The sequence below is a fragment of the Coregonus clupeaformis genome, chromosome 34 (genome assembly GCF_020615455.1).
Source record: "Coregonus clupeaformis isolate EN_2021a chromosome 34, ASM2061545v1, whole genome shotgun sequence".
NCBI lineage: Eukaryota > Metazoa > Chordata > Actinopteri > Salmoniformes > Salmonidae > Coregonus > Coregonus clupeaformis.
In genome coordinates this window covers 15,128,102-15,200,190 of record NC_059225.1, presented here as the reverse complement: position 1 = coordinate 15,200,190, position 72,089 = coordinate 15,128,102, and the positions used below count along the sequence as shown (strand labels likewise).

General features: G+C 42.3%; 1 protein-coding gene across 3 annotated transcripts; it reads right to left on the bottom strand.

Moving 5' to 3' along the window:
- Positions 1–34,040: 34,040 nt before the first annotated feature.
- LOC121549514 (receptor activity-modifying protein 3) lies at positions 34,041–69,910 on the bottom strand. Of its 3 annotated transcripts, none has more exons than XM_041861307.2 (4): positions 69,603–69,910; positions 46,721–46,750; positions 46,151–46,313; positions 34,041–35,503 (listed from the first exon to the last, which is right to left on the bottom strand). In XM_041861307.2, exons 1-4 carry the CDS (start codon positions 69,652–69,654, stop codon positions 35,248–35,250), a joined length of 501 nt encoding a protein of 166 aa, XP_041717241.1. In that variant the 5' UTR covers positions 69,655–69,910; the 3' UTR covers positions 34,041–35,247. The 3 variants fall into 3 exon arrangements, with proteins under 3 accessions (XP_041717241.1, XP_041717242.1, XP_045066274.1); XM_041861308.2 differs by having other exon boundaries at positions 69,815–69,887; XM_045210339.1 differs by lacking the exon at positions 69,603–69,910 and having other exon boundaries at positions 46,721–46,915.
- Positions 69,911–72,089: the final 2,179 nt, after the last annotated feature.

Here is a 72,089-nt window from a genome sequence, read left to right as displayed (position 1 = left end):
GAAGCCAGTGGAGTGTGCGGAGGAGCGGGGTGACGTGAGAGAACTTGGGAAGGTTGAACACCAGACGGGCTGCGGCGTTCTGGATGAGTTGTAGGGGTTTAATGGCACAGGCAGGGAGCCCAGCCAACGCCGAGTTGCAGTAATCCAGATGGGAGATGACAAGTGCCTGGATTAGGACCTGTGCCGCTTCCTGTGTAAGGCAGGGTCGTGCTCTGCGAATGTTGTAGAGCATGAACCTACAGGATCGGGTCACCGCCTTGATGTTAGCGGAGAACGACAGGGTGTTGTCCAGTGTCACGCCAAGGCTCTTTGCACTCTGGGAGGAGGAAACAACGTAGTTGTCAACCGTGATGGCGAGATCATGGAACGGGCAGTCCTTCCCTGGGAGGAAGAGCAGCTCCGTCTTGCCGAGGTTCAGCTTGAGGAGGTGATCCGTCATCCACACTGATATATCCACCTAGTGTTGACACGGAGCCCCGCCGATCCTACACGACTGGTCTGCCGACGAAATCGTCTGATGTGGTTACGACGTTAACCACGAAGATTCCATCCATCTGCTAGCCCTGGCCCGCTAGCACACGCTAGCCGTGGCCTCTTACTCACTAGTACTTCACCACCGGACCTTATGATAACTCAGCTATACAGCTGATATCTGCTGGACTGTTCCTTTTTACGGTACTACATCCTGTTTATGTTTAGCCTCAGCCCAAACATGGTTAGTTTATTGTTGTTTCGGTTATTTCTAATTGTACTATATCACTGTAGACCCCCCAGCCTAGCTAAACCTGCCTTAGATAGCTCCTTTGCCCCTCCCCCAATACACGCGGAGACCGACTCAATTGATGCCTCCAGCGATGCTATCTCTTTCATTGTTACCCAACGCTTAGGTTTACCTCCACTTTACTCATATCCTTCCATATCCTTGTCTGTACATAATGCCCTGAATCTTTTCTATAACACCCGGAAATCTGCCCCCTTTATTCTATGTACCCAACGCACTAGAAGACCAGTTCTTAAAGATTTTATTCGTATCCTTATTCTAGTCCTCCTCTGTTCCTCTGGTGATGTAGAGGCTAACCCAGGCCCTGCAGCCCTCAGTATCACTCCTACTCCCCAGGCGCTATCATTTGATGACTTCTGTAATCGCAAAAGTCTTGGTTTCTTGCACATAAATATCAGAAGTCTACTTCCTAAGTTTGAGTTATTCACTGCGTTAGCACACTCTGCCAACCCTGATGTTCTAGCAGTGTCTGAATCCTGGCTCAGGAAGGCCACCAAAAATTCTGAAATTTCCATCCCCAACTATAACATTTTCCGTCTAGATAGAACTGCCAAAGGGGGTGGAGTTGCAATCTACTGTAGAGATAGCCTGCAGAGCTCTATCATACTATCCAGGTCTGTGCCCAAACAGTTTGAGCTTCTACTTCTAAAAATCCACCTTTCCAGAAATAAGTCTCTCACTGTTGCCGCTTGCTACAGACCCCCTCAGCCCCCAGCTGTGCCCTGGACACCATATGTGAATTGATTGCCCCCATTTATCCTCAGAGTTTGTACTGCTTGGTGACCTAAATTGGGATATGCTTAATACCCCAGCCATCCTACAATCCAAGCTAGATGCCCTCAACCTCACGCAAATTATCAACGAACCTACCAGGTACAACCCTAAATCCGTAAACATGGGTACCCTCATAGATATCATCCTGACTAACATACCCTCTAAATACACCTCAGCTGTCTTCAACCAGGATCTCAGCGATCACTGCCTTATTGCCTGCGTCCGTAACGGGTCCGCGGTCAAACGACCACCCCTCATCACTGTCAAACGCTCCCTAAAACACTTTAGCGAGGAGGCCTTCCTAATTGACCTGGCCCAGGTATCCTGGATGGATATAGATCTCATTCCGTCAGTAGAGGATGCCTGGTTGTTCCTTAAAAGTAATTTCCTCTCAATCTTAAATAAACATGCCCCATTCAAAAATACAGAACTAAGAACCGATATAGCCCCTGGTTCTCCTCAGACTTGACTGCCCTTGACCAGCACAAAAACATCCTGTGGCGTACAGCATTAGCATCAAATAGCCCCCGCGATATGCAACTTTTCAGGGAAGTTAGGAACCAATATACACAAGCAGTCAGGAAAGCAAAGGCTAACTTTTTCAAACAGAAATTTGCATCCTGTAGCACTAACTCCAAAAAGTTTTGGGACACTGTAAAGTCCATGGAGAATAAGAGCACTTCCTCCCAGCTGCCCACTGCACTGAGGCTAGGAAACACTATCACCACCGATAAATCTACAATAATCGAGAATTTCAACAAGCATTTTGCTACAGCTGGCCATGCTTTCCATCTGGCTACCACTAACCCGGCCACCAACTCTGCACCCTCTGCTGCAACTTGCCCATGCCCCCCCCGCTTCTCCTTCACACAAATTCAGACAGCTGATGTTTTGAAAGCGCTGCAAAATCTGGACCCCTACAAATCAGCTGGGCTAGACAATCTGGACCCTTTCTTTCTAAAACTAGCCGCCGAAATTGTCGCTACCCCTATTACTAGTCTGTTCAACCTCTCTTTCATAACGTCTGAGATCCCCAGAGATTGGAAAGCTGCCGCGGTCATCCCCCTCTTCAAATGGGGTGACACTCTAGATCCAAACTGCTACAGACCTATATCCATCCTGCCCTGCCTTTCGAAAGTATTCGAAAGCCAAGTTAACAAACAGATCATCGACCATTTCGAATACCACCGTACCTTCTCCGCTATGCAATCCGGTTTCCGAGCTGGTCACGGGTGCACTTCAGCCACGCTCAAGGTCCTAAACGATATTATAACCGCGATTGATAATAGACAGTACTGTGCAGCCGTCTTCATCGACCTGGCCAAGGCTTTCGACTCTGTCAACCACCGCATTCTTATTGGCAGACTAAATAGCCTTGGTTTCTCAAATGACTGCCTCGCCTGGTTCACCAACTACTTCTCAGATAGAGTTCAGTGTGTCAAATCGGAGGGCCTGTTGTCTGGACCTATGGCAGTCTCTATGGGGGTGCCACAGGGTTCAATTCTTGGGCCGACACTTTTCTCCGTGTATATCAATGATGTCGCTCTTGCTGCTGGTGACTCTCAGATCCACCTCTACGCAGACGACACCATTTTGTATACATCTGGCCCTTCATTGGACACTGTGTTAACAAACCTCCAAACGAGCTTCAATGCCATACAACAATCCTTCAGTAGCCTCCAACTGCTCTTAAACACTAGTAAAACTAAATGCATGCTTTTCAATCGAACGCTGCTGGCACCCGCCCACCCGACTAGAATCACCACTCTCGACGGGTCTGACCTAGAGTATGTGGACAACTACAAATACCTAGGTGTCTGGTTAGACTGTAAACTCAACTTCCAGACTCACATAAAGAATCTCCAATCCAAAGTTAAATCTAGAATCGGCTTCCTATTTCGCAATAAAGCCTCCTTCACTCATGCTGCCAAACATGCCCTCGTAAAACTGACTATCCTACCGATCCTTGACTTTGGCGATGTAATTTACAAAATAGCCTCCAACACTCTACTCAGCAAATTGGATGTAGTCTATCACAGTGTCATCCGTTTTGTCTCCAAAGCCCCATACACTACCCACCACTGTGACCTGTACGCTCTTGTTGGCTGGTCCTCACTACATGTTCGTCGTCAAACCCACTGGCTCCAGGCCATCTATAAATCACTGCTAGGCAAATCCCCGCCTTATCTTAGCTCATTGGTCACCATAGCAGCACCCACCCGTAGTCTGCGCTCCAGCAGGTATATCTCACTGGTCATTCCCAAAGCCAACACCTCCTTTGGCCGCCATTCCTTCCAGTTCTCTGCTGCCAATGACTGGAACGAATTGCAAAAATCTCTGAAGCTGGAGACTCTTATCTCCCTCAATAACTTTAAGCATCAGTTGTCAGAGCACCTTACCGATCACTGCACCTGTACACAGCCCATCTGAAATTAGCCCACCCAACTACCTCATCCCTATATTGTTATTTATTTTGCTCTTTTGCACCCCAGTATCTCTATTTGCACATAATCTCTTGCACATCTAGCATTCCAGTGTTAATACTATTGTAATTATTCTGCACTATAGCCTATTTATTGCCTTACCTCCATAACTTGCTACATTTGCACACACTGTATATATATTTTCTGTTGTATTTCTGACTTTATGTTTTTTACCCCATATGTAACTCTGTGTTGTTTTTATTGCACTACTTTGCTTTATCTTGGCCAGGTCGCAGTTGTAAATGAGAACCTGTTCTCAACTGGCTTACCTGGTTAAATAAAGGTGAAATAAAAAAATAAAAAAATGTCTGCCAGACATGCAGAGATGCGATTTGCCACCTGGTTATCAGAAGGGGGAAAGGAGAAGATTAATTGTGTGTTGTCTGCGTAGCAATGATAGGAGAGGCCATGTGAGGATATGACAGAGCCAAGTGACTTGGTGTATATCGAGAATAGGAGAGGGCCTAGAACTGAGCCCTGGGGGACACCAGTGGTGAGAGCACGTGGTGCGGAGACAGATTCTCGCCACGCCACCTGGTAGGAGCGACCTGTCAGGTAGGACGCAATCCAAGAGTGAGCCGCGCCGGAGATGCCCAACTCAGAGAGGGTGGAGAGGGGGATCTGATGGTTCACAGTATCAAAGGCAGCAGATAGGTCTAGAAGGACGAGAGCAGAGGAGAGAGAGTTAGCTTTAGCAATGCGAAGAGCCTCCGTGACACAGAGAAGAGCAGTCTCAGTTGAATGACCAGTCTTGAAACCTGACTGGTTTGGATCAAGAAGGTCATTCTGAGAGAGATAGCAAGAGAGTTGGCTGAAGACGGCACGCTCAAGAGTTTTGGAGAGAAAAGAAAGAAGGGATACTGGTCTGTAGTTGTTGCATCGGAGGGATCGAGTGTAGGTTTTTTGAGAAGGGGTGCAACTCTCGCTCTCTTGAAGACGGAAGGGACATAGCCAGCGGTCAAGGATGAGTTGATGAGCAAGGTGAGGTAAGGGAGAAGGTCTCCGGAAATGGTCTGGAGAAGAGAGGAGAGGATATAAGGTGAATGCACCAATTTGTAAGTCGCTCTGGATAAGAGCGTCTGCTAAATGACGTAAATGTAATGTAAATGTAATAGGGTCAAGCGGGCAGGTTGTTGGGCGGCCGGCCGTCACAAGTCGCAAGATTTCATCTAGAGAGAGAGGGGAGAAATAAGTAAAAGCATAGGGTAGGGCAGTGTGAGCAGGACCAGCGGTGTCATTTGACTTAACAAATGAGGATCGGATGTCGTCAACCTTCTTTTCAAAATGGTTGACAAAGTCATCCACAGAGAGGGAGGAGGGGGGGAGGAGGGGGGGGCAGAAACAGAGGAAGAAAATGTAGAGAGGAGGGAGTGAAAAGATGCCAGGTCCGCAGGGAGTCTAGTTTTCCTCCATTTCCGCTCGGCTGCCCGGAGCCCTGTTCTGTGAGCTCGCAATGAGTCATCAAGCAACAGAGCAGAAGGGGAGGACCGAGCCGGCCGGGAGGATAGGGGACATAGAGAGTCAAAGGATGCAGAAAGGGAGGAGAGGAGGATTGAGGAGGCAGAATCAGGAGATTGGAGGGAGAAGGATTGAGCAGAGGGAAGAGATGATAGGATGGAAGAGGAGAGAGTAGCGGGAGAGAGAGAGCGAAGGTTGCGATGGCGCATTACCATCTGAGTAGGGGCAGAGTGAGTAGTGTTGGAGGAGAGCGAGAGAGAAAAGGATACAAAGTAGTGGTCGGAGACTTGGAGGGGAGTTGCAGTGAGATTAGTAGAAGAACAGCATCTAGTAAAGATGAGGTCAAGCGTATTGCCTGCCTTGTGAGTAGGGGGAGACGGTGAGAGGGTGAGGTCAAAAGAGGAGAGGAGTGGAAAGAAGGAGGCAGAGAGAAATGAGTCAAATGTAGACGTAGGGAGGTTAAAGTCACCCAGAACTGTGAGGGGTGAGCCATCCTCAGGAAAGGAACTTATCAAGGCATCAAGCTCATTGATGAACTCTCCAAGGGAACCTGGAGGGCGATAAATGATAAGGATGTTAAGCTTGAATGGGCTAGTGACTGTGACAGCATGGAATTCAAATGAGGAGATAGACAGATGGGTCAGGGGAGAAAGAGAGAATGTCCACTTGGGAGAGATGAGGATTCCTGTGCCACCACCCCGCTGACCAGATGCTCTCGGGGTATGCGAGAACACATGGTCAGACGAGGAGAGAGCAGTAGGAGTAGCAGTGTTTTCTGTGGTAATCCATGTTTCCGTCAGCACCAAGAAGTCGAGGGACTGGAGGGTAGCATAGGCTGAGATGAACTCTGCCTTGTTGGCCGCAGAACGGCAGTTCCAGAGGCTGCCGGAGACCTGGAACTCCACGTGGGTCGTGCGTGCAGGGACCATCAGGTTAGATTGGTTCAACAACTGGTTTAAACTGAGTGGAAAACATGGTTGTTGTGGATCTTGTTTCAAAGCCAAACACAACGAAATGAACAGAACTTTCTAAGGTGATGATTCATTCAAATTATTTAAGACGTTGCATGTAGAACAACCATACGCCTATTTGAGCTTATGCATATGCATAGGCCTATATATTATATGAGCCCAAGCCCCCCCTAGTTTTATGATTAATAGGCTGACATTACCTTTAGCTACAGAATATGATGGTTGCCACTAAAAAGAGGATGATTCCAGCTTTCTACTGCTAATATATTTATTTCTCAGCTGATTATATTGAGCACATTGCTCCGCTGTAAAACCGGAGTAGCCTACCCCGCATGATTGAAAAGGGAACCACTATTCTGTTCTTCTGAAATACATTTTCTTCATATCATAATGTTTCTTTAGACCTGCCTAAAATAAATAATGGATTTATTGTGATGGTGTACAGTATATTAAATGGCTTTTGACTGTTTTTTATAAGTAGATGTTCCAAAGGTGCGAATCAGAAGCTTGTATGTGTGGGGGCCTGGAGATGCTAAAAGTTTTTGTTAATTAAAGTGAGACCAGCAGTAATTTGCATGACAGTTACCATCTGACAAAATGTAATGACCGCCACAATCCTAGGAGCGCCCAAATCTAACAGTATGCCGCTCGGTCATGTTGTCAACAAGGCATCATGATGCATCTTTCACATAAAATATATTTTAGAATTCTCAAACTACTGTACATTTTTACATTTTAGCAGACACTCTTATCCAGAGCGACTTACGTTGCGAGTGCATACGTTTTTCATACTGGCCCCGCGTGGGAAACGAACCCACAACCCTGGCGTTGCAAGCGCCATGCTCTACCAACTGAGCTACAGGGGACTGTAGTTTTCATTGGGAAGGCAGATAGTCTTTTATCAAAAACAATCACTTCTGCATGTGGAAACATAATCCTACTCATTACTCCATCTGCTTAACCTACATCACTTTTGTTTTGAGCAGACTTAGCCGTCGGCCAAAACGGGCACCAGGCTCACACCGGGAGGCAGCTGGTCCCAAAACTAATGCAATCAATGCTAACCCGGTTTACCCGGATCTCCTTCCTGAAATTGCACTGGGGCACAAAAGAAACTGAGGTTTACCATATCTGACATAGACACCCACAATGTCTTCTGTAATTAATTTTAAATAAAGAAAAAATAACACAAATTGAGGGAGACATTGTGAAACGAGCTTTGATCACTTAATTTGTAGGTTCAATTTGATGATTTACTCACCATCACCACCCCATGTAGTACTACACACAAATACACAGAAAATGTGAAGTTCAATAAAAAGCTTGCCACCAGGATGTGTGTAGAGTATTCATTGCAGCAAATGGCCTTTGTTTTCTCAGCACCGTTTTTTTTTCTCCCTTGTTCAGTAATTGAGTAATGTGCCCATAACCCAATTTCCACCAGGTAATGGAGTGAAGAAGGCTCTCCCATCGTTCAAATGAGCTGCAGGGATTGGTTTACTTCTAACCCCCACGCAAAGGGCATAAAAATCACCCCCTAAACTGAAACCCCACTGGTTTAGATGCATTGAAAGAATCACATGGCATAACAGGCCCATATATCAATCTACTGGACCTTATCTTTCCATTTAGAGGTTGGAGGAATGAAGGTAATGAAAAAGCAGTACGATTGTTTAACTTTGCAGAGGGATTTTCCTTTTACGATAAAGATTCATCTTAATTTGTAGAATCACCACTGTTAGTCAAGACTGTCGGGATAGAATTGTAAGTCTACCACCTTCTCTAATTTTATCCACTGGGACATATTTTTGTGTTATTACAATGTCAATACAATGTTATAACGGTGTGATTGTATTATTACATGTGTAATTTCTTCATGTGGAATCAGAGAGTGATGGAACATTTTGTCAGAATCTTGGAAAATTTGCTACAGCAAATGACCTTCATTGGAATGCCAAAACCATGAGGAGTTTAATAGAGTTTCGTCCCTCTTCTCGCCCCCCTTTTCCCAGAAGGAAACACCAACATAAACAGAGGAGGAGGTCAAGGGGCAGTAGGGAGGGGAGCTGGAAGGCACACAGTGTGTGCTGCTCCATGGGGGCAGGCCCCAGGAGGGGATGGCTGGCGGGGCAGACAGCTCGCCTCTGTCTCCCATCGCAGAAGCCCGTCCCTGGGCTTAGTGGGGACCAAGGGCTGGGCCTGCTTACACAAACACAAACATCACACACGCAAACACACATACGGTCGCATGCACACACACACATTTTGAATACTTCATTTGGACACACACATACGGTACATGCACACACACACACACAGCTCATACCCCAATCTCCCTCCCCAGGGACAGAAATGGAGGTCAGGGGAAATATTCCATCCATTTTCAGACGCCCCCAAAGAGACAAGCTTCTCATATAGTGTAGACCACTTCCTCTCATATCCTGCCTTTGGTATTGGACCGAAGTAGTTATAGACACAAAATATGGTATTAGATTACACAAACCTGGGTTGGCAGAAGTCACGTTTGAATTTCAATGCAATCCATCTGTCAGCTTTGACTGACATCTGGCATACTGTAAAGTTAACATGACCTCCTCTCACATGAGGCATTAGCTAAACGTCTAACAGAGTAACGACTACGAAACCTGGCCCAGTCGAGACAGGCCTTATCACCACCAGATCCATGCACTACTGTAGCTAGCTAGCCAGTAACTTCCCACTGGGCAAAAACTGGTTGAATCAACGTTGTTTCCACGTCATTTCAACATTAAAAAAAAATCTATGATGTTGAATCAATGTGGAAAACAACGTAAGGACATTTTGTATCTTTTTTTTGTTCTACCCATCTTTGAACCTAAATCCAATGACGGGGTGTAATTTAATTCATGTTAGTTCATGTTGAACTGACGTCTGTGCCCAGTGGGTGCCAGTTAGCAAATTGCTAGCTAGCTAGTAGCTAGCATACAAACAAACACCTTCAAAGCTATAAGGGGTGATGCTATATGTAAATGGCAGCATTACATCGGAGACGCACTAGACCAGTTGTGTGGCTATTGTGATTTATTGTGCGCTGCGCAACAGAAGCAGGATGCGGGTCAGTGGTCAACAAAAACAGCTTTCTTTCTGTATACAGAGCAAATTTCCACAGGCTAAAAGCCCAAACACTAGATAAGAGCGGCACATCCTTCCCAGGGCCAAAAAGCAGAAATGTGTACAAGGAGTTAAATAAAGCCCCATTGTGTAACTCACAGCCAGGCAGCCACTTTCTCTGTTTGTCTAAGGGAGTGAAGGTTATTTATAATAAGGGTTACATGGAGAAAATCGGACATCCTCTGAAATGAAAATGGATGGCCCTCCTTTCAGCAAAATATATTTGACCTAAACCCTGAACACCTGAAAAAAAAACAAGTGACCCTCACTTATACCCAAAATAATAATTAAAACATAATGGATAGCAGAGAACATGCCTACTACCATTTCCCTTACATCTTGGACAGACCAGAGCCTTAGATATGCCATTTTGGAAACTGTTCTTTGTCCTGCATGCATTATATGGCAGAGCAAAAATGTTAATAGCGCACAGGGCTGCAGGCCAGAAGGTTGTGGGTTCACAGACCACCATGGACAAGAGTAGGAGTGGAAAGATCTCCTTTATAGTAAAAGCATTGCATGAATCTATTATCGTCTTTGCAGGTCAGAGAAAGAATGGCCTTTTATAAACATTTCATCAAATTCTACGTCATTTTACATATTAACAGAATCTTTAATACCACACAAATTACCGAAATTACAGGCCAAGAATGGACAGAGAGAGAGGCCTATGTGCTCATCTTATCATGTTTCTCCAATGTCAAATCAGTGTGTCTTGTTTGCAACGGAACTGTCCCTGTTTGCAAATAATTAAATCTGAGATGTCATTAGGAATCTGAGTATGGCACTTTCAAAAGTTAGGCCTACCTTTCCACCCCAGACAGAGTAGGCCTACCGACGCAGACATTTTTTAGCTTTAACTGCTGGCTATTCTTCTTCCGTGCCATAACCCAATGAGAGAAGGTGTTTCCCTAACAGCTGTCTGGGTTTAAACATTTTCTATTGTACAGAAAGTGAATAGCCTAATCAATTGATAGTGACAGAATTAGATTACATCCCAAGCAAAGTACATTTTTGTCTCCTCGGCTATAGAAGGTTGTAGCTCAGCCTCTGAATGTCAAAAAAACTCAACAATTGACATCCCCATATGCAACGGAGTAACGTCTTTCAATGGCATTTTAAAGCTTGTTTCTAGCATCGCAGACCAAAGCGCTGTTATGGATCGGATCTGTTTTATGTTCTTCAAAATCTTAAGCCAACAACGGGTTGTCCTGTGCTTTTCACTATTTCATTTTAATAAAAGGTGGCATACCCTCTCATACCTCTTCAATCCAAGTCCTGGTTTTAACTTAACAGCCCATCACTGACACAGAGGTAGGCTATTTAAAGAGTGCATGGTGGGTGGAGGAATTGGCAGATAAATCTATGGATATAGCAGCCTATAGCCTAATTTTGTCTGTCAAACAGGTAGGCCTACCTCTTATTTCTTAAATAGGAATAACACAAAGCCCTTTTGTTGTTAGTAAAGTTTCCGATTGATTGTGCAACTTTGCCCTGTCCTTCTCCAAGCATGCTCTTCGTATAGCCTAGGTCTATAGCCTATAGTATAGACTATGGATCATTTTGTTGAGACCACACTAGGCACACTTGATATTGCGCCCAGCAGAGAATCGGGGATGAGGGGCATCATCGGGCACACATCGAGATATAACAAGCAATTCATTCTCAAGCTCTGAGCAATATGACATTTAATCGATTACAAATTACATGACACTCCCCTGGACTAAATAAAGAAAATACTAAACCCCTCCCCTTGACTGAAATTGACGCATTACCCTCCCCCATTTTCATCCTGGTAACAATTGTGTACATTTCGACCGCTCCCTTAGGCAGCACAATAAAAAACGTTTTGATCAGCAAGAGCAGAGCAGGCCGGGGCTCAGGATTGGAATATCAAATCAAATCAAATGTTATTTGTCACATGCGCCGAATACAACAGGTGTAGACCTTACAGTGAAATGCTTACATACTAGCCCTTAACCAACAATGCCGTTTTAAGAAAAATAAGTGTTAAAAAAGTATATACTAAATAAACTGAAGTAAAAAAATATATATATATACACTACCAGTCAAAAGTGTGGACACACCTACTCATTCAAAAACAATCTAGCGCTATGATGAAACTGGCTCTCATGAGGACCGCCACAGGAATGGAAGACCCAGAGTTACCTCTGCTGCAGAGGATAAGTTCATTAGAGTTACCAGCCTCAGAAATTAAAGCCCAAATAAATGTTTCACAGAGTTCAAGTAACAGACACATCTCAACATCAACTGTTCAGAGGAGACTGTGTGAATCAGGCCTTCACGGTTGAATTGCTGCAAAGAAACCACTACTAAAGGACACCAATAAGAAGAAGCCAAAAAACACGAGCAATGGACATTAGACCAGTGGAAATGTGTCCTTTGGTCTGGATTTTTGGTTCCAACCGCCGTGTCTTTGTGAGACGCGGTGTGGGTGAACGGATTATCTCCGCATGTGTATTTCCCACCATAAAGCATGGAGGAGGAGGTGTTAGGATGTGGGGGTGCTTTGCTGGTGCCACTGTCTGTGATTTATTTAGAATTCAAGGCACACTTAACCAGCATGGCTACCACAGCATTCTGCAGAGATATGCCATCCCATCTGGTTTGGGGCTTAGTGAGACTATCATTTGTTTTTCAACAGGACAATGACCCAACACACCTCCAGGCTGTGTAAGGGCTATTTTACCAAGAAGGAGAGTGATGGAGTGCTGCACCAGATGACCTGGCCTCCACAATCTCCCGACCTCAACCCAATTGAGATGGTTTGGGATGAGTCGGACGGCGGAGTGAAGGAAAAGCAGCCAACAAGTGCTCAGCACATGTAGGAACTCCTTCAAGACTGTTGGAAAAGCATTCCAGGTGAACCTGATTGAGAGAATGCCAAGAGTGTGCAAAGCTGTCATCAAGGCAAAGGGTGGCTATTTGAAGAATCTCAAAGATAAAACATATTTTGATTTGTTTAACACTTTTTGGTTACTACATGATTCCATATGTGTTACAGTGGGGGAAAAAAGTATTTAGTCAGCCACCAATTGTGCAAGTTCTCCCACTTAAAAAGATGAGAGAGGCCTGTAATTTTCATCATAGGTACACGTCAACTATGACAGACAAAATGAGAAAAAAAATCCAGAAAATCACATTGTAGGATTTTTTATGAATTTATTTGCAAATTATGGTGGAAAATAAGTATTTGGTCAATAACAAATTTCTCAATACTTTGTTGTATACCTTTTGTTGGCAATGACACAGGTCAAACATTTTCTGTTAGTCTTCACAAGGTTTTCACACACTGTTGCTGGTATTTTGGCCCATTCCTCCATGCAGATCTCCTCTAGAGCAGTGATGTTTTGGGGCTGTCGCTGGGCAACACGGACTTTCAACTCCCTCCAAAGATTTTCTATGGGGTTGAGATCTGGAGACTGGCTAGGCCACTCCAGGACCTTGAAATGCTTCTTACGAAGCCACTCCTTCGTTGCCCGGGCGGTGTGTTTGGGATCATTGTCATGCTGAAAGACCCAGCCACGTTTCATCTTCAATGCCCTTGCTGATGGAAGGAGGTTTTCACTCAAAATCTCACGATACATGGCCCCATTCATTCTTTCCTTTACACGGATCAGTCGTCCTGGTCCCTTTGCAGAAAAACAGCCCCAAAGCATGATGTTTCCACCCCCATGCTTCACAGTAGGTATGATGTTCTTTGGATGCAACTCAGCATTCTTTGTCCTCCAAACACGACGAGTTGAGTTTTTACCAAAAAGTTCTATTTTGGTTTCATCTGACCATATGACATTCTCCCAATCCTCTTCTGGATCATCCAAATGCACTCTAGCAAACTTCAGACGGGCCTGGACATGTACTGGCTTAAGCAGGAGGTCACGTCTGGCACTGCAGGATTTGAGTCCCTGGCGGCGTAGTGTGTTACTGATGGTAGGCTTTGTTACTTTGGTCCCAGCTCTCTGCAGGTCATTCACTAGGTCCCCCCGTGTGGTTCTGGGATTTTTGCTCACCGTTCTTGTGATCATTTTGACCCCACGGGGGTGAGATCTTGCGTGGAGCCCCAGATCGAGGGAGATTATCAGTGGTCTTGTATGTCTTCCATTTCCTAATAATTGCTCCCACAGTTGATTTCTTCAAACCAAGCTGCTTACCTATTGCAGATTCAGTCTTCCCAGCCTGGTGCAGGTCTACAATTTTGTTTCTGGTGTCCTTTGACAGCTCTTTGGTCTTGGCCATAGTGGAGTTTGGAGTGTGACTGTTTGAGGTTGTGGACAGGTGTCTTTTATACTGATAACAAGTTCAAACAGGTGCCATTAATACAGGTAACGAGTGGAGGACAGAGGAGCCTCTTAAAGAAGAAGTTACAGGTCTGTGAGAGCCAGAAATCTTGCTTGTTTGTAGGTGACCAAATACTTATTTTCCACCATAATTTGCAAATAAATTCATAAAAAATCCTACAATGTGATTTTCTGGGAAAAAAAATGCTCAATTTGTCTGTCATAGTTGACGTGTACCTATGATGAAAATTACAGGCCTCTCTCATCTTTTTAAGTGGGAGAACTTGCACAATTGGTGGCTGACTAAATACTTTTTTCCCCCACTGTATTTCATAGTTTTGATGTCTTCACTATTATTCTACAATGTAGAAAATAGTAAAGATTTAAGAAAAACCCTGGAATGAGTAGGTGTGTCCAAACTTTTGACTGGTACTGTGTATACAAATAAAAATACAAAAAAATGAACAAAAAATTAAATAGCAACAATAAAATAACAGTAACAAGGCTATATTGCTATAATGCTGTCTGTAATGCAGCTTAGTTTCATATTAAACAAAAATATAAACGCAACATGCAACAATTTCAAAGATTTTACTGAGTTACAGTTCATAGAAAGAAATCAGTCAATTGAAATAAATTCATTGGGCCCTAATCTATGGATTTCACATGACTGGGCAGGGGTGCAGCCATGGGTGGGCCTGGAAGGGCATAGGCCCACCCACTTGGGAGCCAGGCCCAGCCAATCAGAATGAGTTTTTCCCCTAAAAAGGGCTTTATTACTGACAAATACTCCTCAGGGGCTGTATACTCAGTGTATAGCCTAATAAGCAACTAATTCTAAAACACTGAGAAATATAGAAATGTAATCAATCACAAATTTCATGACCCTCCCCTGGAATAGATTTAAAAAATACTAAATCCTCCTCTTGACTGAAATTGAAAACGCTTGACCCTCCCCCATTTTCCTCCAGGTAACCATTCTGTAAATTTAGAATCCGTCCCTAAGCAGTGAGAGAAAATACTTCACTCCAATAAAGAAAGAGGGACCAAATCCCTCTGGAGTTCTTATTGCTCTCTCAGACGTGCATGGGGTCAGGTGTCTAGCGAGGTTGATGCCATGGATGCTCTGAGGACTTGGATGTCTAAGTGCATACCCAACTGCAGTGCCAAGCTGTCTATCTGGACTGTGTTCAGTCTTAGGGTGAATGCCACTTCATCAACAGTGGCTCTCACTCTGGACCAAGAGTGTGTGTGTGGGAGACATGAACAAATTTAACAAATTAGCAGTTAACTTGTGTCATCAGCTGGCTCTCAAAGTGCTATTCTACTTCTTTCAGTCAAAATGTATGAGGAACAGGAATTCTAATAGCCATAATATTTGTGACACCTTTCTTTGAAATGGCTGTGTGTGCTACTTGGGGCCCCAGACTGCTGCTACTTTGACATAAAGCTGATAGGTCATTCTCTTGAAGCTCAGAACATAACAGCTTCTGTCTTTCATCATTATTATTAAACCCCCGTCCCCTTTTGAAATGTGGAGTTTTTTTTCTGATGCTCAGTCCAGTGAAACCACCCCAATTAGGAGCAAGTCTGGTATTAATAAGAGGCAGAGTTAATTTCCTTTCAATTAAATGTCAACTGGGTTTTGACGTTAGTTCAGACGGGGGGAAATGAAATTGCATTAATGTCAAACAGGTTTTAATAATGTAATCTGACTCCTGGGTTGCATGTTTTCTATGTGGAAATGTATATAATTGTGTGTTCCGTCTAAGAGACATACCTATCCTATTATGCACACCTTGGTCGATTACATGTCAAATAATTTAACATACTTGAGCTGCGTTTGGTTTATCTTAACCACAATTTGCACTTTTGGGACTATTCCAATCGTTCCTTTTGGGACTATTCCAATGTCGCACCTCATCTACAGTGCCCTCTGTAATTATTTGGACAGTGAAGCATTTTTTATTATTTTGGCTGTGTACTCCAAAGGTTTGGATTTGAAACCAAACAATGACTAAGAGGTTAAAGTGCAGACTGTCAGTTTTAATTCGAGGGTATTTTCATACATTTTGGGTGAACCCGTTTAGAAATTGCAGCACTTTTTGTACATAGTCCCCCCATTTTAGCAGACCAAAAGTATTGGGACAAATTCATTTATACAGTATGTGTATTAAAGTAGTAAAAAGGTAAGTATTTGTTCCCATATTCATAGCACGCAATGACTACATCCAGCTTGTAACTCTACACATTTGTTGGATGCACCTTGTTTTGGTTGTGTTTGAGATGATTTTGTGCCCAATAGAAATGAACGCAAAAATCATACCCCCGAGACATGCTAACCTCTCACCATTACAATAACAGGGGAGGTTAGCATTTTTTATGGGGGGTGGGGTGATATTTGTGTGTCTGTAACTTTCTCACTCATAATTATTCACGATTCATTCAGGATTATCCGTAATCATGGTAGCATCCACATTCATGTAGAAGTGTTTAGAAACATATTCTATTCTTATTTACAATAGAAGTGACTCCAAAACGACACAATACATCATTTACCATTCATTTCTATTGGGCACAAAATCAACTGAAACACAACCAAAACAAACAGCAAATGCATCCAACAAATTTGTAGAGTCACTAGCTTGATGTAGTCATTGCGTGCTAGGAATATGGGACCAAATATTTCACTTTTTACTAGTTTAATACACGTATAAGTGAATTTGTCCCTACACTTTTGCTCCCCCAAAATGGGTTGGGGGGGGACGACACTATGTAGTTAAGCCGATATGGATGAAAATTCCTTCAAATTAAAGCTGACAGTCTGCACTTTAACCTCATAGTCATTGTTTGATTTCAATCCAAACTTTTTAAATATAGAGCCAAAAGAAGAAAGAAATGCTGCACTGTCCCAATAATTACGGAGGGCACTGTATTTTGAAAGCATTTGCCATATTTTACCGAGGTCTGGTTTAACGTAGCAGTATGGGTTGGCTCTCACTTTGGCCGGTAAGTCTTCCTCCGCTCCTGGCCAACTGGGAATAAGGTATGGACACACAAGTGGTTATGACAGAGGTCAATAGTAATGTAAGTGCCTGGGACTTAAGAAACTGTGTAATGCGGCCACTGTACACATCGTTATTCACACATGGGAGTTCTCCAAATGAGGGTCATTTACAGAGAACATGTTTATGATACGCTTCTGGCCCTCCCTCGTATCTGATCGGAACCAAGGGCGATGGCTTTCCGGCCACTTGCAACCCTTCCCTATGAATTTCAATGTGACTGAACTATTTCAACTGTGATGCTTTTAAAAGCAGGCCAAGAAAGTAATTTCCCCCTCTGTCTCTGGTGTCACCACATCTATGCTTTAAATGATTTCTGTGAAACTAAGTCGGACAATAGGACAAAGGGTTAGACTTTTACATCATGACATTTCTCCATAAGATTGAGCCCAGTGTCCATGCACACATGTCATAATAGCCAAGGCCAATGGTGCATGTATCCTATATTTGAATTACTGAGTATGTTTAAACATAGAGATCAGATTTAATCGATAATCTGTTGTCCATATATTGACTGACCCTCTAATCTCAAACAAGGCAATGTAGCATCTGCGTTTTGTTTTTCATGAGCTCAACCAAACTTTCAAACAGTGGAAAATGGAATTAGAATTACAGACGAATGAAAGAACACTGTCAGCCTGCCCACACAGATTCATCTCTTTGTTGAGTCACAGATGGTGCATTCAGCACAACATTGTCAAACTGTCCTATCTCGTGTAGGATTTTTAGCTCCTTTTGTGATGGAGAATACCTGCACAAATGTTCGATACCAGACTCAGGTGTGATTGTGCCTGCCAGTCCTCTTAGGCAGAATTGGTTGTATTCAAGCACCATTTTAATTCAGTTGGAATGTTGTATCAGTGAATAACAACCGTCTCGGACTCGGAAATCAAAGGAGGGAGGATCAGATAATTGTGTCCTCCTTTCAACTCCTGGGGCCTCATTTATAAACTGTGCGTATGTACACAATATAACCTAAAATGTGCGTAAACCAGTTTTCACACAAAAGTCGGCATTTACACTGAACAAAAAAATACACGCAACATGCAACAATTTCAAGGATTGTACTGAGTTATAGTTCATATAAGGAAATCAGTCAATTGAAATACAGTGCATTCTGAAAGTATTCAGACCCCTTCACTTTTTCCACATTTTGTTACATAACAGCCGTATTCTAAAATTGATTAAAAGAAAACATTTCCTCATCAATCTACACACAATACCCCATAATGATAAAGCAAAAACAGGTTTTTAGAAATATTTGCTAATTTGTTAAAAAATTAAAAACAGAAATACCTTATTTACATAAGTATTCAGACCCTTTGCTATGAGACTCGAAATTGAGCTCAGGTGCATCCTGTTTCCATTGATCATCCTTGAAATGTTTCTACAACTTGATTGGAGTCTACCTGTGGTAAATGCAATTGATTGGACATGATTTGGAAAGGCGCACACCTGTCTGTATAAGGTCCCACAGTTGACAGTGCATGTCAGAGCAAAAACCAAGCCATGACGTCGAAGGAATTGCCTGTCGAGCTCCGAGACAGGATTGTGTCGAGGCACAGATCTGGGGAAGGGTACCAATTCTGCAGCATTGAAGGTCCCCAAGAACACAGTGGCCTCCATCATTCTTAATTGGAAGAAGTTTGGAACAACCACAACTCTTCGTAGAGCTGGCCGCCCGGCCAAACTGAGCAATCGGGAAAGAAGGGCCTTGGTCAGGGAGGTGACCAAGAACCCGATGGTCACTCTGACAGAGCTCCAGAGTTCCTCTGTGGAGATGGGAGAACCTTCCAGAAGGACAACCATCTCTGCAGCACTCCACCAATCAGGCCTTTATGGTAGAGTGACCAGACGGAAGCCACTCCTCAGTAAAAGGCACATGACAGCCCATTTGGAGTTCGCCAAAAGGCAACTAAAGGACTCTCAGACCATGAGAAACAAGATTCTCTGGTCTGATGAAACCAAGATTGAACTCTTTGGCCGAATGCCAAGTGTCACGTCTGGAGGAAACCTGGCACCATCCCTACGGTGAAGCATGGTGGTGGCAGCAACATGTTGTGGGGAAGTTTTTCAGTGGCAGGGACTGGGAGACTAGTCAGGATCGAGGGAAAGATGAACGGAGCAAAGTACACAGAGATCTTTGATGAAAACCTGCTCCAGAGCGCTCAGGACCTCAGACTGGGGTGAAGGTTCACCTTCCAATAGGACAACAACCCTAAGCACACAGCCAAGACAAATAGCTGTGCAGCGACGCTCCCCACAAACTGTTCACACCCCTCTTGTTGGTGGAGAGATTTTTGCAGGTGTAAAGATTATTTCCTGCAATTCTACACTTTTTGTCATGGTGTAAAGAAAATGTGATGGTGTGGGAGTGCTTTGCTGGTGACACTGTCTGTGATTTATTTAGAATTCAAGGCACACTTAACCAGCATGGCTACCACAGCATTCTGCAGCGATACGCCATCCCATCTGGTTTGGGCATAGTGGGACCATAATTTGTTTTTCAACAGGACAATGACCCAACACACCTCCAGGCTGTGTAAGGGCTATTTTACCAAGAAGGAGAGTGATGGAGTGCTGCATCAGATGACCTGGCCTCCACAATCCCCTGACCTCAACCCAATTGAGATGGTTTGGGATGAGTCGGACGGCAGAGTGATGGAAAAGCAGCCAACAAGTGCTAAGCGTATGTGGGAACTCCTTCAAGACTGTTGGAAAAGCATTCCAGGTGAAGCTGGTTGAGAGAATGCCAAGAGTGTGCAAAGCTGTCATCAATGCAAAGGGTGGCTATTTGAAGAATCTCAAATATAAAATATATTTTGATTTGTTTAACACTTTTTTGGTTACTACATGATTCCATATGTGTTATTTCATAGTAGAAAATAGTAACACAATGTAGAAAATAGTAAAAAATAAAGAAAAACCCTAGAATGAGTAGGTGTGTCCAAACTTTTGACTGCTACTGTATATATATACTTTTTTATTGGGGGGGGGGGGATAATAATAATTTCTTAATTGACTTGCCTAGTTAAATAAAAAATTAATAAAAAATCCTCTTACTTGAACCCAGTTTTCCTCTCAACAATGATAAAGTGGCCAATGAAGTTGCCATCAGAGATGTGGGAAACCAGCCATTACCATTGACAAGTGGATGCAATTCAAGTCACAGCCCTTCCACATACAACTGCCGGAGAGCTGAATTCCTCCTGCAGGCAACTTGGGACAGCACCACAGTCTTCCTTTAAACAGAAGAGCAGATTCATACAACCCCAGAGAGAATGTCTGAAATGACTGTGATAAAGGCGGCATCAATCACAATTACTTAGAACAGATGGAGGGGAGTTGTGTGCCAGTTAAGAGGGCACTGATGGACGCTTCGATAATTGCATGTCAGTAGAGCTCCCTGCCCATGTACTAGAGCTCCCTGCCCATGTACTAGAGCTCCCTGCCCATGTACTAGAGCTCCCTGCCCATGTACTAGAGCTCCCTGCCCATGTACTAGAGCTCCCTGCCCATGTAGTAGAGCTCCCTGCCCATGTACTAGAGCTCCCTGCCCATGTAGTAGAGCTCCCTGCCCATGTACTAGAGCTCCCTGCCCATGTAGTAGAGCTCCCTGCCCATGTAGTAGAGCTCCCTGCCCATGTACTAGAGCTCCCTGCCCATGTAGTAGAGCTCCCTGCCCATGTAGTAGAGCTCCCTGCCCATGTACTAGAGCTCCCTGCCCATGTACTAGAGCTCCCTGCCCATGTACTAGAGCTCCCTGCCCATGTACTAGAGCTCCCTGCCCATGTACTAGAGCTCCCTGCCCATGTACTAGAGCTCCCTGCCCATGTACTAGAGCTCCCTGCCCATGTACTAGAGCTCCCTGCCCATGTACTAGAGCTCCCTGCCCATGTACTAGAGCTCCCTGCCCATGTACTAGAGCTCCCTGCCCATGTAGTAGAGCTCCCTGCCCATGTAGTAGAGCTCCCTGCCCAAGCGTAGTGATTTAGAGGACGCACTACATCAGTCAATGCCATTTGGGCCTGGTTCTAGTTATAAATATGACTATTTCCTTCTTCCTTGATTATATATTTTCAAAAAATGTAATTAAATATTTATTTAATTGTAAAAATATATATATTTGCGTGACGAATGACATTAAAATAAATCTCTGTTAGCCTTACCTGCACCAGATATGAACGATGGCATGTGTTGTGCTGTGCTCTTAACCTAGTGCAATACCCGCCTGTGAAAAATCCCACCTGCTCCCAAGCTTTCTATTCAGGGAAAATAATGGTACCAGACAGACCATGAAGAATGTGGCCGTGGAGCGAGTGTCAAAGCAAGGTGACAGGATAACACCAGGCTGCTGTGTGACCCTGCTCTTGAGGACACAGGAAGGAAAGGGTTATGGACATAGTGATTGACCAATGAACTGATGCTGGCACAACCAGTGCCTGAGGCCTGTCTGGAGGAAAAGCCTGTTAGGCTGAATTAAACCATTGTCAGGTACTATGACAGGAAGAAGCGTATGAGATGTTACTTCTGGTACAGAAAGTGTCAACAATAATGTCAACAACAGCTGGCAACATCTCCAGGTCCAGCTCTTGCTCTGCAGTACAGATGTAGGATCTTAATTTGATCAACCTGTTGCAGGACAACTTTCCTGCAATGCAGGACATTTCAAAGGTGTAGTTTATTTGAGGTTTAAAAATGCTTCTGAAGTTTGTAATTTCCACTTAGACGTTTCAGACTTGATTTTCCCTTAAGAAAAATGTATCAACCACTACAAAAATGTCCATTAATTATAATCTACATAATAATTCACATTCACATTTCCTTTATTTTCTTCATCCACATACAAACAACAGCATACAGACACAAACATCCACAACATCACCCCTGCCCGGACCCACCTACTCACACCCCCATCTCCAGCGCCTGCATCACTCTCCGCCACATGGACTCAAACTGCACCATTTTTCTTCCGTCGCCCACGCACTTTCAACATTTAGATAATAAAGCATTTCACCTTTCCATTGTGTTAATGATGGAGGATTGGTTTATTTTCAGTTTGTAAGTATACGTTTTTTAAAGATGATTGAAGAGAAAAGTATTGTCCAACCCATCGGGTATCTCACTGCACCCTCATATGCCATGTCTTGAAATATGCAGACAGACGGATTAAAAGTAAATTTAAATTTTAACACTTCTGACAGCCAACTTTCTAACTCCGCCCATAACTTTTGGACTTTATAGCATCCCCAGAAGGCATGGATTATTGAATCACTGTTAGTTTTACACTTCAGACATGACTCTGCCATTGTGCTGTAGAATTTATGAATTTTGTCTCTTCTGTAATCAATTCTATACATTAGTTTATACTGGATTAAGTGTAAATTTTCATTAACTGTAATTTCGTTAGTTATTTTCCAACAGTCCATCCATCTTGTGCCAATATCAGTTATTTTTAAGTCTTGGTTCCAATAGTTTATATTTTTTTCTAAGAGATTGTCAGTTGGATAGACACTCTGTAAGGTTTTGTATATCTTACCTATAATATGAATATCCTTTTCTGACTCAAATAGGATTCCCTAAAGATTGCTCTGATGTCCAAAATATTTCAAATAAAAATTTTGTGATATGAAACTTTTAAGTTGCATGTATTTAAGAATATCTACATTGGTCAGTCCAAAATTGCTTTTTAATTCTGTCATAGACATTTTTTTTATTTCCTATTACTAAGTCATTATGGTTTCTATGCCTGTAGTTTTCATGTGGACCAATTTATCAGTGAATTCTGAAAAGCTTTCCAAGGATTGTTCCATAGGGTTGTGTTGTGTTCCATAGGGTTGTGTTTTTAGGGAGTGATATTGGTTCTTGTAGAAAATATGTTAAATTGTCTTCCATATTGTTATAGTGTTCTTAACTATGAAGTTGTTAATGTTCTTGGCTTTATCCTTTGAAAATAGACACGTAAAAATATTCTGGGGATGAGCATGCACATCTTCAATATTTACCCATTCTTCCTCTTTAATGCATTTAACTATATGTCACAAGTAAAAGCCTTGGGTAGCGAGTTCATACAATTCCAAGTCTGGAAGATTAAAACCACCCTCAGACTTAAGAAAATGTAAAACTTTCATTTTATTTGCCCATATAAAGTACAGTGGGGAAAAAAAGTATTTAGTCAGCCACCAATTGTGCAAGTTCTCCCACTTAAAAAGATGAGAGATGCCTGTAATTTTCATCATAGGTACACGTCAACTATGACAGACAAATTGAGGGAAAAAAATCCAGAAAATCACATCGTAGGATTTTTTATGAATTTATTTGCAAATTATGGTGGAAAATAAGTATTTGGTCACCTACAAACAAGCAAGATTTCTGGCTCTCACAGACCTGTAACTTCTTCTTTAAGAGGCTCCTCTGTCCTCCACTCGTTACCTGTATTAATGGCACCTGTTTGAACTTGTTATCAGTATAAAAGACACCTGTCCACAACCTCAAACAGTCACACTCCAAACTCCACTATGGCCAAGACCAAAGAGCTGTCAAAGGACACCAGAAACAAAATTGTAGACCTGCACCAGGCTGGGAAGACTGAATCTGCAATAGGTAAGCAGCTTGGTTTGAAGAAATCAACTGTGGGAGCAATTATTAGGAAATGGAAGACATACAAGACCACTGATAATCTCCCTCGATCTGGGGCTCCACGCAAGATCTCACCCCTTGGGGGTCAAAATGATCACAAGAACGGTGAGCAAAAATCCCAGAACCACACGGGGGGACCTAGTGAATGACCTGCAGAGAGCTGGGACCAAAGTAACAAAGCCTACCATCAGTAACACACTACGCCGCCAGGGACTCAAATCCTGCAGTGCAAGACGTGTCCCCCTGCTTAAGCCAGTACATGTCCAGGCCCGTCTGAAGTGCATTTGGATGATCCAGAAGAGGATTGGGAGAATGTCATATGGTCAGATGAAACCAAAATATAACTTTTTGGTAAAAACTCAACTCGTCATGTTTGGAGGACAAAGAATGCTGAGTTGCATCCAACGAACACCATACCTACTGTGAAACATGGGGGTGGAAACATCATGCTTTGGGGCTGTTTTTCTGCAAAGGGACCAGGACAACTGATCCGTGTAAAGGAAAGAATGAATGGGGCCATGTATCGTGAGATTTTGAGTGAAAACCTCCTTCCATCAGCAAGGGCATTGAAGATGAAATGTGGCTGAGTCTTTCAGCATGACAATGATCCCAAACACACCGCCCGGGCAACGAAGGAGTGGCTTCGTAAGAAGCATTTCAAGGTCCTGGAGTGGCCTAGCCAGTCTCCAGATCTCAACCCCATAGAAAATCTTTGGAGGGAGTTGAAAGTCTGTGTTGCCCAGCGACAGCCTCAAAACATCACTGCTCTAGAGGAGATCTGCATGGAGGAATGGGCCAAAATACCAGAAACAGTGTGTGAAAACCTTGTGAAGACTTACAGAAAACGTTTGACCTGTGTCATTGCCAACAAAGGGTATATAACAAAGTATTGAGAAACTTTTGTTATTGACCAAATACTTATTTTCCACCATCATTTGCAAATAAATTCATAAAAAATCCTACAATGTGATTTTCTGGATTATTTTTTCTCATTTTGCCTGTCATAGTTGACGTGTACCTATGATGAAAATTACAGGCCTCTCTCATCTTTTTAAGTGGGAGAACTTGCACAATTGGTGGCTGACTAAATACTTTTTTTCCCCACTGTATGTTATGAACGAGTACACTTTTTAAAAGAATGTCTTCGGTGGGGTAATTATTATTACCGAGAATAAATATAAAAACTTTCGGAGCCATGACATTCTGAAGAGGTTTATTCTACCTGTAAGATTAATGGGAAAATGGTTCCATTTAATTAGATCTGTTTTCATATTGTTGCGTAATGGGATAAAGTTATCTTTATATATTTGTTGTTTGTTGCCACTTATTAAGCATCCTAAGTATACATTTTGTGGTCTACATAAAGGATTGCTGTAGATCATGAGTTATTCTTTTTATTTTTCCTATTGCCATTATTTCATTTTTGTCCATGTTAATTTGATATCCTGAGATTTTTGAGTATTCTGAAAATATTTTTAGCAATGGGGGCATTGAGTTTTCAATATTGTTCAGGTATATCAGGAGATCATCTGCAGATAAGTTTAGTTTATAATCATTTTTACCAATACTGATACCTGTTACGTTTGGGTCCTGTCTAATTATTTCTGTAAGAGGTTTAATTGCCAGTGCAAACAGGAGGGGGGAGAGAGGACATCCTTGTCTTGTGCCCCTTTCTAAAGCAATTTAATCAGATAATGTGTGTGTATTTTTGCTTTAGGACATATATACAGTGCATTCGTAAAGTATTCAGACCCCTTCCCTTTTTCCAAATTTTGTTACGTTACAGCCTTATTCTAAAATTGATAAAATATTTTTTTCCCTCATCAATCTACACACAATACCCCATAATGATAAAGTGAAAATAGTTTTTTTGACATTTTAGAAACACAGACGGAAATCAGTACCATGGACAGCCACATGATATGAAGCAACATTGATTGGACTGAATTGTTTCTGATATCTTTAAGTTTGTTTTCATTGTATTAAACTAAACATATATAGCTTTGTTGATTTGATGATGTTTCAAATGTTTGAGTTGAAATGGTGTTGGAATAGCAGAGGCAGTTCTCCTGTTGTCTTTGTGCTGACTTGCAGTAAGTCTGCGGATCTAAATCAGTAGTTGTTAAGTAAACTGTCGAAAACACTAACTTGCTTGACCATGCTGCAGGTCATATAACTGTTTGTTACATGCAATATTTGGTTTGTGGACTTCACCGGACAGATGTTGCTCTCTGGTTTTGTGATGAAACAAGCATATGTGTAGTTGAATTTATTCCGCCGCTGTGTGTCTTGTCTTTTTGTTGTCACGGCCTTATTGTACAACACGGTGGCATATGAACTAATGAGTTATAGAGCAAACAATGCAATTATCACAGCATAGGTTGTAATATGGCTTTTTTACTGGCATGGCTTTGCTTCCTCAGTGACATTACCCACGCACCTCTACTGCTTCTGTCTTAGCACAAGAGAAAAACGATCAAATGTCACAGCTGCACACATTTCGCAATAACACCTGACTACGTTCATCCTTCACAGATCACAGTGCATCAAGCTACTGCACCTTTTACCACAACACCAAATATCAAATCTGCAGTGTGTTCTGCTAAGGAAAGCTGTTTTCTCGGTGTCCATGCTAGTAAAAATTAACATGGGCTTAGCTTCAGTGTGAACTCACGCGCAGCAGTGTGGGATAGGCTGGATAAACAGGAAGGTAACATTAGTGCTCGAGGGCATTCTGCTTTTAGAAAACGCTCCTTTGAATCTCGCCCCTTTTGTGGGCTACTTGGATTGAAAGGATAGGACACAGAAAATACAAATGTACACCACTGTTGGTCACAAGTTGCCCACATACAGTATTTCATGCAGTTACATGGAATAACTCAACTATACTAGTAACTCATATCATATTAGGACAGTTTTTCTCTTACTGCCCAATTTAATCATCACGTTATCTACATTTGCCATATATGCAGTTGAGTCATTTTTTTCTGAGATCTATGGTAGGTATATTAAATTAAAATAATTGCATGGCATGAGGGCAACTTCATGTAAAGCTTGATAGTGATCAAAGCAATCTGGAGACTACAGTACTGTTGAAATTAATTACATACATCATTGAGAGCCTTGTGCTGGAGGAGGATTTCACAATCAATAAATTATGTAAATACTCCCACAATAACAAGTGTGTGTGTGTGTGTGTGTGTGTGTGTGTGTGTGTGTGTGTGTGTGTGTGTGTGTGTGTGTGTGTGTGTGTGTGTGTGTGTGTGTGTGTGTGTGTGTGTGTGTGTGTGTGTGTGTGTGTGTGTGTGTGTGAATAAATGACCCAGAAGGAGGAAAAGATCCGTAACTCGAACATCAGGACTTTTCACTCACTACACAATGCCATTAGGAACGCAATCATAAAATTATGCAAGTCATTGCAAAATCCCCAAGAATATGCCTAGCTGCCGAGCAGAGTGGGCTGTGGTAACAAACCAACCAACAAAAAAAACGCTCATGAAATTAATTTTGAAATGAGCTCTGGAGACTCCCTGTGGACTGGCCAGTATGTCTCTGAGGACGATTTGGAGCTTTGTAAGCCATGTTAGTGTCTGTAGCCTGCTTATCAGTGACAGATGAAATACTACAGTCCGCTGGGGTGCTGCTGAAGGATAGGGGAGGGGGAGGGTGAGGGGCTGAGAGAGGAGTGAGGGGAGGGGATGTCCTGTTTAGGTCATGTGCACTGGAGCACGTTAGTGTGGGAAAGGGGAAGGCCTCAGTGGTTCGAGTGAAGGGAGAGAAAGAGAGTGAGGAGCAAGGCCTCACTGTCTGTTGGAGGACTAAAGGAGTCTTGAATTATTATTATTTGTACTTTTTTTTTTGTCATTTAGCAGACGCTCTTATCCAGAGCGACTTACAGTTTTAGTGAGTGCATACATTTTCATACTGGCCCCCTGTGGGAATCGAACCCACAACCCTCGCGTTGCAAGCACCATGCTCTACCAACTGAATGCTATGGGGACTCTGTGGGAATAGGGAGCTTACACACACATGCACATACGTATTTTCCTGCAGTTGGCAGCTTTTGGGCTCTCTTCCTCCCTATGGTTCTCGCTCTCTCTTATGGAACACACTTGACATTTTCATGAATCATGACTGTAGCCTTTGTAGTAATTCATATTCTACACATTATAAACAAGGATTGGAGGGTGGAGTGTGTGTGTGTGTGTGGGGAGGTAAACAGTGCCATTGGCAGACCCAGTCATAACAATGCATGTATGGGGAAGTATGGCACTCTTCGCAGTTCCTGTACCTCATTTGGTTAAAATCATAGCCAACCCATTTCCTTTAATTCTTCGCCGACTCTGGGAAACAATTTTATATCCTTCCTGCACTCCAACTTTTGTGCTGCGGAGGCACTGGGAAGTCATCCTTGAGGGCATAATGCAAGACGGCTTCTCAGAATGAACTAATGTCTTTTTATTAAACCCTTAAACAATGCTGGGCTGTTTCCTGTCGTGTAAATAATGCCCGTTGTCTTGTTCTTCTTTGTTTATCCTAAAACAATGCTAACAATAATCACTTCTCATTGTATAACACTCCGTTTGCCATCCTGATGATCAGAGCAGAGTCGCAATGTCGACGTCTTTAAATTCTCTTGTCTTTTCATACGTTTGTTATCATTGCATAACAATGGGATAATGCTCCCCATTTTCGAAAGTGACATTGTTTTGTCTTTACTGATTTACACAATATGAACTCATTCACAAGGCCTAGTAAGTATCAATGCCCATATGGGACTGTATCAATCAACAACGTTGAGTTTTACCTTGAAATTAACCTCATTGTCAGAACAACATACACTACATGAACAAAAGTATGTGGACACCTGTTCGTCAAACATCTAATTCCAAAATCATGGGAATTGGTCCCCCCTTTGCTGCTACAGTGGGGAGAACAAGTATTTGATACACTGCCGATTTTGCAGGTTTTCCTACTTACAAAGCATGTAGAGGTCTGTAATTTTTATCATAGGTACTCTTCAACTGTGAGAGACGGAATCTAAAACAAAAATCCAGAAAATCACATTGCATGATTTTAAAGTAATTAATTTGCATTTTATTGCATGACATAAGTATTTGATCACCTACCAACCAGTAAGAATTCCAGCTCTCACAGACCTGTATTGACTGCACCTGTTTGAACTCGTTACCTTTATAAAAGACACATGTCCACACACTCAATCAAACAGACTCCAACCTCTCCACAATGACCAAGACCAGAGAGCTGTGTAAGGACATCAGGGATAAAATTGTAGACCTGCACAAGGCTGGGATGGGCTACAGGACAATAGGCAAGCAGCTTGATGAGAAGGCAACAACTGTTGGCGCAATTATTAGAAAATGGAAGAAGTTCAAGATGACGGTCAATCACCCTCGGTCTGGGGCTCCATGCGAGATCTCACCTCGTGGGGCATCAATGATCATGAGGAAGGTGAGGGATCAGCCCAGAACTACATGGCAGGACCTGGTCAATGACCTGAAGAGAGCTGGGACCATAGTCTCAAAGAAAACCATTAGTAACACACTACGCCATCATGGATTAAAATCCTGCAGCGCACGCAAGGTCCCCCTGCTCAAGCCAGCGCATGTCCAGGCCCGTCTGAAGTTTGCCAATGACCATCTGGATGATCCAGAGGAGGAATGGGAGAAGGTCATGTGGTCTGATGAGACAAAAATAGAGCTTTTGGTCTAAACTCCACTCGCCGTGTTTGGAGGAAGAAGAAGGATGAGTACAACCCCAAGAACACCATCCCAACTGTGAAGCATGGAGGTGGAAACATCATTCTTTGGGGATGCTTTTCTGCAAAGGGGACAGGACGACTGCACCGTATTGAGGGGGAGGATGGATGGGGCCATGTATCGCAAGATCTTGGCCAACAACCTCCTTCCCTCAGTAAGAGCATTGAAGATGGGTCGTGGCTGGGTCTTCCAGCATGACATCGACCCGAAACACACAGCCAGGGCAACTAAGGAGTGGCTCCGTAAGAAGCATCTCAAGGTCCTGGAGTGGCCTAGCCAGTCTCCAGACCTGAACCCAATAGAAAATCTTTGGAGGGAGCTGAAAGTCTGTATTGCCCAGCGACAGCCCCGAAACCTGAAGGATCTGGAGAAGGTCTGTATGGAGGAGTGGGCCAAAATCCCTGCTGCAGTGTGTGCAAACCTGGTCAAGACCTACAGGAAACGTATGATCTCTGTAATTGCAAATAAAGGTTTCTGTACCAAATATTAAGTTCTGCTTTTCTGATGTATCAAATACTTAAGTCATGCAATAAAATGCAAATTCATTACTTAAAAATCATACAATGTGATTTTCTGGATTTTTGTTTTAGATTCCGTCTCTCACAGTTGAAGTGTACCTATGATAAAAAGTACAGACCTCTACATGTTTTGTAAGTAGGAAAACCTGCAAAGTCGGCAGTGTATCAAATACTTGTTCTCCCCACTGTATAACAGCCTCCACTCTTCTGGGAAGGCTTTTCACTAGATGTTGGAACATTGGTGCAGGGACTTGCTTTCATTCAGCCACAAGAGCATTAGTGAGGTCAGGCACTGATGTTGTGCAATTTGCCCTGGCTCGCAGTCGGTGGTCCAATTAATCCCAAAGGTTTTCGATGGGGTTGAGGTCAGGGCTCTGTGCATGCCAGTCAAGTTCTTCCACACTGATCTCGACAAACCATTTCTGTATGGACCTCGCTTTGTGCACGGGGGCATTGTCATGCTGAAACAGGAAAGGGCCTTCCCCAAACTGTTGCCACAAAGTTGTAAGCACAGAATCGTCTAGAATGTCATTGTATGCTGTAGCGTTAAGATTTCCCTTCACTGGAACTAAGGGGCCTATCCCGAACCATGAAAAACACCCCTAGACCATTATTCCTCCTCCACCAAACTTTACAGTTGGCACTGTGCATTGGGGCAGGTAGCGTTCTCCTGGCATCCGCCAAACACAGATTTGTCAGTCGGACTGCCAGATGGTGAAGCGTGATTCATCACTCCAGAGAATGCGTTTCCACTGCTCCAGAGTCCAATGGCGGCGAGCTTTACACCACTCCAGCCGACACTTGGCATTGCGCATGGTGATCTTAGGCTTGTGTGCGGCTGCTCGGCCTTGCAAAACCCATTTAATGAAGCTCCCAACGAACAGTTATTGTACTGAAGTTGCTTCCAGAGGCAGTTTGGAACTCGGTAGTGAGTGTTGCAACCGAGGACAGGCTATTATTACGCACTTCAGCATTTTACATTTACATTTACGTCATTTAGCAGACGCTCTTATCCAGAGCGACTTACAAATTGGTGCATTCAACCTATAACCAGTGGGATAACCACTTTACAATTTTTTTTTTTTTTTTTTTTTTTTAAAGAGGGGGGGTAGAAGGATTACTTTATCCTATCCCAGGTATTCATTAAAGAGGTGGGGTTTCAAATGTCTCCGGAAGGTGGTGAGTGACTCCGCTGTCCTGGCGTCGTGAGGGAGCTTGTTCCACCATTGGGGTGCCAGAGCAGCGAACAGTTTTGACTGGGCTGAGCGGGAACTATGCTTCCGCAGAGGAAGGGGAGCCAGCAGGCCAGAGGTGGATGAACGCAATGCCCTCGTTTGGGTGTAGGGACTGATCAGAGCCTGAAGGTACGGAGGTGCCGTTCCCCTCACAGCTCCATAGGCAAGCACCATGGTCTTCACCATGGTCAGCACTTGGCGGTCCCGTTCTGTGAGCTTGCGTCTGAACCGTTGTTGCTCCTAGACGTTTTCACTTCACAACAACAGCACTTACAATTGACCGGGGAAGCTCTAGCATGGCAGAAATTTGATGAACTGACTTGTTGGAAAGGTGGCATCCTATGGTGGCATCCATACAGATTTACCAGGATGTGTACTCAAAGCATGTGCGGACCAACTGGCAAGTGTCTTCACTGACATTTTCAACCTCTCCCTGAACGAGTCTGTAATACCTACATGTTTCAAGCAGACCACCATAGTCACTGTGCCCAAGGAAGCGAAGGTAACCTGCCTAAATGATAACCGCCCCGTAGCACTCACGTCGGTAGCCATGAAGTGCTTTGAAAGGCTTGTCATGGCTCACATCAACAGCATCATCCCCCGGATACCCTAGACCCACTCCAATTTGCATACCGGCCCAACAAATTACCTCCACTAACCTGTACCCCCGCACATTGACTCGGTACCAGTACCCCCTGTACAGTGAGGGAAAAAAGTATTTGATCCCCTGCTGATTTTGTACGTTTGCCCACTGACAAAGAAATGATCAGTCTATAATTTTAATGGTAGGTTTATTTGAACAGTGAGAGACAGAAAAACAACTAAAAAATCCAAAAAAACACATGTCAAAAATGTTATAAATTGATTTGCATTTTAATGAGGAAAAATATGTATTTGACCCCCTCTCAATCAGAAAGATTTCTGGCTCCCAGGTGTCTTTTAGACAGGTAACGAGCTCAGATTAGGAGCACACTCTTAAAGGGAGTGCTCCTAATCTCAGTTTGTTACCTGTATAAAAGACACCTGTCCACAGAAGCAATGAATCAATCAGATTCCAAACTCTCCACCATGGCCAACACCAAAGAGCTCTCCAAGGATGTCAGGGACAAGATTGTAGACCTACACAAGGCTGGAATGGGCTACAAGACCATCGCCAAGCAGCTTGGTGAGAAGGTGACAACAGTTGGTGCGATTATTCGCAAATGGAAGAAACACAAAAAATAACTGTCAATCTCCCTCGGCCTGGGGCTCCATGCAAGATCTCACCTTGTGGAGTTGCAATGATCATGAGAACAGTGAGGAATCAGCCCAGAACTACATGGGAAGATCTTGTCAATGATCTCAAGGCAGCTGAGACCATAGTCACCAAGAAAACAATTGGTAACACACTACACCATGAAGGACTGAAATCCTGCAGCGCCCGCAAGGTCCCCCTGCTCAAGAAAGCACATATACAGGGCCGTCTTAAGTTTGCCAATGAACATCTGAATGATTCAGAGGAGAACTGGGTGAAAGTGTTGTGGTCAGATGAGACCAAAATCGAGCTCTTTGGCGTCAACTCAACTCGCCGTGTTTGGAGGAAGAGGAATGCTGCCTATGATCCCAAGAACACCATCCCCACCGTCAAACATGGAGGTGGAAACATTATGCTTTGGGGGTGTTTTTCTGCTAAGAGGACAGGACAACTTCACCGCAACAAAAGGACGATAGATGGGGCCATGTACCGTCAAATCTTGGGTGAGAACCTCCTTCCCTCAGCCAGGGCATTGAAAATGGGTCGTGGATGGGTATTCCAGCATGACAATGACCCAAAACGCATGGCCAAGGCAAAAAGGAGTGGCTCAAGAAGAAGCACATTAAGGTCCTGGAGTGGCCTAGCCAGTCTCCAGACCTTAATCCCATAGACAATCTGTGGAGGGAGCTGAAGGTTTGAGTTGCCAAACGTCAGCCTCAAAAGCTTAATGACTTGGAGAAGATCTGCAAAGAGCAGTGGGACAAAATCCCTCCTGAGATGTGTGCAAACCTGGTGGCCAACTACAAGAAACGTCTGACCTCTGTGATTGCCAACAAGGGTTTTGCCACCAAGTACTAAGTCATGTTTTGCAGAGGGGTCAAATACTTATTTCCCTCATTAAAATGCTAATCAATTTATAACATTTACATGACATGCGTTTTTCTGGATTATTTTATTGTTATTCTGTCTCTCACTGTTCAAATAAACCTACCATTAAAATTATAGACTGATCATGTCTTTGTCAGTGGGCAAACGTACAAAATCAGCAGGGGATCAAATTCTTTTTTCCCTCACTGTATATAGCCTCGTTATTGTTATTTTATTGTGTTACTTTTTATTATTTTTTACTTTAGTTTATTTGGTAAATATTTTCTTAACTCTTTCTTGAACTGCATTGTTGGTTAAGGGCTTGTAAGTAAGCATTTCACGGTAAGGTCTACACCTGTTGTATTCGGAGCATGTGACAAATAAAGTTTGATTTGATTTGATGACAGTGCCATGCTGAAAGTCAGTGAGCTCTTCAGTAAGGCCATTCTACTACTCGATTTTATACACCTGTCAGCAACGGGTGTGGCTGAAATAGCCGAATCCACTAATTTGAAGGGGTGCCCACATACTTTTGTATATATAGTGTAGTTTTAAGCAGAATTGATCGTGTTTAACTATGTTTACACTTGAAATGTCAAAACAATATTATTTTGTTATGACCTCTATCAACCTGACTAAAACATTTTCAGAATTGCATAGGAGTTCTGCTTCGAACCGGTAAAGACGTGTATTACATCTCAAAGATGAATGCAATTTGTAAAAGTAGGAATGGTTTCGAAAGGCAGAGGGCAGAAAGAAGCAAAACATTCCACCATGGACATGTTGATTAATAACCAAAGCAGGGACTTATTCTAAGTCATTTAATTAAAACATTAAATAGCAGTACAGTAAATAATCCAATAGCTCCTCAATACCAAAAGTTTACTTCTGGCAAAATGAAACTATCTCAAAATGAGTCCGTAATCTTGACATTGATTTATGTTCCTACCTCCCACACCTCGGAACGATTAAACAGGGGAATTAAATAAAAATTAGTGTGAGCAGAATTCCTGCTGAGATTACACCAAATAAGCAGTGCAATCAGTGATAACAACTTCTGAGGCATTGCCACGACAACCCAGAGACATGAGAAATAATGAAGGTAAATTTGGTTGCGCAGGCCGGCGCCCCACAAACAACCGTTTTACTGCAAGAGAACAACTGCTCTAGTCTAATGTACACATATAGGGCTTGTTCATACTCAATGGCCAAGCTGCAGTCAGAATTCCCTATATCACGAACATGTATGAACATGAAAATGTGCTTTTTCTGTCTTTATTTAAGGTTTGGGTTAGGCATAAGGTTAGGGGTGTGGTTAAGGTTAGGGCTTAGTTAAATCAGGATTTCTTAGATGTTTGTTTTTTTATCCGTCTTTGCAGCTTGACCCGATAGTGACAGCACATAAGAACAGATGAGGAAGCGTGAAGAAGGCAATAGTTCCAGAAACAGTACTGTACAGAAAGCATGGTGGGCGATTTAGGACGAAAATGTCGTTTCTTTACAGTAGACGGCACTGGTACAGAAAAGTACTGTACATATTCAGGTCTCAGCTTGTCCATGTTCTCCTATTGAGACGACTCTTCATGAGAATATATCCAAAAGCTTAACGTTGTCTTATAAATTATGATATTGAAGCAGTCCCTGGACCTCAGTCCCATTTCACACATAGGATCAACAATCCTGAATGTCTCGTATGTGTCTTGGGTCCTTGGGTATAGTATATATATGAAAAGGCCTTGGACAGTCCATAGCTAGAAAAATTGAGTTTGAATCTCCTTCAAAGGCGTTAAGTGGCTTCTTTTGATCCCTTCAATCCACTATAATCCTGAAATGACACAATGAACAAACAAAAGTTCCCTCCGTAGGTTCCCTACCTGTCTTCCCTAACCCAATTCCTCATCTGGGGGTCAATAAACTATATACATTGAAAGACGTTCATGGGTCTCTGGACAGCCATGCTGGACAGTCACATGGGAACCGAACCAACCAACATCCTAATCCAGGATGTCGCTGCGCTTGCTGCACCACACCACCAGTGCGATCATGGCCAGGGTGAGGAAGACAGGGACGAGGATGAGGATGGTGAGTGTGTCGTCCGGCGGGTCCACCAAGATCACCCGGTCCAGGGTGCAGTTGAAGAAGAAGTGCTTGTGGATGCGGATAATGTAGCTCTCCACCAGCGGGTTGGGCCAGTAGCAGTTGATGCGCTCGGCGTTGGTCTCTGTGCACAGCGAGAAGAGGTGGTACTCACTGCGAAGAGAGCAGAGGAACACAAAGGGTTAAAAAAAACTGGCCATGCAGGCTTTTGTTCCAGCCTTGCTCTAACAGCCCCTGAGCAGCTGATCAGTAGATTCAGGTGTGTTAGGACAGGGCTGGAACAAAAGCTTGCCCTCCCAGTAGCTCTCCAGGAGGGCGGTTGGCCAATCCCTGGTCCAAACGGCATAGGAACACAAAACTGTTCAGCCGATCAGAGGACAGAGGCAGAGTAACACAAAGTGATTAGCCAATCAGAAGGCAGGGAGAGGGGAATCTGGGGCCATGGATTAGACTGAAAATCATGTTCTCTGTATCCCTGTATTTATTCTCTATTTCAGGGGAGAAGAAGAGTTAAGGGGTCTATTTAGCAGTATAGCTGTTACCATACGCTCAGCTACTTAGGTAGGCTGTGTCTAAACTGAGAAACAGGGAGGGTTTATCCCTCAAATTCTTACTCGGCAAAAACAGTTTACAGCCCGGCTTATATATATTTACACTCCCGGTCAAAAGTTTTAGAACACCTACTCATTCAAGGGTTTTTCTTTATTTTACTATTTTCTACATTGTAGAAAACTAAAAGTAAAAATAAAGAAAACCCCTTGAATGAGTAGGTGTGTCCAAACTCTTGACTGGTACTGTTTATATATATGTATAGAGGCTAAAGTCCTGCAGGGATTTTCATAATACTCTATCAGAGACTGGTTTGTGGTCTCACGTGATCGTTACATCAATCTAGTCAACAGACAAATAGGCTGGTCCCACTTTAAACGAACAACAACATATTTCAAGTCTGCAAAGTGAAATAGGTTGGTTGCACTTTAAACAAACAACAACTTATTACATTTTACATTTACATTTTAGTCATTTAGCAGACGCTCTTATCCAGAGCGACTTACAGGAGCAATTAGGGTTAAGTGCCTTGCTCAAGGGCACATTTACGTCATTTAGCAGACGCTCTTAAACAGAGCGACTCACAAATTGGTGCATTCACCCTATAGGCAGTGGGATAACCACTTTACAATTTTTTTTTTGGGGGGTAGAAGGATTACTTTATCCTATCCCAGGTATTCCTTAAAGAGGTGGGGTTTCAAATGTCTCCGGAAGGTGGTGAGTGACTCCGCTGTCCTGGCGTCGTGAGGGAGCTTGTTCCATAAAGAGCATTCATAAAGCCTTCATAAGCACTACATAGATACATGTGACATAGTCCACTATGTCATATACCCAAAAGTATGTACTCCTTTATATAGTATGACACAAGCCAATAGATGATTTGTGAAGAATCTATGTAGTGCTTATGAAGCCTTTAAGAAAATGTTATAAAGCCCTTGTAACTTTTTGTTTGTTTTTAAATGGACAAATGTGTTTATTTCACTGTGGAAAATTATGGAGTAGGCATATGCCTAGGAAACTAATGACACGGACCCTGTGGCCAGATGTGTGTGTCCTCCTCATCAAGTTTAATTATTTAGCTACTAGTTGGACCCAGGCTGCCTCGTTAGGGTCCATTTCTGTGTGTACTACAAAGTGCACTAAAAGCAACCCATTAGAACATAAACATAACATATTTTTCCCATTTTGACCCAAATTATCTGCACTTTCAAGGCTTGGTACAGTACACATTTAGGAGCTAAATGAGTGATTAGAGCTGAGATAATAGCAATCTAGGTGACATGGGGTCCCAGCCATGATGCTCACCTAGCAAAACAGATCATGTCAGCCCCCGTTAGATCAAACTAGTCAAGACAAGTGGTTAGTTCTATATTTCACAACAGTTTCCCATCCAATGCCTTTCACACTAGCGGTGTGGTTTGACGTCAGCCAATCCCCATCATTGCTTTCAGACGACCTCCGCCTAAGTGCTGCAAATCGAATGAGCCTCGATCAAGCTTATAAATTGTGTCTCCATATGGACATAAGTTACCTGATTTCCGAGATAAGGAAGGCTGCTGTAAAGTCAATGGATTGGTTGTATGGTAACTCTGGAATAGCTTTTTGGCTTGGATATTATTGTAAAAAAAACTATGGTACAAGACATTGACCCCAGACTGAAAAGTGATGGAATATGTGAAGTTACGATTTATGTTTAGCAAGAATTTGAGGCTGCGTGCTGTGTTGTCTTTTATCATTTAAAACTGGCAAAAGCTTACCTATCAATATAAGCATTCTTATAAAAGCTGATATTGTCTCTTTCGTAACAAGGGTCACATTCTGAAAGAATGTAATGCTTCTGTGCATAAGGAGCTTTCAAGAGGCAACTCATTAAGGGATGGATCGAAATTTACAGAATGGTTACCTGGAGGAAAATGGGGAAGGGTTATGCTTTTTCAATTGACTAGATTTCTATATTTCTCAGAATTTGTTGCTTATTAGGCTATATATTGATGCCCCCCCTCATCTCTGATTCTCAGCTGGGCGTGCAATATCAAGTGCGCCTATAAGCTATTTAGTGTGGCCTCAATCAAATGATCCATAGCCTATAGGCTATAGGCAATGAAGTGCATGCTCGGAGAAGCACAGAGCAAAGTTATATTTCTAAGATAGTTGACTAACCTATAGCCTATGTTCTGTTCAGTTTGAGAAGGAGAGGTGATGATGAGAAGGAAGACAGGAGGTCAAATTTGATAGCTTGCTACTACTATAATAGATTTGTATTAAAAACAATATGTTTCTTGCCCATGATGTTTTTATCAGAGTTATTGAAGTCACAATAAGCCAGATTCCAGTAACTTACATTGTGGTGCTGAAACTTGAAGCAGCAGCCGTGGCACACTCACTCAGAAATGGACAGCTCATGGTGCTGAAAGTAGGCAAATTCAAGTAGGCATAATTCATCTCATCCGTCTTCATTTTAATTAGACTTTACTAACAACAAAAGGGCTTTGTGTTGGAGCCTATTTCTTCCTATTTAAGAAGTAAGAGGTAGGCCTACCTGTTTGACAGATGAAATGAGGCTATAGGCTGCTATATCCATAGATTTGTCAGTGAATTCCTCTACCCACCATGCACTCTTTAAATAGCCAACCTCCGTGTAGTTAAAACCAAGAATCAAATTGAGGGGGTATGAGAGGAAATGCCATAGGCCAACCTTTTATTAAAGAAAAATGGCTAAAAGTACAGGCCTACCTGTCACGTTCGTTTAAGGACGGGTCAGACCAAGGCGCACCATGAAATGCATACATGTTTATTAAACTGATAAACACGCGACAAAACAATAAACAAACGAAACGTGAAGTCCTAAGGTTGAACACACAACGAACCTATACACGGAACAAGATCCCACAACTAACGAGTGCCAATAGGCTGCCTAAGTATGATCCCCAATCAGAGACAACGAGCAACAGCTACCTCTGATTGGGAACCACACCGGCCAACATAGATCTACACATACTAGATCATTCACATAGATATACACAACATAGAATATTCACACCCTGACTCAACATATAAGAGTCCCCTGAGTCAGGGCGTGACACTACCCCTTGTTAGCTTAAGATTCTGAAGAAAATAAAACGGATCCGATTATATAAAGTGATCTATAACAGTATTTCCAGCAGCCGTATACATTTGGTGTAAGAGAAGAGCTGAGGGGATGGTTATCATCTTTTTTTTTTATGTAAGGAAAGCAAACAAGTTCCAAGCTTCCTATTCGCAGCGGCAGAACAAAACCAACCCTCAATGCCAACATTACAGGTCAAATTCACTGCCAAACATTGCCTGGACAAATATTATTTCAAAAACTAACCTTAAAACCTTTTGGGTCAGTTTAAGTTAGCAGTGGCTTTTGAAACAAATCTGAACCGTGGATCACAGTCTCCCCTGGCCACATAGAATATTTTTCAGGGTATATTGGAAAGTGAAGATATTCTTTGCTGAAGCCATATAATATCCTCTTTATAAGGTCTAGAAAGATGCTTCAGAAATCGATGAAGACTTTATGCATGTTCTACTGTAGAAACCCTTGATAAAGTGTTGTTTGTTTTTTGAGGACAGCTTGTAAAAAACATAACAAAACATAATTATGTCTGATTGTGTAGAGCTGGACTGCCCAATCCTGTCCTGTAGAGCTACCGTCCTGTAGGTTTTTGCTCCAACCCTAATCTAGCACACCTGATTCTAATAATTAGCAGGTTGATAAGATGAATCAGGTTGGTAACACCTGGGGTTGGAGCAAAAACCTACAGGAGGGTAGCTCTCCAGGAACAGGGTTGGGCAACCCTGGTGTAGAGTCAATCAGGTTGTCAGAATAATCTATATTGCTGAAAGATTTATCATAGTCTGCATTTGCCCCTAAAAAAGTAAAACGAAAAACGACATGTTCATTGAGGGATACTTGGGGGAGGAGAGGACATAGACTTTATATCACTCACATCTGAGATGGATTATTGCTGGATTGTTTTGGATTATGGTTGTTGAGGTCAATTTTTTACTCCAGGGGCTCGACCTGGGGCATGGAAAAAAAAACTGTTCTCTTCAAGTTGTGGTACATTTATTTTATTTCCAACTCCTCTCCCCATTAGTCCTCTCTGACTGGTTCTGTAATGACTTCATTTAATTTTTTACTAAATCACACAGACAGTAAATTCTCATTGCATTTGCAAATGGCTGCTGGGATGCCATTTAAGGCCACTCTAACATGCACTGATGACCTTGGAGGAGCATCTGTTAGTTAGAAGACAGACCAGGCCTGCTGATGGTAATGTACCTGGGTTAATATTCATTAGGAGGGGACGGCACTGTGCCTGGCAATGGCATTCAGTCTCTGTGGGTGTTCTGCAGGCGGTCCTGGCCTGCTCGGCTGTCCCATTCGGTTGACTGTGTACCCGTGGTTCAGAGTTGTGAATTTGAATCAATATAGCTGGGCGTACATTTTAGAGAGAGTTCACCCTAACATGTACTGACGCCTCGCTGACATGGCCGCATGCTTTGTTTCTCTCAGTGCGGAGCCACTGGCGTGTATTCATGGATGCCAAGGGAAGCCAGGCTTCCCCTTCAATTTGCAAGAGGCTGAATATATCTCACCGGAGAAAGCATCCGAGCAAGCGAAACAGCGCCCATTTGTCTCTGTATGTGTAGGCCATCTGTCTGATGCTGTCTGGTCAAAAAGAGTATGACATTGTTGCCGCCTGTAGCATTATTTACAATGGAAGCCAGCGAGCATTTGGCCTCACTTGATTAAAAAAAAGTATAAAATAATAGCCATTCAGCATTGAGCTAAACTGAGTGAGCTCAACTGTGAATGGTCCTGGCGCACCAAAAAACAATGTAAAGGGGAGCCAGTTTTGGCTTCAATCCAATCACATCACATCGAGAGCCAAACGTCATTGACAGAAACAACTTGAATTGTTGCCTCTCGTTGTCCTCCGGCGACTAGCTAGCTAAAATGGGCCCTTTCCTAAATTACCCATGGATGGAGATAGGGATTTGGACTTGTGGTTTTACTTAATTCTCCGTACTGGCCAATGATTTTAACGGCGATTCTGATCCAACCATGAATTCATACATTGTACCCCTGGCCTGAGAAGTTCAATATGTAACTAGATGTAGAAGGCTAATGTTAACTAGCTGGCTCATTGTTGCCCATGAAAGCAAGTTAGGCTAGCAAGCAAGCATTTTAGCCAGGTAGCCTAGGACAACAAAAAATAAAAGCGTGTACTGTATGACAGAGTCATAGACCGTTTATTCAACATGAACGAGAGGAGGATGGCATTGGCTTTTCTCTACAAGTAGCATGTCAACATGCTACAGCACGCACGCACGCACACACACACACACACACACACACACACACACACACACACACACACACACACACACACACAAACACAAACACACACAAACACACACACAGAAATCAGAACCATGGACAGCCACATCATGTTTAGCTTACGTTGATTGGACTAAATTGTTTTTGGTATCTTTTAGTTTTCACTGTATTAGACTAACCATAGGTGATGTTGAAATGGTGCTGGAATAGTGGAGGCACCAGAAAATCACATTGTATAATTTTTAAGTAATTAATTTGCATTTTATTGCATGACATAAGTATTTGGTACATCAGAAAAGCAGAACTTAATATTTGGTACAGAAACCTTTGTTTGCAATTACAGAGATCATACGTTTCCTGTAGGTCTTGATCAGGTTTGCACACACTGCAGCAGGGCTTTTGGCCCACTCCTTCATACAGACCTTCTCCAGATCCTTCAGGTTTCGGGGCTGTCGCTGGGCATTATGGACTTTCAGCTCCCTCCAAAGATTTTCTATTGGGTTCAGGTCTGGAGACTGGCTAGGCCACTCCAGGACCTTGAGATGCTTCTTACGGAGCCACTCCTTAGTTGCCCTGGCTGTGTGTTTCGGGTTGTTGTCATGCTGGAAGACCCAGCCACGACCCATCTTTAATGCTCTTACTGAGGGAAGGAGGTTGTTGGCCAAGATCTCGCGATACATGGCCCCATCCATCCTCCCCTCAATACGGTGCAGTCGTCCTGTCCCCTTTGCAGAAAAGCATCCCCAAAGAATGATGTTTCCACCTCCATGCTTCACGGTTGGGATGGTGTTCTTGGGGTTGTACTCATCCTTCTTCTTCCTCCAAACACGGCGAGTGGAGTTTAGACCAAAAAGCTCTATTTTTGTCTCATCAGACCACATGACCTTCTCCCATTCCTCCTCTGGATCATCCAGATGGTCATTGGCAAACTTCAGACGGGCCTGGACATGCGCTGGCTTGAGCAGGGGGACCTTGTGTGCACTGCAGGATTTTAATCCATGACGGCGTAGTGTGTTACTAATGGTTTTCATTCAGACTGTGGTCCCAGCTCTCTTCAGGTCATTGACCAGGTCCTGCCGTGTAGTTCTGGGCTGATCCCTCACCTTCCTCATGATCATTGATGCCCCACGAGGTGAGATCTTGCATGGAGCCCCAGACCGAGGGTGATTGACCGTCATCTTGAACTTCTTCCATTTTCTAATAATTGCGCCAACAGTTGTTGCCTTCTCACCAAGCTGCTTGCCTATTGTCCTGTAGCCCATCCCAGCCTTGTGCAGGTCTACAATTTTATCCCTGATGTCCTTACACAGCTCTCTGGTCTTGGCCATTGTGGAGAGGTTGGAGTCTGTTTGATTGAGTGTGTGGACAGGTGTCTTTTATACAGGTAACGAGTTCAAACAGGTGCAGTTAATACAGGTAATGAGTGGAGAACAGGACGGCTTCTTAAAGAAAAACTAACAGGTCTGTGAGAGCCGGAATTTTTTACTGGTTGGTAGGTGATCAAATACTTATGTCATGCAATAAAATGCAAATTAATTACTTAAAAATCATACAATGTGATTTTCTGGATTTTTGTTTTAGATTCCGTCTCTCACAGTTGAAGTGTACCTATGATAAAAATTACAGACCTCTACATGCTTTGTAAGTAGGAAAACCTGCAAAATCGGCAGTGTATCAAATACTTGTTCTCCCCACTGTAGGTTGTAATATGGCTATTTTTGGGGGGGTTTTCCCAGTGATTTTACCCACGCACCGCTACTGCGCGGAACATAAATGAGGACCACTGTTTACATCAATCCAGTATCACAGATTATTGTGAAATAGACACTAATTGCTTATTAGAAATTCATGATAGGCAGACGAAGAAGTGTTTTTTTTGTATTTTGTATTCTGTGAATTTCAATCATAGATAAAGACAGTAGGTTACTTAAGACAGAAACGATAGGAGGGAGGTTGGTTGGGGAGGATGAATAGATGGATGGGCATATAACGTCTAGCAACCCAAAGGTTGCATGTTCGAATCTCATCACACATAACTTTAGCATTTTAGCTAATTAGCAACTTTGCAACTACTTACAACTTTTTAGCTACTTTGTAACTACTTAGCATGTTAGCTAACCCTTCCCCTAACCCTAACCTTAACCCTTTAACTACTTAGCTAGCATGTTACCTAACGCTAACTTTAACCCTAACCCCTAAACCTAGCCTTAACCCTAACCCCTAGCCTAGCTAATGTTAGCCACCTAGCTAGCCTAGCTAATGTTAGCCACAACAAATTTGAATTTGTGTAATGTACACAAATGCATTGTGAAGAAAGGAAATCGTGTAATACACATGGAAAAGTGGACTTTTTCGTGTGCCTGTCACAAATTTTGAATAAGTAATTTGTGTCTACTGTATTTCACAATAAGCTGTGATAGTGTGTTACATAAAGGTCCTTCACTTTCTCTCTTTTTCAATTTCTGTTTCTGTCTCTGTGTCTCTCTCTCTCTCTCGCTTTCTCTCTTTTTATTTCTGTTTCTGTGTCTGTTTCTCTCTCGCTCATCAGAGTGCCACAGACTCCCTGGGGATGTCCATGAGAATACATGTCTCATGTATAACACGTTAACAAATACTGTAAATATCTTTCTCAAATGCTCCTCAAGAAAAAGCTGGTAAGTATGGTAATGTCTGTCTCGAGAAGAGAGAAATGTCTTGACAATATGAGCTATTGGACAATATTATAAGAAGTATTGTACAATAAACAGTATAAATGTGTATTCTTCTTGGAATTCCTTTTCTAAATCTTCAAGTGTATCATGTTGTATTCTTCGAAGATAAAGCAGAGTGTAAACTTAGCATCAAATAAAGCTTGTGCCCCGTTGAAATAAACAGATTGGAACTTTCAATGGCTGGATATTACAAAAGGCCTTATGGTCCCACTTCTGTTGAACCCCTGTCTGTGGAAGATGGGGGTTAGATGTATGTTTTCCTTACATCTAATATCTGTAAATATCTTGTCAGACTACAACATGGAATGTTGATCTCCCGATCGGGACTCCCCAAGGAGAAGTAATGTATAGAGAAAAAGTGATTTTCCCCAGAAACCATGTGTGAGATGCCCACAAGAAAGTGACTCACAATGTTTTGATGGGCTAATTAACAATTCCCATGTGGACACGTTCATTCTAGGAACGGAGCAGGCTTCGCTGACACTAGTCTAAAGAGGGAAGGGTTCTTGGAAATGGCCGTTTCACGCCGTAAAGATAATTTCTCTCTCACACAAACATCTGGCCATCTGTGTGTGATGGAGATGGAAGCTACCTGGAACTAAAAAAATATATCTACTATAAAACGAATGTCTAAAATCCTCAAGTAAAGAGAAAAATGTAATTTCCGTATTTGGTCAATGGCTCAATTCTTTCACAAATGTAGCCATCTGAAATTGCAACGTAAGTGGCCGTCTCACTTTATTACTCATTAGACTATACTGTGAGCTATGCCAGGAGAGATCTATTTGAGATTGTTTTGAAAAGAGATAGGCTATTCTATGATGGCATCTAATCCTAACTTGATGGCCTGATACAACAACATCCATCTCTTTAGCATCTCAGGCTGATTATCACAACCCTGATTGACTCCCTATTATGTTCTCTGTCATTCATGCTGAATTCTATTGAGGCTTAATCGGATCAAATAGGGAAAAAATCTATGTCAGGCCTCTGAATCCCCAGCACAATTATTTACATAACACTCAAATTCACAGAGGGAAATTTTTCTAGTGTTGATTTGCCTACGTATGTGTGTTTGCGTGTGTGTTTGCATGTGTGTTTGCGTGTGTGTTTGCGTGTGTGTGCGTGTGTGTGCGCGTGTCACGATTGTTCATTAACGAGAAGGACCAAGGCGCAGCGTGATATGCATTCATATTTATTTCCGTACTGAACACACGACAAAAGAACAAAACGAAACGTGAAGTCCAAGGTAGACAAATAACATACCTTTACGGAACAAGATCCCACACCGACTAGTGCCAAACAGGCTGCCTAAGTATGGTCCCCAATCAGAGACAACGAGATACAGCTGCCTCTGATTGGGAACCACCCTGGCCAACATAGATCTAAACGATCTAGCACATCAACATAGAAAATATAACACAGAAACTACACACCCTGGCTCAACATTTCAGAGTCCCCAGAGCCAGGGCGTGACAGCGCGTGTGTGTGCGTGTGTGTGCGCGTGTGTTTGCGTGCGTGTGTGTGTGTGCGTGTGTGTTTGCGTGTGTGTGAACGATTGAAGGGTGTTAGAGAACCATGCTGGGTCAGCCAGCAGACACAGGTGCCGCTCATTGGCCAGGGGGGAATTAACACTGAGCAGGCCCAGCCAGGAAAACAGCCCCCTGGATCTACTGTGCAAACAGGCATCTGTTTTCCAACCGCCTGTTCACACACAAACAGCCACACACAGCCAGATAGTGGGCGCAGAATCATGGCAGGTAATTATTACTTTGTTTACTAGACTACCTACACTGAAATACAGTATTCTTTGATTCCTCCTACAGTGGGTCTTAAAAGTAAACTTTTGAAATAGAACAATTATGTTATGAGCTTTCCCAAAATGTTGTACAACGATGTTAGTGCTGAAATCATAATTTTAGTGGGAATATGTTTTATTTTGTCTTCAAGTTCCAAATCTTAGACTGCCTCCAAAAGCTAAAAGTTTACCAACGGGTGGAGTGGGATTACACAGGTTTCGCTTGCTGGAAGTAATCCTACCTTTCCATTCTGTCATGGATTAATATAAAAATTATACAGAGTGCCTTTAAGAACTGGGGCAGTGCATTGATAGACGGGCTCTTTGGCTTGTTCTGATAAGACTGAAAGGACAGGGGAGTCTTTTACCTGATGAAGTGTGTTAAGTTGCACCAGTTCTGGGGATCCACGTGGTCCATCTTTCGCTTGAATTCCTCCCCACACACCTCCATCTCCCACAGTAGCTGGGTCTCGTTGCACAGAGCCACACTAGGCCTTCGTGGTATAGACTCAACATTGATATTCTCCGTGGCTGCAGGACATAAAAAGGTCCAGATTAGAGAAAACAAACAAGACCTTTAATGTTCCACAGTAGCATTAGGGTTGTCTTCATTAGGGAAAGCAACAGAAAAAGTACTGCAACTGAAAATGAAAATGGGTGTTTCTTAATGGACAGGTAGTCCCTCCCTGTTTCAGTCTGTTTTCGTCCTAATGAACATAACTGAATCTATTGTTATTACAAATCGTGGCTATAACTTCTGGCACAGGGTAAGTCAGAAGTAAGGAATGTACATTTTATCAATTGTGCCTATTATTATTGGCACAAGGTTAAAATTACTTCTTATAAAAACATCAAAGCAACAAAAGTAGAGTATTTGTAAGCCGTGCTGCACAGTGTTTCATGACTTCGGAAGGAGATGTAAGCTAAACCTTCCTTACCTGACAAACCTCTTGTCATCCAAGAGTTCACTGTCAAAGACAATATCACACAGAAACAAGAAACAGAGTTAGTAGTCATGACAACAGTCTCAGTGAAGCTTGATTACATTTAGAACCATCATTAAACGTTGTTGACAAAACAGAACTGAAACCTATGTGGAACTTTTAACATAAAACTGACCATTTTGACCAGGTGGTCAATACATTTACAATTCTAAACACATCCTGGCTGACAAAAAAAGAAAGAAATATGAATCCCCAGTTCATGTAACAGTGGTTTGAGCATGGCTGACTAAATGATGCCTAGAAGAACAAAGTCATTAAGGAGTTTTCTGGAACAAAATGCCAAGCTGTCTGATGTCAGATGTTGTTGCTGCTGCGGGGGGGCAGAGCGTTATTGTAATGTTGAAGCTGAGGAGATGGCTATAGCTAGTACCCTTTTCACATTATCGTGTCGACCTGAACCAAATCGTGCTGGCAAAGATATTTACTTTCACGTTGTCCTTTTCAGCACGATTCCAGCAACTAACGTGGATACGTAACCAAGGCAAGCTCAGTACAGTTCGGTTTGTCTCTGCTGGATTCGGTTCAGTATTGTGAAAAGCCCTTAACTGTGTGTTGCAGTGCCGTGGCCGTCTATGGCAATATCTCAGCTAGAGTTTAATGATAGAGGAAGGATAAGGAAATTGTGACTGGCACTGCTCAGAGCTCCTGTCTGTCTCCCAGGACACCTGTCGTCCTCTCAGCTGAACCTGTGCCCCCACACCCACCCCAAGGGGACTTCTCTGATTAATATTTATTCCTTCAAGTGCCCCTGCCGTGAATACTAATATGGCAATGCGCATATGACTTTCATTGTATGGAGGGAGTATAGTATTGGATAGGATAGGATAGGATCAGTGGAGACCCGTCATTCAGGGCAGGTGGGGCAGAGCCCACCTGTTTCGCAAAAATAAAATAAAATAAAAATAAAATTGTGTATATATATATATATATATATATATGTACAGTACCAGTCAAAAATTTGGACACACCTACTCATTCAAGGGTTTTTCTTTATTTTTACATGGTAGAATAATAGTGAAGTCATCAAAAATATGAAATAACACGTAGTAATCAAAAAAGTGTTAAACAAATCAAAATCAAAATATGTTTTATATTTGAGATTCTTCAAATAGCCACCCTTTGCCTTGATGACAGATTTGCACACTCTTGGCATTCTCTTAACCAGCTTCACCTGGAATGCTTTTCCAACAGTCTTGAAGGAGTTCCCACATATGCTGAGCACTTGTTGGCTGCTTTTCCTTCACTCTGCGGTCCGACTCATCCCAAACCATCTCAATTTGGTTGAGGTCGGAGGATTGTGGAGGCCAGGTCATCTGATGCAGCACTCCATCACTCTCCTTCTTGGTAAAATAGCCCTTACACAGCCTGGGGGTGCGTTGGGTCATTGTCCTGTTGAAAAACAAATGATAGTCCCACTAAGCCTAAACCACATGGGATAGCGTATAGCTGCAGAACACTGTGGTAGCCATGCTGGTTAAGTGTGCCTTGAATTCTAAATAAATCACAGACAGTGTCACCAGCAAAGCACCCCCACACCATCACACCTCCTCCTCCATGCTTTACGGTGGGAAATACACATGCGGAGATCATCCGTTCACCCACACAGCGTCTCAAAAAGACACGCCGGTTGGAACCAAAAATCTCAAATTTGGACTCCAGACCAAAGGACAAATTTCCCCCGGTCTAACGTCCATTGCTCGTGTTTCTTGGCCCAAGCAAGTCTCTTCTTCTTATTGGTGTCCTTTAGTAGTGGTTTCTTTGCAGCAATCTGATCATGAAGGCCTGATTCACACAGTCTCCTCTGAACAGTTGATGTTGAGATGTGTCTGTGACTTGAACTCTGTGAAGCATTTATTTGGGCTGCAATTTCTGAGGCTGGTAACTCTAATGAACTTATCCTCTACAGCAGAGGTAACTCTGGGTCTTCCATTCCTGTGGCGGTCCTCATGAGAGCCAGTTTCATCATAGCACTTGATGGTTTTTGCGACTGCACTTGAAGAAACGTTCAAAGTTCTTGAAATGTTCCGTATTGACTGACCTTCGTGTCTTAAAGTAATGATGGACTGTCGTTTCTCTTTGCTTATTTGAGCTGTTCTTGTCATAATATGGACTTGGTCTTTTACCAAATAGGGCTATCTTCTGTATACCCCCCTACCTTGTCACAACACAACTGATTGGCTCAAACGCATTAAGAAGGTAAGAAATTCCACAAATTAACTTTTAAGAAGGCACACCTGTTAATTGAAATGCATTCCAGGTGACTAGCTCATGAAGCTGGTTGAGAGAATGCCAAGAGTGTGCAAAGCTGTCATCAAGGAAAAGGGTGGCTATTTGAAGAATCTCAAATATAAAATCTATTTTGATTTGTTTAACACTTTTTTTGGTTACTACATGATTCCATATGAGTTATTTCATAGTTTTGATGTCTTCACTATTATTCTACAATGTAGAAAATAGTAAAAATAAAGAAAAACGCTAGAATGAGTAGGTGTGTCCAAACTTTTGACTGGTACTGTATATATATATATATATATATATATATATATATATATATATATATATATATATATATATATATACAGTGGGGAATACAAGTATTTGATACACTGCCGATTTTGCAGGTTTTCCTACTTACAAAGCATGTAGAGGTCTGTAATTTTTATCATAGGTACACTTCAACTGTGAGAGACGGAATCTAAAACCAAAAATCCAGAAAATCACATTGTATGATTTTTAAGTAATTCATTTGCATTTTATTGCATGACATAAGTATTTGATCACCTACCAACCAGTAAGAATTCCGGCTCTCACAGACCTGTTAGTTTTTCTTTAAGAAGCCCTCCTGTTCTCCACTCATTACCTGTATTAACTGCACCTGTTTGAACTCGTTACCTGTATAAAAGACACCTGTCCACACACTCAATCAAACAGACTCCAACCTCTCCACAGTGGCCAAGACCAGAGAGCTGTGTAAGGACATCAGGGATGAAATTGCACAAGGCTGGGATGGGCTACAGGACAATAGGCAAGCAGCTTGGTGAGAAGGCAACAACTGTTGGCTCAATTATTAGAAAATGGAAGAAGTTCAAGATGACGATCAATCACCCTGGGTCTGGGGCTCCATGCAAGATCTCACCTCGTGGGGCATCAATGATCATGAGGAAGGTGAGGGATCAGCCCAGAACTACACGGCAGGACCTGGTCAATGACCTGAAGAGAGCTGGGACCACAGTCTCAAAGAAAACCATTAGTAACACACTACGCCGTCATGGATTAAAATCCTGCAGCGCACGCAAGGTCCCCCTGCTCAAGCCAGCGCATGTCCAGGCCCGTCTGAAGTTTGCCAATGACCATCTGGATGATTCAGAGGAGGAATGGGAGAAGGTCATGTGGTCTGATGAGACAAAAATAGAGCTTTTTGGTCTAAACTTCACTCGCCGTGTTTGGAGGAAGAAGAAGGATGAGTACAACCCCAAGAACACCATCCCAACTGTGAAGCATGGAGGTGGAAACATCATTCTTTGGGGATGCTTTTCTGCAAAGGGGACAGGACGACTGCACCGTATTGAGGGGAGGATGGATGGGGCCATGTATCGCGAGATCTTGGCCAACAACCTCCTTTCCTCAGTAAGAGCATTGAAGATGGGTCATGGCTGGGTCTTCCAGCATGACAACGACCCGAAACACACAGCCAGGGCAACTAAGAAGTGGCTCCGTAAGAAGCATCTCAAGGTCCTGGAGTGGCCTAGCCAGTCTCCAGACCTGAACCCAATAGAAAATCTTTGGAGGGAGCTGAAAGTCCGTATTGCCCAGCGACAGCCCCGAAACCTGAAGGATCTGGAGAAGGTCTGTATGGAGGAGTGGGCCAAAATCCCTGCTGCAGTGTGTGCAAACCTGATCAAGACCTACAGGAAACGTATGATCTCTGTAATTGCAAACAAAGGTTTCTGTACCAAATATTAAGTTCTGCTTTTCTGATGTATCAAATACTTATGTCATGCAATAAAATGCAAATTAATTACTTAAAAATCATACAATGTGATTTTCTGGATTTTTGTTTTAGATTCCATCTCACAGTTGAAGTGTACCTATGATAAAAATTACAGACCTCTACATGCTTTGTAAGTAGGAAAACCTGCAAAATCGGCAGTGTATCAAATACTTGTTCTCCCCACTGTATATTAGTTTATTTATAAAATGTTGTGCCTGTTTTGCATGTTATTTTGGCATTAATACGAGTCACATATCAGTTTGCAAACACTGTAAAAAAATAAATAAACGATCATTGAGTTAATAGAGCCGCATACAAACATGGTATTTTTTGCTTTCTTGAGTAAGGCAGCTCCAAACTGCAGGTGTTTCAGCCTAGCTCTGTGCTTTCTGTGGTGGTGGGGCAGCCAGCAGAAAATACAGAGTGTAGGGGTTGGTAATGTTTTCTAGTTGATTGGCTCAGTTTTCTGTCACTCATTGGGACACTACGTCACCGCAAAACCTACGGGGAGTGCTAAGAAATTAAAGCCCCTTGGGTGCTGCCATTGATTTACATTAAAAGTGCCTATCCAAGAAGGCTAAAGGTCATTGGCCACAAATAAAATGACGACAAATCACGTTATATCTACAGTAGCTTTGATTGGACTGATGATGTCAACATCATACTTTCAAAATCTTTGCTAGCAAGCTAGACAAGCAGTCATCATAATGAATCAAGTCGACAACCTACTGGCAAATCCATTTAAATCCTTTTCATATGAAGATAAATTATAGATAAAACGTATCGGTGCTCATCGGCCACTGGACATAAACATTACACAAGTTGGAAATCGCAAATTCAACAATGAGTGGTTTGGAAGGAATAAGTGGCTAACTGCAAGCGTTGCAAAGCAATCACTAGCCTGCTATTCAGTGGAGAGGGTGTGTGGTCCAAGTCTGGGTTTAAGGGTCTCTTTTACAAGCTTAAAAGGACAAACATTCACATGCAACACCATGGGCCAGAAAAGGTTGAATACATTGGCCATGCTGTCAATCCAGCATGACTTCTGCCACGTTCAAAACAACTGGAAACTCGGAACTGGGAAATCTCAGACTTCAGTGAGTTCAAGACAACTGGGAACTCTGAAAAAAAACTAGCTCCTACTGGGAAATACGTTTTGAACGGTCATCTAACTCGGAATTCCAAGTCGGGAACTCAGGCCTTTTTCTAGAGCTCCGACCTGAAGATCACTGATGTCATGATTCAACCTTGTTTTATTCCGAGTACCCAGTTGTCTTGAAAACCCCATAAATCCAGAGAATGGCAAACTTTGGTGATAAAGTTTAGTGACAAAATCTGCCCACAAGCAGGGCCGCCGTACCACCTTCCTGTTCAAGTGATTACAGCACGAAAGGTGAGTCCAAAAATGTATTGTATGCTGCTGCATAAATGATGTAATATGCCAGGGAGATATGTATACTGTAGCTAAGAAAGTAATACTAAGTGTATGTTGTGTAGTAAGCTGTTAGTAGCCCATGTGCCTCACCCTAATAATTTGGTCCCTTTCCCCCTCATAACTTAGCCTACTGTTCTGACCTGGTGGTGCACATATAGCCTGTTTTAGAGAATGTAATAATTGAATATTGTAAGAGCTTTCATTGTCTTCTTACATGCCCCCTTTATTTATCCTACGGTTCTGACTTGGTGTACAGGAAGAATACTGTAAGAATGTCCCATGTTCTGAATTCTGTCGCTGTACATTTCAAAAGTGCTGAACAAATAGTTATATTGACTATGTCCGTCTTAGCTCGCTCATTAATGTCAATCGAAATTACGGATTGCCTCTTATCTGCTCATCGTTCCCTTATGCCATAGTTTGTACATCTCAATTGTCAGTAGAAACCACATTTGTTTAAGCAAGTCAGCCATATCAGCTATGTTTTTTTAAAAGGCGGTAAATGAGGCTGAATGAACTGTTTCGCTACCAGACAAGGCTCCGCTGATAGCCAGCTGTAGCAGTCGTAAGGATTCACTCCATGGTGCTGAAAAGGTGGTCCTCTGTAGCTCAGCTGGTAGAGCAAGGCGCTTGTAATGCCAAGGTAGTGGGTTCGATCCCCGGGACCACCCATACACAAAAAAAAAAAAAAAAGAATGTATGCACGCATGACTGTAAGTCGCTTTGGATAAAAGCGTCTGCTAATTGGCATATTATATTATAAAAGAAAGCTCTGCTGTTGGGACAGCTTTATGAAGGCCCTAACAGTTTGTGGGCACCGTTTGGCACCGTTATAGTACAATTAATGTATTGTTTTGTGTTGTGTTGTGTAGTGTAGTGGCTTTGCTGGCATGCATCTCCCCCCCAAAAATGTGTTTTCCCCACCAAGATGTATATGCTAAATTTGCGACTGGATTAGGATAGGATAGGATAGGATAGGATAAGATAAGATAGAATAGGATAGGATAGGATAGAATAGGATAGGATAGAAGAGGAGAGGATAGGACAGGATAGGATAGGACAGGATAGGACAGGATACAGTGGCTTGCGAAAGTATTCACCCCCCTTTGCATTTTTCCTATTTTGTTGCCTTATAACCTGGAATTAAAATGTTTTTTTTGGGGGGGTTGTATCATTTGATTTACACAACATGCCTACCACTTTGAAGATGCAAAATATATTATTGTGAAACAAACAAGAAATAAGACAAAAAAAACTTGAGCGTGCATAACTATTCACCCCCCGAAAGTCAATACCTTGTAGAGCCACCTTTTGCAGAAATTACAGCTGCAAGTCTCTTGGGGTATGTCTCTATAAGCTTGGCACACCTAGCCAATGGGATTTTTGCCCATTCTTCAAGGCAAAACTGCTCCAGCTCCTTCAAGTTGGATGGGCTCCGCTGGTGTACAGCAATCTTTAAGTCATACCACAGATTCTCAATTGGATTGAGGTCTGGGCTTTGACTAGGCCATTCCAAGACATTTAAATGTTTCCCCTTAAATCCCTCGAGTGTTGCTTTAGCAGTATGCTTAGGGTCATTGTCCTGCTGGAAGGTGAACCTCCGTCCCAGTCTCAAATCTCTGGAAGACTGAAACAGGTTTCCCTCAAGAATTTCCCTGTATTTAGCGCAATCCATCATTCCTTCAATTCTGACCAGTTTCCCAGTCCCTGCCGATAAAAAACATCCCCACAGTATGATGCTGCCACCACCATGCTTCCCTGTGGGGATGGTGTTCTTGGGGTGATGATAGGTGTTGGGTTTGCGCCAGACATAGCATTTTCCTTGATGGCCAAAAAGCTCAATTTTAGTCTCATCTGACCAGAGTACCTTCTTCCATATGTTTGGGGAGTCTCCCACACGGCTTTCGGCGAACACCACACGTGTTTTCTTATTTTTTTCTTTAAGCAATGGCTTTTTTCTGGCCACTCTTCCGTAAAGCCCAGCTCTGTGGAGTGTACGGCTTAAAGTGGTCCTATGGACATATACTCCGATCTCCGCTGTGGAGCTTTGCAGCTCCTTCAGGGTTATCTTTGGTCTCTTTGTTGCCTCTCTGATTAATGCCCTCCTTGCCTGGTCCGTGAGTTTTTGTGTGTGGCCCTCTCTTGACAGGTTTGTTGTGGTGCCATATTCTTTCCATTTTTTAATAATGGATTTAATGGTGCTCCGTGGGATGTTCAAAGTTTCAGATATTTTTTTATAATCCAACCCTGATCTGTACTTCTCCACAACTTTGTCCCTGACCTGTTTGGAGAGCTCCTTGGTCTTCATGGTGCCACTTGCTTGGTGGTGCCCCTTGCTTAGTGGTGTTGCAGACTCTGGGGCCTTTCAGAACAGGTGTATATATACTGATATCATGTGACAGATCATGTGACACTTAGATTGCACACAGGTGGACTTTATTCAACTAATTATGTGACTTCTCAAGGTAATTGGTTGCCCCAGATCTTATTTAGGGGCTTCATAGCAAAGGGGGTGAATACATATGCACGCACCACTTTTCCGTTATTTATTTTTTTGAATTTTTTGAAACAAATAATTTTTTTCATTTCACTTCACCAATTTGGACTATTTTGTGTATTTCCATTACATGAAATCCAAATAAAAATCTATTTATATTACAGGTTGTAATGCAACAAAATAGGAAAAACGCCAAGGGGGATGAATAATTTTGCAAGGCACTGTAGGAGGTGGAACTTTTCTCTGAGCTTTTAGCGCAGTGTTTCTCAAACCTCTCTTTGGGGAGCACCAGATGTTTCACAATTCTGCTGTAACCCTGTACTAGCACACATGATTCAACTAGGCAAGGGCTTGATGATTAGCTGACAAGTTGAATTAGGTGACAGAGTGGAAATCCACAACCCTCTGCACCGTAACACAACGTACTCCAGAAGCACCTTCTGGTTGTGGGGAGATGGTAGGTCTCAGGAAGATCTTAGCAGTCCCCATCCTCTAGACTAGCTCTGGGAATAGATCAAATACATGGAGCGGGGATCCCTGAGGAGAGGTTTTGAGAAATGCTGCTTAGCGAGCATACTCTACAGGACAGAGAGACAGAGAGGGAGGCAAGTCGATATGGCGCAGCGTGAAACCCCCCAATACGACTCCATGAAGTGTATGTTGTTTGGCGCTGGTGCTGGCACTGCCAAGTGTGTGACACACACATAATCAATCTTCCATCCTCTTCCCTGACCCAGCTGCTTGTTTACTTCAATAACCCTGTGTAGCAATCCTGTTACGTGGGACAGCTCTCCAAAACTAGAGCACCACTGAAGAACCTACTAGAGAATACACACGCAAACACACACACTCACACTCTCGCTCATTTGTTTCGTTTTCACCTCAGTCTCTCCTTGTCTCACTCTCCCCCCATGATCTCATTATTACAACTACAGTACCTCTCAATGATACCAGGCAGTAAAATGTTTGTCCTTGTTTTTTCCTTCAAGTGCCAGTCTTAAGCCCCAATTCAAACAATCACAGGTAAAGGTAAACCGCACTGCGATTTCACTTAGAATGTCTATGTTGTAGACATTAAAACTTTGTCATTGTTCTATATTGATTCGTAACCACAACTGTCCTTAAGAAACAGTGTAAGCATTCTGAGTGAACCCACAATTGTGATTTTTCCTTTATATGTGATTACAAAAACCATGCTGTTCAGTTCAGTCTCAACCAGGGGATAACTGTTGTTGAGCAGCCAGGCTAAATTTAGCCATTTCCTCCTGCAGGATATGTGTTCAAAGCATAGGGGTCTCTGATCGCTATGCCTGATAACTTCAAACAGTAGCGGGGCATGTTGCGAATACAGGGTTGTGAATACAGGGTTGTGAATACAGGGTTGTGAATACAGGGTTGCTTCCCCCTTGCCAAACCTTCAATACAATGTGCATTCCCAGCCTGGCAGCAGAGCCATACTAAATATACTTTACGTATTTCTGAGCACCTCCAAGACATATCATACCTACTAATGGTCTAATCCGCAAAAGTCTAGAAATCCAAAGGTTGCATTTTCGAGTCGAGTCAGGGACAACTGTAGCATTTTAGCTAACCTTCCCTAACCTTTATTCTAAACGTTACCCAATTCACCTAACCTGCTACATAAAGTAATCTAACCTTTGTCATTTTAGTTCTCCTAACATTTGTCGTTAGTTCCCCTAACCGCCAACATAAAATAAATTATCCCCTTAATTCTCCTGCAAGAGTCAACCTGGTCTCAGATAAATATGTGCACTACTATATGTCCTCCAAGAAGGCCTCCAAGAAGTATAAATAATTATTTCATCCAATTCGTATGTTATTGTACAACCAGGTATAGCGTATCATAGACTGTTCAGTGTCAATGAAGACACTCTGCTACCGCACGGCAAGTTGTGCCGATGCACCAAGTCTGGAACCAACAGGACCCTGAACAGCTTCTACCCCCAAACCATAAGACTGCTAAATAGATCGTTAAATAGTTAACCAAATAGCTACCCGGACTATCTGCGTTGACCGTTTTTGCATTAACTTTTTTGACTCATCACATATGCTGCTGCTACTGTTTATTATCTGTCACTTTATACCTAGTTACAGTGCTTTTATAAAGTATTCATACCCCTTGACTTATTCTACATTTTGTTGTGTTACAGCCTGAATTCACAGGTCCTCAACTGGCAGCTTCATTAAATAGTACCCGCAAAACACCAGTCTCAACGTCAACAGTGAAGAGGCAACTCCGGGATGCTGACCTTCTAGGCAGAGTTGCAAAAAAAAAGCCATTACTCAGACTGGCCAATAAAAAGAAAAGATTAAGATAGGCAGTCTGAGATATGGCTTTTTCTTCAAGCTGGAGTGTGGTACTCAGTAATATGTTGTACTGGATTTGCCCCAAACATAACACTGTGTATTCAGAACAAAAAGTTATTTGCTTTGCCACATTTTTTGCAGTATTACTTTAGTGCCTTTTTATTCTGTACAGGCTTCCTTATTTTCACTCTGTCAATTATGTTAGTATTGTGGAGTAACTACAATGTTGTTGAGCCATCCTCAGTTTTCTCCTATCACAGCCATTCAACTCTGTAACTGTTTTAAAGTCACAATTGACCTCATGGTGAAATCCCTGAGCAGTTTCCTTCCTCTCCAGCAACTGAGTTAGGAAGGACGCCTGCATCTTTGTAGTTGCTGAGTGTATTGATACACCCTCCAAAGTGTAAATAATAACTTCACCATGCTCAAAGGGATATTCAATGTCTGCTTTTTTTTTTACCAATCTACCAATAGGTGCCCTTCTTTGCAAGGCATTGGAAAACTTCCCTGGTCTTTGTGGTTGAATCTGTGTTTGAAATTCAGTGCTTGACTGAGGGACCTTACAGATAATTGTATGTGTGGAGTACAGAGATGAGGTAGTCATTCAAAAATCATGCTAAACACTATTGCACCAGAGTGAGCAAATGCAACTTATTTAGGCTTGCCATAACAAAGGGGTTGAATATTTATTGACAAGACATTTCAGCTTTAAATGTTTAATTAATTTGTAAACATTTCAAAACATAATTCCACTTTGACGTTAAGGGGTATTGTGTGTAGGCCAGTGATAAAAAAATCTAAATGTAATCTATTTTAAATTCAGGCTGTAACACAACAAAATGTGGAAAAAGTCAAGGGGTGTGAATATTTTCTGAAGGCACTGTATATATACATATTTACCTCAATGACCTCGTACCCCTGTACATGGACTCGGTACTGGTACACCGTGTATATAGCCAAGTTATTACCTGGTACACCGTGTATATAGCCAAGTTATTACCTGGTACACCGTGTATATAGCCAAGTTATTACCTGGTACACCGTGTATATAGCCAAGTTATTACCTGGTACACCGTGTATATAGCCAAGTTATTACCTGGTACACCGTGTATATAGCCAAGTTATTACCTGGTACACCGTGTATATAGCCAAGTTATTACCTGGTACACCGTGTATATAGCCAAGTTATTACCTGGTACACCGTGTATATAGACAAGTTATTACCTGGTACACCGTGTATATAGCCAAGTTATTACCTGGTACACTGTGTATATAGCCAAGTTATTACCTGGTACACCGTGTATATAGCCAAGTTATTACCTGGTACACCGTGTATATAGCCAAGTTATTACCTGGTACACCGTGTATATAGCCAAGTTATTACCTGGTACACCGTGTATATAGCCAAGTTATTACCTGGTACCCCGTGTATATAGCCAAGTTATTACCTGGTACCCTGTGTATATAGCCAAGTTATTACCTGGTACACCGTGTATATAGCCAAGTTATTACCTGGTACCCGTGTATATAGCCAAGTTATTACCTGGTACACCGTGTATATAGCCAAGTTATTACCTGGTACCCGTGTATATAGCCAAGTTATTACCTGGTACACCGTGTATATAGCCAAGTTGTCGTTACTCAGTGTGTATTTATTATTACTTTTTATCATTACGTCTTTTAGTTTTCTATTATTTTTCTATTTTCTTTCTCTCTACATTGTTGGGAAGGGCCCGTAAGTAAGCATTTCACTGTTAGTTTATGAAGCATGTGACGAATAACATTTGATTTGAAATTTGATTTGATACTATACGTCCTCTAATTCGTATGATATTGTACGACTACTATTCCATTCATAATGTAGCCTAACGTAACGTAACATATCATACTAATGGAGTGTCATAGATTTACGTACATAATAATACAAATTGCCCATGAGACCATGTTGGCATCCCAGACACAAGGGCACTCAGCATCCCTTATACCCACACAGTGCTCCCCCCCACCATTGTATTGGCAGTTCACGGCTCTCTTTCCCCTACCTGAAAGAGTTTCAATTGACAGATTTGGTTTCCAGCGGGTCTGGAAATTGCTTTAGGGGCCTTTGCACCTCGCCTGAAATGTCTGGAAGGTTAAGAAAGCTATTTCACTCTTTCCCTCCTGTGTCACACTTCACCGATGGTTTTGCAAACATACACCAGAACCAAAATAACATCCTACAGTCGATCCAGTACAAAGGAGCTCTGAGCACACACCATGAAAATGAAATCTCTCTGATAAACCTACACTGCTACACTGAATCGTTGAAGGCCTGTTCTTATGGAAAGTAGAAAAACGGTCTTACGGTGCCACTTTAAACCAACAAGTTATAAAGGCTTTATAGAGCATTCATAAGCACTTCATAAGTCTTCATAAGCACTAAATAGATGCTTCACAAATCAATAGGACAAGTCATACTACATAAAGGGGGATATAAAGGTCCTTACCTCTGCTGCTTTTCCAAATGTGGCATAACCCTTTAGCTACTTTGGCTGCCTTCATCTTTACTGCAGCCTTGGATCCTCTCACTTGGCAATAGGATGACATTGTTTATGAGAAGCAGCAACTAGAGACCTGAAGTCTCACACTAAATAATGGGCATCTATTGAGTAATATTTGTGGTTTACATTTCCAACAGCAGTCACAGGGCTAAATACATCCATGAATAGAGAAATTCAACCACAGCTTTTATAAGCCTCCAGCTAGTAAGCCTTGTCTGTCTCTCTTCAACACTACAAGGATATCAGAAAGCTGAGAAATTAATTTGCATCCTGCCTCGAAATTTTTTTTATATATATATTCTGGAGCCAAAAAACTAAAATAGATATGGCCTGTAAAAGAATATGCTGTTTTCAAATTGAAAAGACAGTGTGGTAATTAGTCTCTTCCTAGCAACCACATAATCCATTTAGCAGCAGTCTAAGAGAAGCCATAGAACCCACGCCTCCAAGACCTAAAACATGCTAGGTTCAGATAATAAAAATAGAATATAGCATTATGCCAAGTGCAGGGCCATCATGCATAACACTTCCCATTAGGTTTTATCTTCATGGGGACAATGTTGTGACTCTGAAGTCTTGTCAACGCCTCCCCGCACACCCCCACCTCACCCTTCCATATGCCTAATATAGTCCTGTGGTTGAAACACTTAAGACCTTGAAGGTAGAGAATGTCGCCTGAAACATGTTCCTGAATTGCAAACTTGTCTGGCATATAAATATTAATATTCTATACACAGATATCCACTTAAAGCTGAGTGTACGAGTGTGATGAAGTGAGGTGAAAAATGTAGCTACTGCAAAAATGTAGTACGTACTGTTGTGGGGCTTAGGCAGACAGTAAATAAGATAGACTAACTGTTTGAGCTTAAGGTCATCTTTATGTGAAGTAATATGATGTAATGGGTCTGCGTTCAGAAAATGGGAGGCAAGGAAAGAACAGATACTGTAGATTCTAGCACATTCACGTTGACTGACAAACCAACTGTAGCTCAGTTGGTAGAGCATGGCGCTTGCAACGCCAGGGTTGTGGGTTCGTTTCCCACGGGGGGCCAGTATGAAAATGTATGCACTCACTAACTGTAAGTCGCTCTGGATAAGAGCGTCTGCTAAATGACTAAAATGAAAAACAGTAATGGATACATTACAGAGGTGCTGGTTCAAAAGTTACTTCTCAAAAAGCCGGTGCAGCACAGGTAAACAAACACTTCAGGAACGTTTTGGGAATGTTGTAACAAGGAACTGCGTGGGAACCCAGGGGGGTAACATGTCGTCATTATGGCGTGTTCCTCTACATCCTTCTTGATAGCTTCCTTGTTATAAGCCGACGAACGCTAAATAGGAGATATTTCTCAGAGACCATGACCAGGCTTAATTAAAAGTGCTAATTTCTCAGATGTGATAGATCTAATCTCCCAGCCATTTCCTTGAGGCTGCTTGAGGTTAACACAGGGCCCCAAATGTAATCAGAAAAGTTCCAGTCTGTACTCTGCCATTTACTGTATCTGCAGGAGTCAAGACGTCACGCTTCACTGGGCCCTGGAGTCGAGGACACTTACTCACCCTGTCAAGTACAGCCTTGGCTGTCAAGAAAAGGACGACACCACTGCTCCCCCTTCCAGTGGCCGTATGGCTGTCTGTCTGCAGAGAGGAAGGCTCTTTGGCTCGATCGCAACTCACTGTATGCTTCTGTTGGTGCTTAACGTCATCACTGCTAATGTTGTCCTATCGCTTTTCTATTACTCTGAAGTTGAGCTGGAGAATTGTGCATTTGTTTTTGCTCGAGCTCTGCGGCTGATGACTTGAGAAAACAAAAAAATCTAAAGATCAATGAAGACAAATTGTCTGCTGGGATACATGGGGAGATGAGAGAGAGAGAGAGAGAGAGAGATAGAGAGAGAGAGACCTATTTTCTTAAGCTAGATGTGGGTGTATAGTAGGACTACATGGTTCCATCTTATCTCTTTAACAATCCTTCACATTCAAACCAGTCTTCTGGTTCCTCAATGAATAAATTGAGGCCAGTAGAATGAGCTCATTGAAGTCCATTTCAAAACGGAGTGTTTATTTAAAAAGAGATCATATTAGAGTACAGATGGTCCGGGTATATAATAATTAAGAGGATAGAGGTACCATTCTTGCTTGTTTAACAAACCGGGACGTCTGGCGATTTATTTTGGTTGATAATATTGACATTGCGGCCCTCAAAGCCTTCATCCAAAACATAGGAGCTATTACTGCAGGAATAACTGAAATAGTCTGCTCTCAACATTGCTATTGTCCAAATTGCTGTCATTAACTGTGATTTTATAAATTGACTCTCACCACAGGGGCAGAAATAAGCACGCTCCCCTTGTCACAGCGACAATGGGAGGATGTAGGTGTGATACTAACTTAGACTGGCCAAGGTTTCCATAGGTCCTTCTACTATCTATTTGAAGCTTGTCTGTCACTTCTTAGAGTACAAAGCGCTTCCTGCTAAGGCTGTGCTCTAAAGGTTAAAAAGGCAGTCATCTAGTGCTGGCCATGTTGGGATAGATAGAGAAGCTCTGATCTTATTGGTCAAAATACCAATTAGTGGCAAAATATCTGAATTGGGCTGCCTGTGTAAATGTAGCCTTTGTGGACGAGGATTGGGATCTCTTGCAATCCATTTATCAATCATTATTGAGAATGAGGGGGGAACTGTAGGGAAAACAAACATGTATTGGCATATCTGATACCTATCAGATTTTTTCCAGAATGTGTAAGCAAGTTCCAATCTTCTTCTCATGTGGTTCTCAATCCTGATACAATCCTGAAGTTTTTTTTGTGCTATTTTAGAGGCTATATCAGTATGAACGAGCAAATCTGATAAGGGTCACATGTAAAACTGAGTGCGGACAGTGGCTGTGTTTACACAGGCAGGCCAATTTCTGATCTTTTGCCCAATAATAAAAAAAATGCTGATCTGATTGGTCAAAATACCAATTAGAGGAAAATAATGTCCGAATTTGGCTGCCTGTGTGAACGCAGCCAGTGTGGCATGGCATCAATCCAGATTAAATGTTTTATTACTTTACTATTTTTATTGCAATACATTTTATTTCTGTTATGTACTTAGCTTTCTGTTGTAGCCTTACTAAGCTGAATACTTTGGATAAAAGTGTCTGCTAAATGTCATTTATTATGATTATTATTATTATCATTATTATTATCATGGGGTTGATATATTTTCCGTTAGGGAAAATCAAGTCTTACATTTCAAAGTGGAAATTACAAACTTCAGAAGCTTTTTTTAAACCTCAAATACACTACACGTTTTACATTTCCTGCATTGCAGGAAAGTTTTCCTGCAACAAGGTGATCAAATGAAGATCCTACATCTGTATGTAGACACTGGTATTGTGACACTGGTATTGTGACACTGGTACTGTGCTGGAGATAATGAAAAGGAGATTGAAAAGTGGTGGAGTTGCCCTTTAGGTACTGTTCTGTGTCTAAAGTCCCGTACTTTAAAAAGCAATACATTTTTCATTGCCATGCTATTGTGTATAGAGCCCTAATGGGGGAGTATTAAACAAATAATAAGCTACCAGAGTGGTGTAGCAATGTTACCAGACCTGTCTTATTTATTGATTTGCACTTTGGAGAATGAGGGCTGGATCCCGTCACTTAGTCTGTCAAGAGAACGTTGAAATTACCTCTGCTAAAATTTTTAAAATGTGTGGGTTATTTGCCACATAACCAGATTAGAACAAACTGGTCTCTGTTACAACCAGGTAAAGATGCCTTTTTCATGGTGAGATCAAGACGTCATGGGAAAGACATCATATTTGCGGCCTCCGACTGCAAGGCACTACAGAGGGTAGTGCGAACGGCCTCAGTACATCACTGGGGCCAAGCTTCCTGCCATCCAGGACCTCTATACCAGGCGGTGTCAGAAGAAGGCCCTAAAAATGGTCAAAGACTCTAGCCACCCTAGTCATAGACTGTTCTCTCTGCTACCACACGGCAGGCGGTACCAGAGCGCCAAGTCTAGGTCCAAAAGGCTTCTTAACAGCTTCTACCCCCAAGCCATAAGACTCCTGAACAGCTAATCATGGCTACCCAGACTTTGTTGGTTAAGGGCTTGTAAGTAAGCATTTCACTGTAAGGTCTACACCTGTTGAATTCGGCGCATGTGTCAAATACAATTTGATTTGATTTGATTTGATATTTTGGTTTTTATCCTTATACAGGCAGTATACAACCTGACCATGAAGTCTTAAAAGACATCATAAAGACATCATTGAAACCAGTTTTGCCCACTGACTAGATACAAAACCCATTGCTGCAAAATAGTAGATAACTAATTCAAGATGACCAGTAAAAAATCTCCAACATTTAATGACCAACATCAATGACATTATGCTTTACACCTAACAGGCTTCATCGCTTTGATCAAAGCACTTTGATTATTTTTCTCAGACACAACTAATCCCTTCGACAACATAATTCATATTTCAATCACGCCACTACACTCTGGGGGAAGACAGCCATCAGCTCAAATAGAAAATGTACCTCTTTGCATGGTGGGCGTGATCTTGAAGTCAACTCAATCAACTTTACGGAAATAAAACTGGGCAGACGTGACCACATGTAATGACTTAACACCATATTCCCTTGAAGGCCCCCAGTCGTTCGCCTAAAACTCAGTCACCTAAATAATGAACGAAATTACATATTTTGAAATTATTCTTAATTGCTAATTGCCAATACATACATTCCATGAAATATTTGCCCACCTTGTGGCTGACTTCAGCTTAGACTGAAGGGATGAACCACAAAGTGGACCAGGGGACAAAGGCTCAAGATTACATGGATCTTGTGGTGATTTGGCATAACGCCCTCAATCCGAGGTCTGAGGGGAAGGTTCCATGTGGGATTGTGACACTGGGCCAGCGGGATTGGACGAATAAGAGTAGGGGAAAAGACGACTGAGGAAAAGCGGACAAGGCTCTCTGTACTTGGCAAACAAAAGCAGGAAGGGGTTGTCATGGGTGGCCAAGATGAAGAGAGACAGAAATAAACGCTGCATAGCCGGGGGAAAGAGAAACCCGAATTAAATCGTGTGAGGGATGGTCACTCCATGGAGGGACTTTCCAAAGAGGCTATAGCATTAACCCATTCCAACTGTTTGGAGAGGAAAGTGTGGACAACGAGACACGTGTAAACACAAATGTCTCAGTCTAAATCTGACAAAATATTTGAGGTGTTTTTGCTTTGTTTTAGCTTAGAAACATGTTTTGGTTCACATAATGATCATTTCTCTCAAACATCTACTTGTCTAGGTTGGAAGTGTTCTGAGAATGTTCCATTTGTAAATGTTGCTTGAACGTGATGAGGATGTTTCTGGAACATGATACCGGACAATCACCGCTGAAGATACAATGGGTATGTGTCATCACTAAGATCAGTCAATATTACCAATGCAGACTGTTAGTTACAGATAACGAATCTTAAGATGACAACATGGTGAATTGGCAGGAGCTGAAGCCTCTGAGCCACTTAACCAAGGCCTTTGAAATGTAAACTCATTCCAATACGGGGGAAAGAAAACCAAGCTGAAAACACATTGGGGAAAAGTCACTGAGGCATTTAGTTGATAGTCCGTACTGTTCACAACTTCAAGCCAACTATTTAATTCATGAAAAAATGAACGAATATCTTCCAGCCTCTTTCTGCCTTCAGTTCTCTCAAAACACATAATATTTAGGGCAGATATTTTTACAAACAACACTGGCATTGCATGGCAGTCTATTAGCTCAGAAAAACATGTAATACCATTGGCATTCTAGCAGTTGCATTGCAACATAATACAATTACAATGCATTAAATCCAGCAGCAGTTTTTAAGTACAAGGGGACGAAAGTCAAAAGAAAGTACTTTAGGAATAATTAAAATAGTTGGCTATGGTTTCCATGAGAACCAGCATCAATATACACTCAGTGGCCAGTTTATTAGGTACCCCGTTCACGAAAATGGTTCGCTCCTACAGACAGTGAGTCACGTGGCTGTGGCTTGCTATATAAAGCAGGCAGACAGGCATCGAGGCATTCAGTTACTATTCCATTGAACGTTAGAATGGGCAAAACGAGTAACCTAAGCGACTTTGAGCGCGGTATGATCGTCGGTGCCAGGCGCGCCGGATCCAGTATCTCAGAAACAGCCGGCCTCCTGGGCTTTTCACACATGACAGTGTCTAGGGTTTACAGAGAATGGTGCGACAACCAAAAAACATCCAGTCGGCGGCAGTCCTGTGGGCGAAAACAGCTTGTTGATGAGAGGTCAAAGGAGAATGGCAAGAATCGTGCAAACTAACAGGCGGGCCACAAACGGCACAGTATAACAATGGTGTGCAGTTCAACAACTCGGAACACACAACTCACCGGTTCTTGTCACGGATGGGCTATTGCAGCAGACAACTACACCGGGTTCCACTCCTATCAGCTAGAAACAAGAAGAAGCGACTCCACTGGACAATTGAGGAGTGGAAAAACATAAACTGGTCCGACAAATCCCAGTTCCTGTTGCATGGATCCATGGCCCCACCCTGCCTGGAGTCAATGGTACAGGTTGGTGGCGGTGCTGTAATGGTGTGGGGAATGTTTTCCTGGCACACGTTAGGTCCCTTGATACAAACTGAGCAACGTTTCCATTCCCCAAAGAATTCAGGCTGTTCTGGAGGCCAAGGGGGGTCCGGCCTGGTGCTAGATGGGTGTACCTAATAACCATTTTATGTGGTCACATACAACAGTGGCTTTAAAAACAATACCAAACAGCCTATATATAAGCGAAGTAATCACTACTTCGTGAGCACAAATCAAAATAATGCAACATCTTACACGACAATACTTAGTATTGTTAGTAACTATGAGGGAGTAACTTATGCACAAACCTTGTACTATAGGGTAGACTCAGCTATATGAAATCATCACACACAGCGGGGTGACACAGCACTTCTGCATTCATACTTACTTTTCGCAATGAATCTTAGATAATTTCAGAAGAGGGGAGAGTCAGGGATAAAGCTTCACTGACTGTGAAAAGCACTCATTCACACCAGTTTCATAGGATTTGTTGTTAGGGTGCTGTCAAATTGAAGTTGCTTGGATTTCTTGTTAGGGTACTGTTAAATTAAGGTTTTATTTAGATTTTCCCCAAAATATTATTTCTAAGACATTCAATTCCAGAAACATATTATTATTTCTTATTTTTTATATATTGTGTGTTTTTGTTCTACCTTGTTATTTTTAGTATTACATTGTTATTGATTACTGCATTGTTGGGATTAGAGCTTGTAATAAAGCATTTCACTGTACTTGTGCACATGACATTAAAACTTGAAACTTGAACTTGAAACTAGTAAATCACAGCACAAGAGTGTGGAAAGTTATAATTTCTGTCAATTGTACTCATTTTCCAAATCTGTCTCAGTGCCAATGACCGTTGCCATACAGGAGGGCAGCCCACTGCCAAAGATGACCTTTTGCCATACATGTGTGTGTGTGTGTATGTGTGTGAGAGAGAGCGCGAGAGACAAAGAGATAACGAGAGAGAATAGTTTGAAATCAGGCAGAGATAATATTACGTGCCTTTCCATAGGAACTCAATATTCAGCTTGCCTGAAAACATGCTCTACACAGCACAGCACTCCATTTAAGTACTTCAAACCCATATTGAGGTGTGAAAGATGGCAATGAGGGTTCACCTCAGTTTCAAATCACACTGACAGTACTCTTCCAGACGCCCACACAATACAAGAGAGCGTGCCCCACTACCACATCACACATACACACTCCATTTAAATGAAACCCAGATTTATTCATGGCCCACATATTCAAACTACTGTACTAGTAAGCAGACAACAATGATGCTAAACATGTCGGCTTATTGAGAGAGATATGAGAACATTATGAGTTCCTTATCTTCAGGAGTGTTAGAGGAAAGCCACGGCTGAGCTGATGCACACACACACACACACACACAGACGTGTGCTCGCACACACACATGCACGCACGCAGGCAGGCAGGTAGGCAAAAACACACACACACATGCACGCACGCAGGCAGGTTGGCAAAAACACATACACACACATAAAGCACTCTGCATTCTACACTATCCTTGGCTGATCCACAACACTGTTCCAGCTCTGCCCCCCTGCTGTGGCAGTGGGAAGCCAAGCCAGAGGCCTGGGTTCCAGCTCTGCCCTCTTGCTGTGACAGTGGGAAGCCAAGCCAGAGGCCTGGGTTCCAGCTGGAGGTTTCACTCATCAGCACTATTACATTATCGGAGGCGGTGACCCATTAACAGAGCACGATATTGATTGAGTGCCTACTCAATACGGAAGACACTGCTCATGCAAATAGAGGAGCCATTTTGAAAATCTGGACAACCTGCAGAACTGAGATTTAGGTAGAGTACGTTGACAATGTGGCACTTTGCCTCAGGACAGGCGTAAGTCTATATACAGCTCCAGCTGGGGTCTTCATAACTTTCCAGGGGCCACGTTCATGAGCCCACGGAGTGTATGAAAATGTTACGAGGTCATTGAATGATTAATACAGCTTTGTACAGGATTTTCACAGCTGTTGAGAGGGCAGCTAAAAGAATAGGTATTTTAGTGAATCCACATAAGGAAACTGACTAGACTTTTGAAACATATAGCTACTAGCAACTCTCTATTACCACTGGTCTGGCTGCTAGTACCAACCAAATATGTATAGCAGTGAATTGTATTATAGAGATGTTTTCGAGCATGTATTGCATTATTTTTACAGCACTACACTGGAAGCAGCTGTGGCTGAAGAGCCCAAGGCATTTTCCTTGGTTATGGAATTCCGATACCCCTTTATAACCATTATTATCTGCTAATTCAAGTAGACAGACCTTACTCAGTGGAGCAGTGCTGCTTGTGCTGCAGCTGTGATCTAATTACATAATTTTCCTCAAATACATATTCCAACAACTAAATCATAGTCCCCCTGTGCCCCAGACAGTTGGACTCATCCAGCTTTTGAGGATATCATGTGTGCATGTAAGATGTCCCATTTGGGTTGTTAACATCAAAACGTTTGCATTTTCCACTGGAAATTGGCTATTTTGCTGTGCACATAGCCTACATGGCAGGTATCCAGGAGAGTTCTGGACAGCTTTGGGGACTTTAGTATATCCCTGACCCATAATCTTTGGGCCTCAGCTCGGAATCTAATCTCTTGGGTATTCGGAGATGGGTTCCTGTCTCCTCCTGATGAGAGAACCAGAAAAAAATTCTCCCCAAAGAGAAATCATCTCGGGGTCCAGGACAATAAAGTCTGATTTTTCATTGCTCTTTCTATAAGGTCCAAGTCCATGGAGACGATCAAAACATATGTTTCAAAAATAAACATTAACTTGGGAGAAGTGAAGATATTAATTTGCAAGCAACATTACCATTTTCATGATTGCTTCTTATTATAGACAATCATAAGGCTGAATAACCCCTTTCAATGGACATCCAACACCATTAAAGACACATGTTTTCATGAATTACCAGAACAGCATACCGGTATGGAGATTCTTAGATTGTTATATGAATTCTTATGGTATTTTACCATAAAGTCTTTTACATTGCCACCAGGGTCAAGAGACAGTGGTGTTGAGTTCACGATTGACTATATTTGATCAAATATATGCTGAAATCATATCAAATGTAGGAAGTGATTGATCAAGATTAATTTTATTTACTATTTATTATTAGCCTTTTTAAAGATGATAGGCCATGCAACTTAAATAAATGGCTATGGAATGAACACTGACAGCAGTTTTGAGAAGTATTGAGAGTGTTATTAATATGTTGTTATGCATTTGTTTCATTCATTTATTCGATGATATGATTCCATTTCAGACAGAGGCAACACAAAAACAATAGCTATTAAATCATTAAGAAATAATATATTTGAATAATCTAGAAAACTATCCAATAGACTACTAATAGCCTATAAAATAAAACACTATAGAATACTCACCCAAAATTCCAACCACTAAAAGTTTAAACACAGCCAACGCAATTGTATCCATCACCTTGAGAATAACAATCCCACACACGATTCGGATTATTTCAATGAAATCTCAACTGGGTGATAAATGTTTGTGGCAAACCATAATTATCCAAATTCACTGAAAGCACGCGCGCAACTTCTTTCATAGTTCATGAGTCAAATTTAGAACTCCGCAATACCTCCTCAAATCTGGCCCCTCCGATCAAACCTCCACATGAGATGCGCGTCCTCGGTGCGCTTGCCTCACCGTCCTTGTGCAAGCTTGCCTGCACATCTCGTTGCTAAAATGACTTCTGCGCTCTCGCATCCTTTCAGAGGGAGGGAGGGAGAAAGGAGGGGAGATAGATCGTCCTCTTCCTCTCCCTTCCTATCTCATTCAATATGCAGGAAACCATTATGAAATAGACAATTTAATATGAATGATAACGATTTTATTGTATGACTTGTGCATATTAAAGGTTCAATGCAGCCGTTTTTATCAAAATATCAAATCATTTCTGGGTAACAATGAAGTACCTTACTGTGAAAATATCAAATAATTTCTGGGTAACAATGAAGTACCTTACTGTGATTGTTTTCTATTAAAATTGTCAAAAATAAACAAAAATAGCATCTTAGCAAAGAGCAATTTCTCAAGCAGTCAGGGAGTAGGAAGGGGAAGAATGAAAACTAGCTGTTATTGGCAGAGAGGTTTGGACTGCTCTTTCTTATTGGTCTATTAACTAATTTACTGCCTGGTGAGGTCACCAGCAGGCCAATACTTCATCCCACCAATAAAGGCTGAAATTTCAGGCATTCTTTTCAAACAGCTCTTACACCGGCTCCGACGCTCGTCGGATGTGGCAGAGCTTGCAAACTATTACAGACTACAAAGGGAAGCACAGCCGCGAGATGCCCAGTGACACGGGCCTACCAGACGAGCTAAATTACTTCTATGCTCGCTTCGAGGCAAGTAACACTGAAACATGCATGAGAGCATCAGCTGTTCCGGACGACTGTGTGATCACGCTCTCCGTAGCCGATGTGAGTAAGACCTTTAAACAGATCAACATTCACAAGGCCGCAGGGCCAGACGGATTACCAGGACGTGTACTCTGAGCATGCGCTGACCAACTGGCAAATGTCTTCACTGACATTTTCAACCTCTCCCTGTCTAAGTCTGTAATACCAAAATGTTTCAAGCAGACCACCATAGTGCCTGTGCCCAAGAACACTAAGGTAACCTGCCTAAATGACTACAGACCCGTAGCACACACATCTGTAGCCATGAAGTGCTTTGAAAGGCTGGTTATGGCTCAAATCAACACCATTATCCCATTATCCCAGAAACCCTAGACCCACTTCAATTTGCATACCGCTCCAACAGATCCACAGATGATGCAATCTCTATTGCGCTCCACACTGCCCTTTCACACCTGGACAAAAGGAACACCTATGTAAGAATGCTATTCATTGACTACAGCTCAGCATTCAACACCATAGTGCCCTCAAAGCTCTTCACTAAGCTAAGGACCCTGGGACTAAACACCTCCCTCTGCAACTGGATCCTGGACTTCCTGACGGGCCGCCTCCAGGTGGTAAGGGTAGGTAACAACACATCCGCCACGCTGATCCTCAACAAGGGGGCCCCTCAGGGGTGCGTGCTCAGTCCCCTCCTGTACTCCCTGTTCACTCATGACTGCATGGCCAGGCACGACTTCAACACCATCATTAAGTTTGCAGATGACACAACAGTGGTAGGCCTGAACACTTTTACGCTGCTGCTACTCTCTGTTTATTGTCTATGCATAGTCACTTTAATAACTCTACCTATATGTACATATTACTTCAATTACCTCGACTAACCGGTGCCCCCGCACATTGACTCTGTACCGGTACACCCTGTATATAGCCTCACTACTGTTATTTTACTGCTGCTCTTTAATTATTTGCTACTTTTATTTCTTATTATTTTTAAATTTAATGTTTTGTTGGTATTTTTTGGGGGTGGGGGGGTATTCTTTCTTAAAATTGCATTGTTGGTTAAGGGCTTGTAAGTAAGCATTTCACTGTAAGGTCTACACCTGTTGTATTCGGCACATTTGATTTTATTTGATATTATCATACTTTTCAAATTTATTTTCTCAGTATTATTCCAACCTCATAGTGTAGAAATATATATAAAATACAGGAAAATCACGTTTTTGACTGCACTGGTCCTTAACATGTCTACCAGACCATTAGTTTAGCTGTCTACTTTATAGCGTTTGTATTAAACAATCTAAATAACCTTGTTTACATTTTTTAATAGCTTTCAAGAATAAGCAACTGTAAAATGTTATAAATGTGTTATAGATTATTACATTTTATGTTGGATTATTAATTCTTATGCAATATTTTTGAATGGTTTAATATTCCATGTCCATAAATTGTAACATATAATTGCTTGTTTATTAATAGGCCTATTATGTAGAT

Bases quoted from the DNA above. Each gene is read 5' to 3' on its own strand.
- LOC121549514 (XM_041861307.2), bottom strand. From the start codon at position 69,654: ATGGATACAATTGCGTTGGCTGTGTTTAAACTTTTAGTGGTTGGAATT. The intron at 46,751-69,602 runs GTGAGTATTCTA...TGTCTTTGACAG, and splicing joins TTTAGTGGTTGGAATTTTGG to TGAACTCTTGGATGACAAGA. The intron at 35,504-46,150 runs GTAAAAGACTCC...CTCTCTTCGCAG, and splicing joins AACTTAACACACTTCATCAG to TGAGTACCACCTCTTCTCGC.